The 69,370-nt window shown below is 33.5% G+C and overlaps 9 protein-coding genes, 1 long non-coding RNA gene and 1 other non-coding gene across 25 annotated transcripts; 5 read left to right on the forward strand and 6 right to left on the reverse strand.

Annotated features, from left to right (window-relative positions):
- The first annotated feature begins 2,193 nt into the window (after positions 1 to 2,193).
- On the forward strand, positions 2,194 to 10,239 carry LOC112791234 (protein ACTIVITY OF BC1 COMPLEX KINASE 8, chloroplastic). 2 transcript variants are annotated; one of them, XM_072233437.1, is made up of 22 exons: positions 2,194 to 2,337; positions 2,619 to 3,574; positions 3,690 to 3,825; positions 4,379 to 4,545; positions 4,845 to 4,965; positions 5,079 to 5,179; positions 5,463 to 5,561; positions 5,770 to 5,880; positions 5,988 to 6,067; positions 6,169 to 6,238; positions 6,732 to 6,805; positions 6,928 to 6,997; positions 7,072 to 7,160; positions 7,713 to 7,837; positions 8,300 to 8,380; positions 8,459 to 8,519; positions 8,637 to 8,691; positions 8,773 to 8,871; positions 8,984 to 9,073; positions 9,290 to 9,349; positions 9,430 to 9,557; positions 9,747 to 10,239. In XM_072233437.1, the coding sequence occupies exons 2-21, from the start codon at positions 3,080 to 3,082 to the stop codon at positions 9,544 to 9,546; spliced, it is 2,301 nt and encodes a 766-aa protein (XP_072089538.1). In that variant the 5' UTR covers positions 2,194 to 2,337; positions 2,619 to 3,079; the 3' UTR covers positions 9,547 to 9,557; positions 9,747 to 10,239. The 2 variants fall into 2 exon arrangements, with proteins under 2 accessions (XP_072089538.1, XP_025689761.1); XM_025833976.3 differs by lacking the exon at positions 2,194 to 2,337 and having other exon boundaries at positions 2,380 to 3,574.
- Positions 10,240 to 11,324: 1,085 nt separating this feature from the next.
- On the forward strand, positions 11,325 to 13,906 carry LOC112791235 (pentatricopeptide repeat-containing protein At4g19191, mitochondrial). Of its 2 annotated transcripts, none has more exons than XM_025833978.3 (2): positions 11,325 to 11,655; positions 11,754 to 13,906. In XM_025833978.3, the coding sequence occupies exon 2, from the start codon at positions 11,871 to 11,873 to the stop codon at positions 13,842 to 13,844; it is 1,974 nt and encodes a 657-aa protein (XP_025689763.2). In that variant the 5' UTR covers positions 11,325 to 11,655; positions 11,754 to 11,870; the 3' UTR covers positions 13,845 to 13,906. The 2 variants fall into 2 exon arrangements, with proteins under 2 accessions (XP_025689763.2, XP_025689762.2); XM_025833977.3 differs by having other exon boundaries at positions 11,757 to 13,906.
- An 805-nt stretch (positions 13,907 to 14,711) lies between these two features.
- Positions 14,712 to 16,744, reverse strand: LOC140183862 (cytochrome P450 71AU50-like). Its single transcript, XM_072233440.1, has 2 exons — positions 15,878 to 16,744; positions 14,712 to 15,471 (listed from the first exon to the last, which is right to left on the reverse strand). The coding sequence occupies exons 1-2, from the start codon at positions 16,742 to 16,744 to the stop codon at positions 14,848 to 14,850; spliced, it is 1,491 nt and encodes a 496-aa protein (XP_072089541.1). The 3' UTR covers positions 14,712 to 14,847.
- A 1,069-nt stretch (positions 16,745 to 17,813) lies between these two features.
- LOC112791243 (uncharacterized) lies at positions 17,814 to 24,225 on the forward strand. 7 transcript variants are annotated; one of them, XR_011880307.1, is made up of 5 exons: positions 17,820 to 17,955; positions 18,080 to 18,129; positions 18,322 to 18,424; positions 18,773 to 18,824; positions 23,877 to 24,225. It is a non-coding gene; the product is annotated as an uncharacterized lncRNA (long non-coding RNA). The 7 variants fall into 7 exon arrangements; XR_011880303.1 differs by having other exon boundaries at positions 17,821 to 17,955; positions 18,319 to 18,424; XR_011880304.1 differs by lacking the exon at positions 18,080 to 18,129 and having other exon boundaries at positions 17,814 to 17,955; positions 18,319 to 18,424.
- LOC112791239 (cytochrome P450 71AU50) lies at positions 18,933 to 21,188 on the reverse strand. The gene is made up of 2 exons (XM_025833981.3): positions 19,807 to 21,188; positions 18,933 to 19,692 (listed from the first exon to the last, which is right to left on the reverse strand). Exons 1-2 carry the CDS (start codon positions 20,671 to 20,673, stop codon positions 19,069 to 19,071), a joined length of 1,491 nt encoding a protein of 496 aa, XP_025689766.1. The 5' UTR covers positions 20,674 to 21,188; the 3' UTR covers positions 18,933 to 19,068.
- Positions 24,226 to 24,242: 17 nt separating the features above from the next.
- Positions 24,243 to 28,670, reverse strand: LOC140183861 (putative disease resistance RPP13-like protein 1). The gene is made up of 2 exons (XM_072233438.1): positions 24,749 to 28,670; positions 24,243 to 24,469 (listed from the first exon to the last, which is right to left on the reverse strand). Exon 1 carries the CDS (start codon positions 28,479 to 28,481, stop codon positions 24,753 to 24,755), a length of 3,729 nt encoding a protein of 1,242 aa, XP_072089539.1. The 5' UTR covers positions 28,482 to 28,670; the 3' UTR covers positions 24,243 to 24,469; positions 24,749 to 24,752.
- Positions 28,671 to 32,921: 4,251 nt separating this feature from the next.
- Positions 32,922 to 35,154, reverse strand: LOC112791238 (cytochrome P450 71AU50). The gene is made up of 2 exons (XM_025833980.3): positions 34,018 to 35,154; positions 32,922 to 33,774 (listed from the first exon to the last, which is right to left on the reverse strand). The coding sequence occupies exons 1-2, from the start codon at positions 34,885 to 34,887 to the stop codon at positions 33,151 to 33,153; spliced, it is 1,494 nt and encodes a 497-aa protein (XP_025689765.1). The 5' UTR covers positions 34,888 to 35,154; the 3' UTR covers positions 32,922 to 33,150.
- Positions 35,155 to 35,730: 576 nt separating this feature from the next.
- Positions 35,731 to 37,880, forward strand: LOC112791241 (pentatricopeptide repeat-containing protein At4g39620, chloroplastic). 2 transcript variants are annotated; one of them, XR_003197179.3, is made up of 3 exons: positions 35,831 to 36,258; positions 36,369 to 37,553; positions 37,701 to 37,880. XR_003197179.3 is itself a non-coding variant. In XM_025833984.3 (2 exons), exons 1-2 carry the CDS (start codon positions 35,965 to 35,967, stop codon positions 37,485 to 37,487), a joined length of 1,413 nt encoding a protein of 470 aa, XP_025689769.1. In that variant the 5' UTR covers positions 35,731 to 35,964; the 3' UTR covers positions 37,488 to 37,671. The 2 variants fall into 2 exon arrangements, 1 of the variants encoding a protein (XP_025689769.1); XM_025833984.3 differs by lacking the exon at positions 37,701 to 37,880 and having other exon boundaries at positions 35,731 to 36,258; positions 36,369 to 37,671.
- Positions 37,881 to 37,999: 119 nt separating this feature from the next.
- Positions 38,000 to 38,072, reverse strand: TRNAA-AGC (transfer RNA alanine (anticodon AGC)). Its single transcript has one exon. It is a non-coding gene; the product is annotated as a tRNA-Ala (tRNA).
- A 702-nt stretch (positions 38,073 to 38,774) lies between these two features.
- Positions 38,775 to 42,382, forward strand: LOC112791240 (alanine--glyoxylate aminotransferase 2 homolog 1, mitochondrial). Its single transcript, XM_025833982.2, has 10 exons — positions 38,775 to 38,905; positions 39,048 to 39,509; positions 39,632 to 39,862; positions 39,944 to 40,114; positions 40,620 to 40,763; positions 40,864 to 41,043; positions 41,251 to 41,476; positions 41,662 to 41,775; positions 41,876 to 41,962; positions 42,068 to 42,382. Exons 2-10 carry the CDS (start codon positions 39,270 to 39,272, stop codon positions 42,109 to 42,111), a joined length of 1,437 nt encoding a protein of 478 aa, XP_025689767.1. The 5' UTR covers positions 38,775 to 38,905; positions 39,048 to 39,269; the 3' UTR covers positions 42,112 to 42,382.
- Positions 42,383 to 42,834: 452 nt separating this feature from the next.
- On the reverse strand, positions 42,835 to 47,504 carry LOC112791242 (transcription factor TGA1). Of its 6 annotated transcripts, none has more exons than XM_072233435.1 (9): positions 46,435 to 47,504; positions 45,795 to 46,025; positions 45,621 to 45,695; positions 44,965 to 45,024; positions 44,801 to 44,878; positions 44,605 to 44,671; positions 44,074 to 44,345; positions 43,712 to 43,939; positions 42,835 to 43,373 (listed from the first exon to the last, which is right to left on the reverse strand). In XM_072233435.1, the coding sequence occupies exons 2-9, from the start codon at positions 45,951 to 45,953 to the stop codon at positions 43,224 to 43,226; spliced, it is 1,089 nt and encodes a 362-aa protein (XP_072089536.1). In that variant the 5' UTR covers positions 45,954 to 46,025; positions 46,435 to 47,504; the 3' UTR covers positions 42,835 to 43,223. The 6 variants fall into 6 exon arrangements, with proteins under 6 accessions (XP_072089536.1, XP_025689771.1, XP_072089533.1 ...); XM_025833986.3 differs by having other exon boundaries at positions 42,835 to 43,391; positions 46,720 to 47,296; XM_072233432.1 differs by having other exon boundaries at positions 42,835 to 43,391; positions 46,435 to 47,296.
- Between the last annotated feature and the right edge of the window lie 21,866 nt (positions 47,505 to 69,370).

The following is a 69,370-nucleotide window of genomic DNA, read 5'->3' on the forward strand; positions in this document are numbered from 1 at the left end:
GGCATTCCTGAGACCCGGAAAGTCTAAACCTTGTCTGTGGTATTTCGAGTAGGATCTGGCAAGGGATGACTGTGACGAGATTCAAACTCGCGACTGTAGGACGCAGTGACAGTGTGCAAAAGGATCATTGGATCTTATTCCGACACGATCGAGAACCGACAGATGATTAGCCATGCAATAGCTGTGCTTGGTATTTTTCATCCGAGACGAGAAATCCGATAGTCGATTAGCCGTACAGAAACCGTAGAGGACCATTTTATCTGAGAGGACGGGAGGTAGCCATTGACAACAGTGATCCCCAACATACAGCTTGCCATGGAAAGGAGTATGAATCATTGAATGAAGATAGTAAGAAAGCAGAGATTCAGAAGGAATGACGCATCTTCATACGCTTATCTGAAATTCCCACCATAGAATGAGAAATGAGAGAGTTATAAAAGAGATATAAATGCTGGGATGGTAGCCATCAAGTGGGAGCACAAAAAGGAAAAGGCAAAATGGACTTTTTGCTCTGCTTTAAAATCGGTCATAAACGGCATTTAATGCTCTTGGCACAAAAACCAAAGCGACGCCCTAGGCAATGGTTGGGGGCAGCTCATGCACACCAAAGGCGTGGATCCCGCCAACGGTGTCACGAGTAGAGATGGACAGCTACACGATGAGACACGAGTAACTCGAACGTGCCAACCGCGAGCCTCACGGCTTGCCACGTTGGGGGCACTGTTTTGGCCCAGCCCAATAAGGGCCGGGGATCCATGTTGCGGGCCATCTACCCGACGGGTCATCAACCTATACGCACAAAAATGACCCGCGTGTTACTCCACCAACTGAGGAAGACTTGGACAGCTGGCAGAAGTTTTCAGGTAGGCAGGCCATGACGGAGGACCCACTCGAGTACAAGGTATGAATGGGGAAGGACCTGCCTTCGTCCAAGATATGTTATTTTTACCCTAATTAGTCGCTTTGTCGTATGGACACTTACTTTAGTATCAGAGTGTCTTTGCAGGTGGCTCCACTCGCCGACCCACCGACGACCGTAATAGCACCTTGCCTCGTAAAGATTACACCCAGGTCCAAATACCTTCCTTTCTTTAGTGATTGCTCTCGACCCAACACCTGACTGATTTCTCATCCTGACGAACAACCGAACATATTTCAATCGAAAATCCACAAACATGCTTTTTATAAAAGGCAAAAATGGTCATGAAAAAATACCTAAAATAATACATTCATTTCCTACTTAAATTGGTAGTTAATTTTATATATAAATTCTTTTTTTATAAACTTTTTGAATATTTATTTTGTTCCAAGCTTTTAATTCGTGAATTATTTTTATTTAAATTGGTAGTTGATTTTATATAGAAGTACTTTTTTATAAACTTTTTGAATATTTATTGAGTTCCAAGTTTTTAATTCGTGAATTATTTTTTTAGAAATATTAATAGGTCAATAGTTTTAATAAAAAAAATATTAGTCACCTCACATTTTTCTTCTTTTATCTTTATAAAATTTAAACATGATTCTTTTTTCTTATGAAAGTATCTAACTGTTTATTTCAAATTTTATTCGTACTTGAGCCACTTTTTATAACATCTTTTTTTTTTGGATAATTTAAGCCCTAACATAGTTTTTTTTATTCATTTTAATTTTTATATCTTTTGAATATTTTAATTATTTGATTTTATTTATTTAATATTGAGTTTTTGTTTTTGTTTTTGTTTTGGTCTTGGGTATTGATTATTATTATTATTATTATTATTATTATTTGAGATGGATTGCACAATCCACAATCTGAGGTATTACTTGTTAGTTATTACATTACAAACTCACAGTATCTATTCACACACCCAATATTTCTAAGGATTTTTATCCACTACTTGGTATTGTCAAGGTTCGAACCGTAGTATAACATGTTAAGAATCATGTTAGTGTCATATCAACTAGGCTTGATATTTGTCTGCCGTAATGGTAATACTAATATCTTCAGCCTTGGGCTTTAGCCATTCTCCTCTCGGTTGTCAGGTTAGCCCAGAAGTGCAGTCAAAAACAAAACAGATTCGACTGAACTCAGAAAAAGGATGTGGGCTACTAAGATGAGCCCATACCAGTGAAAACAAATCCGCCCCCAAGAACCCTATGTATCGGGTCTTCATCCACTTATTAAAAACATTCTTGATCCACTTCTGTAACACCAAATCCAGGGCTGGTAGTACTACTGCCTCCTGGATATCCAAATCGCTCCAACCGTTTGAATCTAGTTGACAACCCGGTCTACCTCGAGTAAAGTTGCTTGCAATTGCGTAGCTGGTGGAATTGCGAGTAGAGTAGTATTTGGAAGTAAGGCTACCCTTTAATAATACATGAATAATGTTGATATATGGAATTTAGAGTTGGAAAAAGAATAATAAAGATTTTACTGTTCATGTTATATTAATATATATTATAGATTTTATAAATTTTCTATTTTTCATGTTATGATTGTGCTATTTTTAATTTTAGTATGAATTTAATTTTGTAATGATTATTATATTTATAAAATATTGAAAGACTAAATATTGTATTTAACTGAAAATAAATTCATTCTTTTGTTTTTTTTTTTTTTTTTTTTTGGCGGATAGGATGAAATAAGATGAATAAAGTCCGGCAGATATGAGATTGGAGTGAAAAAATTTAACACCTAGCAAGAGAATAAAATAAAGAGAAAGTTATAGAATTTAAAATTTTACTCAAACTTACCTGTCCTACTCTAATTGTTACCACCCGAAAGAGGGGAAGAGAAGAACAAAATGTGATTTTGTGGCTGAGACAAACCCGCGAAATACCCTCACCAATGAAATTCTCCCGAAACCTCACGGCTCATCTTCTCCTTGCCACGTGTCCTCTTTCTATCCTCTCCTTCCATTCATCTCTTAAACACTTCCTTCTTCCACTGTTTTGTTTGTCTTCTGCTTATGCCACTCTTCCAACTTCATTCTTCTGTCACAGCAAACTTCTCATGCTCCATGAAAGCTAGGGTTCACCCTTGATCCTTACTCTTTCTTTCTTTCTTCAAATTCTACCTTCATTCACTCACCGATCCATGGCTCTCTCTACTTTGCCCCTACCTGAGCTCAAGTTTCTTGCACCGCAAATTACTCCCAAGCGTCGAGTTACTCTCTCTAGATTCTCTTCTTGCTCTTCCGTTTCGAGGACCTCACGATACAATGTTGCTCTTCGCATGCGAATTCGCGCTGTCATCGAAGAAGGTGCTTTGGCGGGAAGAGAGGCCAGTGATGCGAAGTGGAGTGGGAATGGAGCTGCTTCAAGCGTTGGTAGCGACTACGGTAGTAGCAATGGGTACTACATGAACGGCGGCGTCGGCGTGGTGGAGAATGGGAATGGAGCTGCCAGTGAAAGGTTGGTCAAGTACGTGAATGGCAATGGTGCTGTGGCGGCGGAAGCGGAGGTGACAGTGGTGTTGGAAGATTCAGGTGAAATGGAATCGAAGCGGAAGGAGGATGGGAGGAAGAAGAGGTTGGAGGAGATTGGCAAGGAAGATGCTTGGTTCAAACAAACCGGGAATGAACCGGTTGAGGTACGATTATATTTGTACTGTGTTCATTGGTTTCTTCTTATATATAGAAAACTAGAAAAGAGAATGTTGAAGTGTTTTTGCACACGTGAGATGAACATGTGAATTTTTATGGCAGGTAGCAGTTGCGCCTGGAGGTCGTTGGAGCAGGTTCAAGACTTACTCAACAATACAGAGAACGTTGGAAATTTGGGGGTTTGTTTTCACCTTCATCTTCAAGGCTTGGCTCAATAATCAGAAATTCACTTATAAAGGTTGGTCTTCTCAGCTTTTAAATTTGAATGTAGATTATGCACTAGTTGTTCTAAGCCATTGGAAACACGGGGTGTTAGTCTTATTGAGCTTGAAGGAACCTTTTCAATGTGTTAATCGTGGGAAGATGTATATTTTTTCTCCCTCAGCAACGGTGGCTACATTTATCCGTGTAATTTAAAAGTAGGTACATAATTCAGCATTCTTCCTTACTGGTTGGATTTCTGGTATTATCAACTAAGCATTTGAGTAATTGAATATTGCAATCATAAACCATCTACAAGGGATGTTAATGTATGTTTATTACGGAAGTTGACTATGAGCTGTGGAAAGTGGAAACAAAGGGGAATCACTTAAGAAGGAAGTGTTGCTCATTTTGGTTATGAATGTATTGTTTTTGTCAATTTTGTCCGTTCTTCGAACCTGATCCTATTCCTATCAACCAGAACTGAACTTATTGATATATGAACTATATAGTGCTTTTTATTAAATTTTGAAGAATTCGAAAGATGCCACACGGCCTTTATTTATTTGATTCAAGAACATGAATTGCAGGTGGAATGACTGAGGAAAAGAAAACCTTAAGGCGGAAAGACCTTGCCAAGTGGCTTAAGGAAAGCATTCTGAGATTAGGTCCTACATTCATCAAAATCGGCCAGCAATTCTCCACGAGGGTGGATATCCTTCCCCAAGAATATGTTGACCAGTTGTCAGAACTTCAGGTCTAATAGTTTTGAACAGCTTTTGTCATATTATCCCTTTCATAGAGATATTTTGAATTTTCTTGGTCGTATTGCCTTTCTTATCTAGTTTGTTATTAATGGTGTGAATAGCTTCATAGACAGCAAAAGAGACCCATCCTAGCTTGTAGATTAATTTCTTTATTTGAGGCTTTGGCTTGTAAATAAGCATAAACTTTACATGTAGATGATTTTTAAAAAAAAAAAAACTACTAAAGAAGTATTTCTTCGGTTCCTAAGTTTCCTTCATCCCCCCCCCCCCTCCTTTTTTTTAAATTCAGGATCAAGTTCCTCCATTCCCCTCAGAGACTGCAATAGCTATTGTTGAAGAGGAGCTTGGAGCTCCTATAAAGAGCATCTTTGATCAGTTTGACTATGAACCGATAGCTGCTGCAAGTCTTGGTAATCAATGTGTTAACTTTGCATGGAATTACTTGCACTTAGGTTGCATTTCATAGACAATATTTGCTTAGAAGTCAGAAGAAATTAAATAGGTTATTTTTCTCCCAATTCAGGTCAGGTTCATCGTGCAAGGTTAAAGGGACAGGAGGTTGTTGTTAAAGTGCAAAGGCCTGGTCTCAAGGATCTTTTTGATATTGATCTTAAAAATCTGAGGGTCAGTACTGTAATAATTTCATACAGAAGTTACACCTCCGTTGCTGTTCAAATCTTATATAACTTCTGAAGACCTATTTACTTTCTCCTTAATATATCTCCTAACATAAGTAAACCGCCTAGTCCATCATTTTACTCTCATTTTTATTTATATTTTTGAAAAAAACCTAAATTATTTTGCTTTTTCTAGCATGATGAACTTTTTAATAATAGGACTTATAGAATATGGTGGTTTTTGCCACACTGTTTAAATCACTGATACACAGGCTCTTTTTACACTATAGGTTATAGCTGAGTATCTTCAAAAAGTTGATCCTAAATCAGATGGTGCAAAGAGGGACTGGGTTGCTATTTATGACGAGTGTGCGTCTGTTTTATATCAGGTGATAATATGATTAAATCCTGGAAAGTTGCTTCATGAATAAGTTAATTGAGATCAACTGAAGAATCTACATGCTATTTTTTAATTCTTTTGCAGTGAATTTAGTCGATAATATTGCATAAGAACACTGTGATAAAGAGACTGATTAGCTTCAGTATGATTGCATGTGTCTTGATGCTGTTAATGCAACATGAATTAACAATTTTCAGGAGATTGATTACACGAAGGAAGCTGCTAATGCAGAACTGTTTGCAAATAACTTTAAAAACATGGATTATGTGAAAGTCCCTACAATCATTTGGGATTATACCACACCACAGGTTTAACCTTGATTTTTACATAGAAATATATCAATTGCATAACTTACATTTTACTTTTGATACTTTATTTATCTATCTATTTTTACTCTTTTTTTTTTTCAACACAGATGCTTACAATGGAGTATGTTCCAGGGATTAAAATAAACAAAATACAAGCATTAGATCAGCTGGGTGTTGACCGAAAAAGGTTAATAGAATTGTTATCTTTTTACTTTCTATTTTTTCTCAACAACCTATGATGGCATCTAGAATTCTAATTAAAATATAAGGATCACTTATCTTATACAGGTTAGGGCGATATGCTGTTGAGTCTTACTTGGAGCAGATTCTATCTCATGGTTTCTTCCATGCTGACCCTGTAAGTTTTATATTCCGAGTTGCTAATCTCTGTCTCTGTTATCTCTCTCTCTCTCTCTCTCTCTCTCACACACACACACACACACACACACACACACACACACACACACACACAAATCATTTTTGGTTTTTGGATTATCTAGTGGTAAGTTTTGTGATGAAGCCAACATGTCATGATTACTATATATTTGAACATGCTCTTCAATACAAAAGGAAAATAATATGCTCTTATACTGCAATACTAAAGATTCTCTCACCTGAGAGTACAAGACTTCAGCCTCCCTAGGGTTTGATGCCATGGGCGGAAAAGTATTCTTGTTCTTGTGATGATGAATATGTACTGCCAAGCATCCAAAACTATACCAGCGACTCACTAAAACTCACTAACTTGCCATGTTCTTCTCTTTAACTGTGGAATAAACTATGTGTTAAATGAGGAAGTTAGATTTGATACTTCTTCTCGTGTGTTACTAATATTTAACTTGGCCATGCAGCATCCTGGAAATATTGCAGTGGATGATGTTAATGGCGGAAGGTTGATCTTCTATGATTTTGGAATGATGGGAAGGTATGTTAGTGTCTTTTCTGTTGATTTAAAATGTGATGTGGTTTTACAACTTACAAGTCAAACATTTTAAGCTTGGTGAGATGATTGGCTCTGCAATTATGTTTTCTGTCGAACATATACAGTATCAGTCCAAATATCCGAGAAGGATTACTGGAAGCTTTCTACGGGGTTTATGAGAAGGATCCAGACAAGGTAAAGTAACATTTCTGTGGTGGTCTCCCATAACATTTCTCAAGTTACTTACTGAGTGATTGTGCATTATGTAGGTCCTTCAAGCAATGATTCAAATGGGTGTCCTTGTCCCAACTGGAGATATGACTGCTGTGAGAAGAACAGCACAGTTCTTCCTCAATAGGTAGTTTATTGGATATATTTAGTAGCAATACATCAAAAGTAGAAGTGTCCTGACTCATACCACTTAAAACCATTTTATAGTGCCTAAATATGTAATCTGATCTTTTGATCTTTGGAAAGGCATTTCTTGCGCATTGATCCATGTTTGGGCTTAAGCTTTTAGTGTCCTGATTAGCTATGTTAGAAATATAGTAATATTTGCAAATAAGGGTTGGCTCAACTGGTAGGATCAAAGGAATTGGGTTTGATTCTCTTTTGGTCCTTGGTTGTAGACCATCTGTAATTAATACACTGAGATGTCATTGGGGCTCTTGGCATGCACTGGCCTAGAAGTAGAAGTAATGCAACCTTGGATCCCACTTTTCTTTTCTCCACCAAAGGAAAGGAAGTATACTAATGTTTAGCTGTATGTTTTTGACTAGTTAAGTTTTTAGCCTTATATCTTTTTTTTACTACATATATTTAATGGTAGAATAACTAGTTTGTAGTGATGAACTTGTTTGCAATCTATTGCAAATTTGACCTTGCATTCTTTGATTTTAATTTTCTACAGTTTTGAAGAGCGTCTAGCTGCACAAAGGAGAGAGAGAGAGATGGCAACAGCTGAACTTGGATTCAAAAAGCCGTTAAGCAAGGAGGAAAAAGTAATGAAGAAGAAAGAGCGTCTGGCTGCCATTGGTAAATCATCTGATCTAATTTTATTCCTCTTTAGGTGTGGATGCACACATGCAACAATTATTTTTGAGAAGCTGGTTATGCGTTAAAGATGAGAAGTAGGTGATTTCTATAATTCTATTGATGTATGTATACATGGTCTGGGTTTGAGCTATTGGCTAAAAAGTACTAGCTGGTCATTATTTTTAAGGCTAAAAAAGGTGGCATAATTACTTATGCTGGGCCTATAACACTTGACTGGCTCAAAGTGGGCTGAGGAAAAGCCTATTTGATAAAAAATTCATAAATTATTGTGTATTTTCTTTATTCAATCATAACAAACTAAATATAAATGTTTAATCAAGTCATCATTGCATTCCCACTCATTCCAATTTCCATGTTATCAAAATATATACTTCTGCAGTTCAGTAACATTATGCAACCCATGGATTTATCATTTACTCATAGCTGTCAAACTTTGAACAGGTGAAGATTTATTATCCATTGCAGCAGACCAGCCCTTCCGCTTTCCTGCTACATTCACATTTGTTGTTAGAGCCTTCTCAGGTAAATTCTAATAACTGTTTTGCTTTGCATGTCCGTCGCTTGTGATTGCCAGGTAACAAGTCATCATTGTTTCTACAGTTTTGGATGGTATTGGAAAGGGCCTGGACCCACGTTTTGATATTACCGAGATTGCCAAACCGTGAGTATTATCATCAACTTCATATAAATTATTTTTTCCTTTTAAAATTTAAAAGTTTTAAGTTACATGTTTTGAATACCCAAGTACCTTACCTGACTAGCCTTCCTGCTCTTGTAGTTATGCCATGGAGTTGCTAAGATTCCGTGAGGCAGGAGTTGAAGTTGTCCTAAAGGTAGTCATCATAAACCTGCTCTCCAGTGTGTTTGAATTCAGTCTATTATGATTTCTTTTCTCATATTCTTCTTATGTACAGGATTTCAGAAAGAGATGGGGAAGACAATCTCAAGCATTTTACAACTTATTTAGACAGGCTGACAGGGTTGAAAGACTCGCTGAAATTATCCAAAAATTGGTCTCTACTGGATTCTTGTTGATATGATTTTTGTACTGGATTTGCAATTTTTGTTTGTTCTGGACTTTTGGTACAGAGATCATAGCTTAAATGCACTTCAATTTTTCCACAGGAGCAAGGTGATCTAAAGCTTCGAGTTCGAGCTTTAGAATCTGAGAGGGCATTCCAACGTGTGGCCGCTGTACAGAAGACAATAGGCAATGTAAGAGAAGCTGACCCATGTCTTTGTTGAATTATAAGTTTACTTGGATTCTGTTTGCCAACCTGTAAAAATCGTTCATATATTTGTCATTTCTTTTTGGAGTTCGGCATGTTCTTATCTATTATTTTCTCCCTTATACTATGGGTGTGATTTTTTAATTTGACATAAATATTAAGTGGGGAATAATGCTTCTTGTTACCTTTGTGTGTATAACAGGCGGTAGCTGCTGGGAGCCTAGTAAATCTTGCAACAATTCTGTATCTCAATGCGATTAGGGTAAGTTTTTCATTCCCACATGTTTCTACGGCAATTATCAAGTCAGTTGATTGATAATTCCTTTCACATTATTTTTTTAGGTGCCTGCCATGATGGCGTATGGCTTTTGTACAATCTTTGCTTTCCAAGTTCTCTTTGGCATTGTGAAGATTAAGAAGTTAGATGAACGGGAACGGTTGATTACAGGGACTGCTTAAACAACTCCCAGGTGAGTGTTGCTTTATTTTTTCAAAACTTTGTTCAAGATTTAACATGTTCCTGTTAAAACAATAAGCATGAATGTCAATAAGGTGGTCAGGTTATTAGGCAACATACTATTGCTCTCCTTTTTCTTTATATTTTTTCCCATTGTGTTATATACCTGGTAGTACACATATTAACAACGCACCGCATGCAGGTAACATTATTCACATTTTACTCCTAAAACCCACAACCGGGGGCTTAGTAGTTGGGAATTAGAGCATTAAATGGATGGATTAGGAGGTCCGAGCAATAACCAACATCTTCAAACAATTATGCTGGACGCTTCTTCTGTCAATTGATTACTTCGCTCGAAGGATTGGGACTCTTTGTTAGCTAATCGGCTAGCCACATTTTTGCATTAATGTGACACTCCCACTTCCATTAATATGACACTCCCACTTCCATCCCCTTCAAGAATGTATTCTCAATGACAGTGTGTCACTGAGGTTATTTCATATATATATTCGTACAGTAAAATTTATAGATAGTAGTGCAGGGCTTCTTATTGTAAATTTGTAATAACCATAATGTATGATGCACACGATGCAGCGTGCAGCCTCCAACAGAGTCTGACTGTGAGTACTGAGAAGCTTTTCTTGTAACACTGAGTACATAAATTTTGTTTAACAAAGATACAATTGTAAGTACATGTGATCCATATATTTAGGTTTCAGTTGCCGATTCAAATAGTTTATTCAATCCGAGTGATTGGTACTTGGTAGAGTTTATCATCAAGAAGTCAGCATCGTGTATCAAAATATTTCTTAGATTTTACACGATGGGCTTGTTTTCTCGTCTGAAAATTGCTTTCTTGTCTAGTTTTTACGATTCCAAACCAACACAAAGTGGACCGTACTGAATTCACACATAGTATCAAGAAAAGAGTGAATTAGTAAACGTGGACGAGAAAGAATTTAGGGTGGACAAAAATGATTTGTAAATATTAAAATAAGAGAAATATTAGAGGGTTATTAGAATTTATTATTAATTAGTCATTAATATTTATTTTTTATTATTAATTAGTCATTAATATTTAAAAATATGGACTAAAATATGTTGTTGGATTATTAAATTAAAAAAATTAAAATGACTAAAAATAATAGTAAAAAATAATAAATTCTAACAGTTTTTTAGTATTTCTATTAAAATACTATATTAAGTGTATACTAAAATTAACCGCTAATATTAGTTATTAGAATAGAATACATATTAAAATATAGTAACTGACTTTTATGACTCATTTTAATATATAAATAGTATTTTTAATATTATTAAAATACATCTCAATTTATTTTCGATAGATAAAAATATACACTAAAAATTTGTGAATATTAAATCTTTATGAACATCATGATATTTTTGTCTATTAAAAATAATTTTTGAAGTAAGTTTGATATTGTACTTAAAAGGATTGGTTTTGTTTCCTTAGAATAAACAAAAAGAAATTTAAACATTAATATAGAAGTCATTAAAGTTGAAAATTAATTTAACAAACAGATATTTTGTTAGCAAGAACCAAAAAGTCTAAGCCAACGAATTATAACCTAAATGACATAGATTTTTTATACTCAACTTAGAAGTAAGAGTTCGAATATCACTCCTAATTTAAAAAAAAAAAGTCAAAAATAATTTTTATAAAGTACAACGTCAAAATTAACTATAACAGAATCCTCTTGCCCAAAACAGCATCAACACTCGTTCAAATTTGAGAAATTCCCGAATCCTGACTAAGGCCACGGGTTAAACCGTTAAACAACAATATTTCCCAAAATTAATATGCCACAAAATGGCACTTTGCAGTTTGCAGGTGTCAGTGTCAGTCACTGGTCATTTCTTAACATAGCACCTCTAAAATTTTTGCAACGATTTTTGGACTGAATTGGGCTAGGCCCAATGGAGGGAAGGGCACGTTTCGCTTGCATCTGTTGAGCCCATCCTCCAACCACAGCAACGACCTCCGACTAAAGTTGCCGGGACGAACCATCCGCCGGCCAGCTCCTCACTCTCATCCCATGGCCGAGCTGATAAATTCGACCCATTCTTCTGTTTGTGATTTCCATGAGGTAAAATTTCGTACTTTTTTTTTTGCATTGTTTTATTAAATTTCTTCTGCCTTGTTTGCTGAATTAATTTCTGAGTTAATCCCTACCCTCTGCACCAGCAGTAATGAGCGCAGCTGGTCCTGCTTGCAACAAGACACAATTGCCTTCAGTTCAGTTCAGTTCTCTTGTTTTTACTCATTGCTTCAAAAGAACAAGTTCAACTTCAAAGATGAGAGATGATCCTCTATCTTGTTGCTGTTACTGTTGCACCATTCATGAATCGTTTCTCGAATTTCTCAACCCTTTCCTTCTGGAACTCCAATATAAGACAAGCTGTGAACCAAGGCCATGCACAAAAAGCCCTTCTTCTTTTCCGCCAAATGAAGCAAACTGGGGTTACACCCAATGGTTCTACCTTTCCCTTCGTTGCAAAAGCCTGTGCCAGAATCTCCCGTCTCAGGAACTCCAAAATGATCCATGCCCATGTTGCCAAATCTTGCTTTCAGTCCAATGTTTTTGTGCAAACCGCGATGGTTCATATGTACATTAAATGTGGTCATTTGGAAGATGCACACCATGTGTTTGTTGGAATGCCCACTAGGGATATTGCTTCTTGGAATGCAATGCTTGCAGGTTTTTCTCAGAGGAATCTTGTTGACAGGTTTTTCTGTCTACTGCGTGAGATGAGGCATACTGGGATTCATCCTGATTCCGTCACTGTCTTGCTCCTGATTCAATCTGTTTTGGATTTGAAAAACCCAAATTTTGTGAATGCAGTGCATTGTTTTGCGATTCGAATTGGAGTTCATATTGATGTTTCTGTCGCTAACACTTTGATTGCTGTGTATGCTAAATGTGGTGACTTGTGTTCATCAGAGATAGTATTTGATGAAATTGACAGTAGTATTAGGTCTGTTGTCTCATGGAATTCTATGATTGCAGCATATGCAAATTTTGAAAAGTATGACAAGGCTGTTGATTGTTATAAAGGGATGCTTGATTGTGGACTTTTGCCGGACATTAGTACAATCCTCAATTTGCTTTCATCATGTGTGCAACCCAAAGCACTATTTCAAGGTCTGCTGATTCATTCTCATGGAATTCAGTTAGGTTGTGATGCTGATGTGTGTGTGGTGAATACTCTTATTTCTATGTATTCCAAGTGTGGGGATGTCCATTCTGCAAGATTATTGTTTGATGGCATGTCTGTCAGAACTTGTGTTTCATGGACTGTAATGATTAGTGGGTATGCGGAGAAAGGATATATGGATGAGGCATTAAACTTGTTTAATACAATGGAAGCATCAGGCGAAAATCCAGATTTGGTTACTGTGCTTGCTTTGATTTCAGGTTGTGGTCAAACAGGATCTCTTGAACTTGGGAAATGGATTGATAATTACTCTATTAACAAAGGGTTGAAAGAAAATATTGTAGTTTGTAATGCACTAATTGACATGTATGCAAAGTGTGGAAGTTTTAGCAATGCTAAGGAGCTTTTCTATTCTATGTCTAACAAAACTATCGTCACCTGGACAATCATGATTACAGCTTGTGCTTTGAGTGGAGATGTTAAGGATGCTTTGGACCTGTTTCTTGTGATGGTGCAGATGGGAATGAAACCAAACCACATAACATTTCTTGCTGTTCTCCAAGCTTGTGCTCATGGAGGTTTACTTGAAAGAGGATTGGAGTGCTTCAGCATGATGACACAAAAGTATGGTATAAGGCCTGGTATAGACCACTATTCATGTATGGTTGATCTTCTTGGTCGTAAAGGACAACTGAGAGAAGCTTTAGAAATTATTGAATGTATGCCATTTGAACCTGATGCTGGTATATGGAGTGCATTGCTGTCTGCATGCAAACTGCATGCTAAGATGGAGATGGCCAAATATGTTTCAGAGAGGCTATTTCAGTTGGAGCCCCGTGTGGCAGTTCCATATGTGGAGTTGGCTAACATATATGCATCAGCTGGGATGTGGGATGGAGTTGCAGCTATAAGAAGAAAGATGAAATATCTTCAAGTGAGAAAATGTCCTGGACAAAGCATTATCCAAGTGAGTGGCAAAACTCATATCTTTACAGTTGAATATAGACATCACCCTGAAGCCTTGTATATATATGATATACTAGATGGCTTGACTTCTCATTCTAGACAAGCCCAACTAACAAATTCAGAGGTAATTTCAAACATGGATATTATTGATTAATGATGTACATTTTGTTGAGTATATATTCTCTCTCATGGAAATAAAATTCTTAATTAAATGAATGTAGTGATTATTCATTTCTCACTTAATTTCTTTTTAATAAATACTTTTCCTGGTCTGATCACTGAATCACATTCAAATCAATCCAATCTAACATGAAATAATATTTCACTGTTATATTTTTGCACTATGAAGCCAATAAGTAGGAATGGCTAATAGATGATTGGCCCTAGGCATTGTGTGGCCAAACTCAGTCATGTTCAATTCACTTGGCAATAAATTGTTTTAACTTCCAATCAAAGCAATGCACAAGCTGTGCCAACACTAACCAAACCACAGTTCGGGCTAACTGCAGTCCAGGACATCCTCTTCTGCCAGACCCAAACGGTATCAATTGGAAGTCTGAAGTCTCTCCCTCTAACATCAGTCTATCTTCCCTCAGATCCTTCTGGCCAGAATTCCTCCGGCTCAGTCCAAATTCTAGGGTCTCATAATTGTCCATGCATTTATTATGACCCTGGAATTTTTTGGTATGAAGAAATTTTCAACATTGCAATCTTTCATAGATGGTGTGGTACCAGTAATGGTGACACTGGATGGATTCTCAAGGTTTCCTTGATGAACATGTCTAAATACTTCAACTTTTCCAATTCTGATTCCTCCACCACCCTATTTATACTCACCATATATTCCAACTCCATTTAAACTTTCTTCATCACCCCTGGATTCTTTATTACTGAAAGTGCTCGCTCAATTGCTGTAGCTGAAGTGTTCATTGAACCAACCAGCACATCCTATGTAGGAATTAAAGAAAATTAAAATGCGGTAGAGAAACGTGCATAGAAGAAATATCTGTTCTTACAATAATAAGCAACAAGAAAAATGATCTTTTATTTCTCATTTGCGATTCTCTGTCACTTTTATTCTCCCCATTTTGTTGGGTCTTACCAATGAATCTTATTCAAAGAGACCTAGTAAAGCAATTACATTTTTTTTTTTTGGCCTAACCCCGTTCATTGTGAAGACGATAAGAAGGAATGGCAAATAGATGATTGGCCCTAGGCATTGAGAGGCCAAACTCCTCACTCATGTCTAATTCACTTGGCAACAAGTTATTCGGTAACTTCCAATCAAAGCAATGCACAAGCTGGGCCACCACTAACCGAACAATAGTTAGGGCTAGCTGTAATCCAGGGCATCCTCTTCTGCCAGATCCAAATGGTATAAATCGGAAGTTTCTCCCTCTAAAATCAACGTCTATTCGCTCAAACCTTTCTGGCCAAAATTCTTCTGGCTTAATCCAAGCACTTGGATCTCTCATAATTGCCCATGCATTTATTATCACCCTGGATTTCTTGGGTATGAAGAAATCTCCAACATTGCAATCTTCCATGGATTGGTGTGGTATTAGTAATGGTCCCACTGGATGGATCCTAATGGTTTCCTTGATGACCATGTCCAAATACTCCAATTTGTCCAAGTCTGATTCCTCCACTACCCTCTTTATTCCCACCACAGATTCCAACTCCATTTGAAGATTCTTCGTCACCCTTGGATGCTTTATTAGCTCTGAAAGTGCCCACTCTATTGCTGCAGCTGAAGTATCTGTTGAAGCCAGCATCATATCCTGTGTGAAATATAAAGGATAATCATAACTTGGAAACATGCATAAATGAGAACTACAATATATCTATTAGTAGTAATAAATAATAATCAGTGTGAGGAGCTTTTATGTCAATTAGGATTGCCAAATTTGTATGACAAGTGAAGTACTAAGAGTGTCCACTAAAGATAAGATCACTCTAAAAATTTCTTATATAAGAAAAATTTTTTCAAACATTTTTGAAAAATTACTGAAATGATCATGTTGGTGACAAAATTATCCATTCTTTTTGTAGATTTGTCAAAGAAATCAAGCCATTTAGATATATAAATGAACTTTCTATCTTCTATGAATTTTTGTTTTCAGTCAACAATTTTGGTACTTCACTATTTGTATGATTTGGAAATGCTGAATTATAGATGTCATTTACCAGCAATATGGCTTTGATATCCGGGCGATCAACACGATAATCAGATTCTTCAGTGCCAAGAAATCCCAACATGACATCCACAAAGTCCTTGACCTTGTCTTCTTTCCTATCTGATTGCATGTGCTCATCAATAACTTTCTCAAAAAAGTTATCAAATATTTTCCCCGTTGCCTTCATGCCCTTAGTTAATCCTTGAAGGTTAAGTGCACCAACATACGGAATATAGTCACCTATGTTTGGAACGGCGGCTAAACGCAATGACTCTTGCATCACAGCTTTGAACCCTTTTTTATCCATGTCCTGATCCATGTATTTCTTTCCCAGAACCATTCTACAACTCATGTTAGCACTCAGTGTTGCAACCTTGGCACTAACATCAACGGCAACACCATCATTGGCTGCATCTCTCAGAAGCTTGATAAACGAGTCAATCTCCTCTTGCCTCATGCTCCTGAAAGAGTTGATCTTTGTTTGGCTTAGTAGTTCCAAGGTGCACATCTTACGCATGTTGCGCCAATAAGGACCGTATTCACCAAAGACAATGTCCCTCTGCCCCCAAAAGATGTACTTTGCAGCTTCACTGGGTGGTCTACTTGCAAAGACATGGTCATGGATCTTAAGGAACAATTCAGCAGCTTGCGGTGAAGAAACAACTATGGTGGGCACAAAACCTAGGCGCAAGTGCATGATAGATCCATATTTTTGTGCTAGCCGGTGAAGATCACGATGAGGATGTCCCCCCAAGAGGTGAAGGCTTCCCAAGATTGGCAACCCTCTTGGACCAGGAGGTAATCTCTTAGCCTTGTTGTTGCATCCCCATAGCCACAGACAAATAAGTGAAAAAAAAATTATTGCTATGAAAAACATCTAAGCAATTTTGAATTGTTGAATGTTGATATTTTAATTTGATACGGAGAGTGTCTCTCGACTTGCAATATATAGGTGAAGTTCAGATATCTGTAGACAAGATTTAAAGGTTAAAACCATGTGCAAAACGATTTGTTTGTGTAATAAGTTAAAGATTTAAGTTTTTAGTTAAAATATGTTCTAAAAACACATATTAAGAATATAAAAATAAAAAGTTTTAAATTTTTATGTATTCGATATATTAAAAATGTAAAAGTTTTAGTTAAATATCTTCTTATGATAATAAATATGAGAAAACAATAAATAGGTCCCTAACCGTTTATCTTTATCTCAAAGACAAAAATTTTCCTCATTTTCTTAAATGCGAGACATCTAAGTCTCTCGGGGGGACTTATTTGTCCTTAACTCCTTATACATTTTAGACGGAAGGACTTAGATGTCTCACATTTTAGAAGGTGAGGGATGTTTTTGTAGTTTTAATTAGTCAAGGATTTATATCTTTTCGAATTAAAAAGTCAAGTATCTATTTATCTTTTTTTCTAAATGTGTTTTTTAAGGGATTGTGTTAATTAAATAACAATACTATTTGCACATCAAAATAAATCACTGTATATTTGTATATAAATATATGTGTAGTTTAAATCATTTTTAGTGTGTATTTTATATCTTAATGTATATTTTATATTATAACTAATTTTGGTATACATCTAACATGGTTAATTAAACAGATCTAAATTCTCTATTTATTATATTTTATTTCAATGGCTCAGATTTAGAAGTTAAAATTTAAGGCTTATGGGTTAGAATCTAAGATTCAGAGTTCATAATTTATGATTTAGAGTTTATGATTTAAAAGTTAAGAAAATTTATGATTTAGGTTTTTAGAGAGCGCTGTACCCTTTACTTTCTTGAGAGCTCATTAACATTCTTTGTTTTTAAGACACGTTTTTAAAAGACCCTTAATTTAATTAATAAAGTCTGCAAGCAATAATGCTGTAAAAGCAGCTTTTGACTTTAACAAAATAAAACAAAATAAAAAAGAAGAGTTGGTAGAAGAATTCGTAAAAGCCACAAAATCAATCTTGAAAAGGTTAAATTTCGATACAGTAAAGTGAGAGGAATTCGACACAAATATCCCTCCCAATAAAAAACCACAAATATTGCACAACATAGTCTGATTTAGACTCATCAACACCATTTTAGCTGAATATGTAATCAATAAACTCATTTTCTTTGTGTTCTTTTTTTTTTCTCCTTTGTTTTGCTTCTCTTTCCTTTTTTTTAATCATCATCTTCATTTTTTTCTTACTATTTTTTCGTCCATTCTTTATTTAGAAAACAAAAGCTGTCTCTTATAATAGGCTCATCAAGACCTCGCTGAATATGTAATCAATAAACTCGTTTTCTTCTCTTTTTTTTTTTTTTGCCACTTTTGTTTTGCTTCTGCCTTCTCTTTTTTCATTTTTTCATTTTTTTTTGTTTTTATCATTGTCATCATTCTTTTTTCTTACTGTTTTCTATTCATTCTTTATTTAGCTGGATAACATAAGTATGTTTTTTTTTATCATAAAAAGAAGAAAAAAAAAATAGAGAATGCAGATGAAGATAGAGACAATTGACAAAAGTCAATAGCTGGAACCATTAAGAGAGCAATGGCAGAAAAGCGAGGAATGGAACTAGGTATCTCTTATATTCACTTACCTAACTGCTATATTGGCATACATAAGTCATGTGCATCTAACTGATTAACTAACTAAGCTAACTGTCAGCTTGTAAATGCAACTCACATACAAGTGAAATGACATTCTAATGCAAGCAATCACTGACAACAATAAAGAAAAAAAATAGAGAAGAGAATAACATGAAGGAGAGAACTAGAAGATAGAAGAAAGAGAACATACATGATTTTCGTTTTTATTAAAACCGTGGTGATGGCTAAAATACTGTACGGAAGTGATAATTGTTTTCTATTACTACAAAGATTGTTTTTTATTCTTCACTTTTTCTATGTATGTTTGGTCTATGTAGGATATGCTAGATGGCTTTGACTTCTCATTCTACACAAGTAACTAGCTCAGAGGTAAATTTCGAACATGAATATTATAGATATATGGTGTTTATTTTTCTGTGTTTGGTATTAGATTTTGCTAGTATATATATATATATATATATTATCATAGAGATAGAATTCAAAGGAAGGAAAGTGGTAATTTATTTTCCAACAAAGCTTTTCTTCCTTTTTTCGCCAGGTCTCTCCTATCAGCGAATCACATTCTAGTTGATCTAATGAAATATTATATAAACTTTACCATTACATTGTTTTCCTAACCACTTTCATTGTTGAGCCGATAAGTAGGAATTGCAAATAGATGATTGGCCCTAGGCATTGTAAGGCCAAACACCTCATTCATGTCCAACTCACTTGGCAACATCCCGTTTGGTAACTTCCAATCAAAGCAATGCACAAGTTGTGCCACCATTAATCGAACCACAGTTAGCCCTAAGTGTAATCCAGGACATGCTCTTCTGCCAGACCCAAATGGTATCAGTTGGAAGTGTTTCCCTCTAACATCGATGTCTCGTCCCTCAAATCTCTCTGGCCAGAATTCCTCTGGCTCAGTCCAAGCACTTGGGTCTCTCATAATTGTCCACGCATTTATTATCACCCTGGAATTTTTGGGTATGAAGAAATCTGCAACCATGCAATCTTCCATAGATTGGTGTGGTATTAGTAATGGTCCCACTGGATGAATCCTCATGGTTTCCTTGATGACCATGTCTAAATACTCCAATTTGTCCAAGTCTGACTCCTCCACCACCCTATTCAAACCCACCACAGATTCCAACTCCATTTGAACTTTCTTCATCACCCTTGGATGCTTTATTAGCTCTGAAAGTGCCCACTCAATTGCTGTAGCTGAAGTGTCCATTGAACCAACCAGCATATCCTATGTAGGAACTACGAAAATTAAAATGCTATAAAGGAACATGCATAAGTGAAATCTATGACATTTATTTGTAAAAGTTAGGACTTTGAAAAAGCTCTACTATTTGTAGTTTACCAACAATATTGCTTTGATATTAGGCTGTTCAATACGATATTCAGATTCTTCAGTGCCAATAAAGCTCAACATGACATCCACAAAGTCCTTAGCTTTGTCTTTTTTGTTTTCTGATAGCATGTGCTCATGTATAACTTTGTCAAGGAAGTCATCAGAGATTTTGTGCACTTTCTTCATGCGCTTAATTAACCCTTGAAGATCAAGTGCACCGATGTAAGGAATAAAGTCACCTATGTTTGGAGTTGCTGCCAAATACAGTATCTCTTGCATCACAGCTTTGAACCCTTTCTCGTCCAAGTCCTGGTCCATGTACTTCTTGCCCAAAATCATTCTACAACTCATGTCTGCACTTAGTGCTGCAACCTTGGCACTAAGATCAACAGCAACCCCATCACTAGCGGCTTCTCTCATAAGCTTGATAAATAGGTCAACCTCCTCTTGCCTCATGCTTTTGAAGGAGTTGATTTTGGTGTGGCTCAGTAATTCCAATGTGCACATCTTACGCATGTTGCGCCAGTAAGGGCCATATTCAGCAAAAACCATATTTCTCTGCTCCCAAGAGATGTACTTTGCAGCTTCAATAGGTGGTCTGCTAGCAAAGACATGGTCATGTGTTTTGAGGAACAATTCAGCAGCTTGGGATGAAGAAACAACAATGGTTGGCACAAAACCTAGGCGCAGGTACATGATGGGTCCATGTTTTTGTGCTAGTTTGTGCAGAACGCGATGGGGGTTAGCTCCCAACTTGTGAAGGCTCCCCAAGATTGGCAATCCTCTTGGACCAGGAGGTAATCTCTTACCCTTCTTGCTGCATCCCCAAAGCCACAGACAAGTTAAAGAAACCAAGAATATTGCTATGGAAAACATCAAAACAATTTTCGGTCTGTTGAATGTTGATACTTAAGTTCAGTGTTTGTAAGGTGTTAGTGGTATTTTAGAAAGTGAATTGGTGGTTCAAAGAAAGCTGATTGTTACTTGTGATTCCAAGAGTGTTACTCAGTTTCTTCCTAAAGCCAAAAACTGCAGAAATAGTGAGGATAAGATGGTGAAAACGGTTCTTAGGTAATGGGAAGTCACAATCCAACATTCATTGAGACAAAGCAGCCGTTGTTCTTGGCGGACCACTCTCCGGTAGATATTTTACATTACAACCAAAAAAGAAAGAAAAGACAAGTAGCTGCTTAGATTCAATGTTGAGTGAATCAGTTGTCGTTTTCTCTTATTATCTTGCAACTACCTACAACAATCTGTATGTATACTCTTTATTTCTTGTTCTTTTTCAAACTACGTAGGACACCACCATCGGTCCCTCCTCCAACCAGACTTGCTCTTCAATTTAGATTTTATTTGATAGGAAAATATCTTTATGGATTGGAGAAATATCAAATGTCTCTTCTTACAATTATGAGCACTCGTCAAGGTAAATGATAATTAATTTCTCACTGGGATTATTTTTTCTCTCATTTTACTCTCTTGATTTTGTTGCATTTGATCAATGAATCTTATTCAAATGGAACAAATAAAACATAAAAACATGATTACATTATATTTTTTTGCTTAATCACTTTCATTATGAAACCTGTAAGTTGGGATAGCAAATAGATGATTGGCTCTACAGATCGAGAGGCTAAACACCTCAGTCATGTCCAATTCACTTGGCAACAAGTTATTTGGTAACTTCCATCAAAGCAATGCACAAGCTGTTGCCACCACTAAACTACTGTTAGACCTAACTGGGATCCGGGACATCCTCTTCTGCCAAATCCAAATGGTATTAGTTGGAAATCTCTCCCTCTAACATCAATGTCTCTTCCCTGACAGCTTCTCTGGCTCACTCCAAGCAATTGGGTCCCTCATAATTGCCCCTGTATTTATTACAACTCTGGATTTCTTTGGTACGAAGAAATCTCTAACCATGCAATCTTTCATAGATTGGTGTGGTAATATTAATGGTGCAACTGGATGGGTCCTTATGAATTTCTTGATGACCATGTCCGAATACTCCAACTTGTCCAAGTCTGACTCCTCCACCATTCTCTTCATACCAACCACAGATTCAAACTCCATTTGAAGTTTCTTCATCACTCTTGGATGCTTTATTAGCTCTGAAAGTGCCCACTCTATTGCCGTTGCTGATGTATCCACTGAACCTGCCAGCATATCCTGTGAAATGGCGTGACTTATCTCATTTACACGAGATATGCACAAGCTTATTTCGTTTACACTGTAAACGAGATAAGTAAAGAAACGCAAATTTGTAAATAAGCTAGAAATTACCTATAGTCTTTCAGTTCTTTTTATTTTCTACACTTTTTTTTGTGAAATGCATAGTACTGCAGTAATGTTGGATCATTGTTTTGATTTTAGGATCAGCAGTGAAATGATATTTAACAAATATAAATGCCACCAAAAAGTGAAATTGCAAAGAAGTTAAATAAAGTTCGATAGAAAATAAAGTGATCACAAGCATAATTTAATTGCCATAATATTACAAGTTATAAAGAAAGGATTTTCAATATAGACATTTTAGAACAAAGTACTAGTAGCCATCCTCGTTAAGTCCCAAAAGATCAAATATTCTAAGACAAGTGTAATAACCACAAAAAAAAAAATTAAAAGATTAATAAATAAATAAAACCTATAGGATCCACTTCACTTCATATTTTTTTTTCTCTTTCTTTTATCTATCCACAACACACTCTTACCCCATTCGTTCAAGTTTCATTTTCTTCTCCCAATAGAGCACACACACATAATCCCTCTCCTTCTACTTTCACTTTCTCTCCTTTCTTTCTAACAAATCTCCACTATGTTAATTTTGTTTTTCCCTTTCTTGTCATATTTCTAACACAATGTATCTACATCCTATGTACTCATATCACTCATTTCTTTTCTCACAACTCCACTAAAGAAGTTCCATCTTAGCGGGTGAAGGAAACAGTAATAATTTCGAGTTTCAGTGATTATTGAGACTTAAAGAAAATTCTTTGACTCAATAATTACTCATTGTATCAACCGGTGGTTTAGTAATGCATTCAAAATTGTCTGCAGAGTTGATCTTGGTTTATTGGCACCAAGTTGTGAGTATGCTTTATATCTATGATTGTTTTGTGTACTCTATAATTATTTCTAATTTCGTTTATGAAATTAGTATTTGAAGAATTTGATTTGATTATAATATTTGAGTATTTGACTTATTTTAATTAAATGATTACTTTATAAAGATTATATTTTTAGAAAATACACGAGACTATATATTTGTTATATGAAATTTTTGTAAATGTAGAGTTGCGATTGGTTTGCATTTTTATTTTCTGTTTTTATTTTCAATATTTTCTATTTTCTGAATTTTGTGAAGAAAAAAGTAAAAATAGAAAATAGGATATTATTGTTTTTACTGTTTTCACTTTTTTCTTCACAAAATGTAAAAAACAAAAAACACTGAAAATAAAAATGCAAACTAAACATACCCTAGAATATTTAATTTTACCAAATTATAATTGTATTTTGGAAAATTTAAAATATTTTTGGTTTATTATTTATCTATATGTTCTAAACTTATGAAATATGTTAAAATTTCTTATGATTTGGGATGAAATTATTCGATACATTATTTGATTTGATTTGATTTGATTTAATGATCTGTATTGGAAGAATTAAATATCTTGCCTTACTTGAAATTAATATGATTTGAATTGGTTTGGGAGACTCAAACTAGAAAACCATAATTAACGACGGTTATGACATTAACCTAGATGCATTTGGCTCAGGCCTCAACTAGCAAGAATGTTGCTAGCCTAACGTGTAGGCCACACGTTAGTTCTGTTATATTGTACGGGCACATAAAAGAAAAGGACTATCCTTAAACCTCAAGTGTGTATTATTTGATTTGATTTGATTCGACTTATGGATTGAGTATTTCCTTATCGATTCACTTCATTCTGTTATTTATAATACGTTGTAAATAAAAATATACTTTTGATAATATTATTTATATAGTCTCATGAATAGATATATTGCCTATTCATTGAGTTGCAAAACTCACCTTATCAATTTCTCTTGTTTTTCAGTCACAGATATCAATCCTAGTACGATATGCCAAATTTCTTGGCAAGCAACTTGAAGACAGCGAGTTCTTTTGTCAAATTCTTAGATGCTTATGTTCCACATTTCACATGTAGGATCCAGTCATATTAGACTATTTTATGTCTTGTCAAAATAATGTGTAACTTATTTTTCTTAAATTGCTTTTCATAGTTCTAAGGTTTTAAAAACAGTTGTAAATTCAATGTTTAATTTGGATAAGACTTGTTAGGCTTGCTTAGGGATAATTTCCTTGAGGACCAGTCATGACTCATTTTGGGTCGTGTCAAGAAGAATATTTTACTCCTGCATATTATGATAATATATTTTTCCTGATCTTATGTAGCTTAGTATATGTAAAACCTGTTTGATAACGTGTCCAAAAGAAATTATACAAGGCATTAGATGAGTTTATAATAATATGAAAATAACTCTTCATCTATTTAAAAGAGTTACAAATCTAGCAACCAGTTGCAAGCATAAATCCCAACTTACTCTTTTAGTTCTTGCTGATGTTAAGGATAGGTATGTTACAATATGTTACCAAAATTTAGATAGCATGCTAGGCACTGATATATCACTGTATACAAACAAAACAAGGAAGAAATATAGTTACTGTTAGTAAACAATAATTTGATCCTTTTATTGTGAAAGCTTATACACCTCATGCTGATTCCTTTTACCATGAATCTTCTAACATGGTAGCTAACTCTTTGATTAAAAAAAAAGGGGGGGAAAGGGGGGGGGGGGGGTTAGAAACAAGTACATTTTCAAGCTATCATTTTTTTTCCCTCTGCAAAACAGCATAATGTTTCTTTTAAAAAAAGGAAATGACAAACATGAGAGACTAGAGAATTACCTACTCAGAAATCTCTATTGAGAAACTGTTCGACTTGAATGGTGGGGATGTGGGAAATTTTGGGCCAGATTAGTTGATGCTTGTTCCTGCAGTGTTCTCCCAGCAAATCACAGCTATAAATTTGAAGTAGCAAGAGAGAGGGAGGCAACTTTTCTCCTTCCATATTCTCCAGATTTGGACAGCAATAAATGTGTAGTTGTTGGAGGGAGGCGAGGTGGAGAAGCTCGTTGCACTCCAATGTCTCCAGATTATTGAACAACCATATCTCAAGAGTGGTAAGGGAGGGAAGGTGAGGCAACGAACCCACCTCTGGGTATGACTTTATGTTCTCGCACTTATAACCTGAAATTTTAAGATGAGTGAGGGCGTCCAAGTTACCCATCCATGATAGATCCCTCATTTGTTGCTCGCAAATTCCCACAGCAAGTGATTTCAAGTTAGGCGGTAAACCACCCTCTGGCAACCTCCAAGTGTCTGAGAAACCATATATGTCGAGAGACTGTAAACTTGGGAGTAGACTATTCATGTCATGTGGTAATGCCTCTAAAATGTTGCAGTATCTGAGCTCGAGATGAGTCAAGTTGGGTGCAGCCAGTCCTTCTCCTGCAAATGACACTAATTTGTTGCAGTACTCGATGGTGAGATGTTGAAGAGCAGCATGTGGTGGCTCTGACATTGAGAATGATTCCAGATTCCTACACCCTCTTATCTCGAGATTCTTGAGATTGGGAAAGACATCCAACGACAAGGAGGCCAGTGAATCACAACTCTCTTCTATTAGTAGCTCTACCAAATCATACTTCTGCTGCTGTTGCTCGGGGAATTCTAGTTTTCTACACCTCCAGATTTGCAGCTTTTGCAAATATTTGGGAAAACAATTGCCCGGTAAGAATACATAAGAGGAATACCCTGCGATGTGTATTTCTTGGAGGCAACTTATATGGTTGGTGCTGATCATTGCCTTAAATGCAGACTCCTTCACAGATTCACATCCCCTTATTGTTAAAGTATCCCCACCAAGAAACATGTCCCCAATGCCTTCTCCTATAAAATAGTCGTCTATACGTAATTCGCGAACTTTGGAAACATCCGACAAAGAAGAAATGATTCTCAAGAATACCTCATGAAGTATCTCTTCCTTCAACATAGGACACTCTGATATTCGAAGGATCTTAAGCTGAGGAAAAGCTTCTGAGTCAGGTAAGTTCCACTCCTCCCAACATGCCATATCAAAAAATTCCAAACTCTGCAGTGAAGGAAACGGTGGAATATGCGAAGAATGATGATCTTCTTCATTCTTGTAAAACTCATTGCCAATACTCCTAAGCTGATCGAAACCTTCAATTAGCAGGGACTTAAGAGATGACAGTTGTCCAAGTGAAGGCAGCATGCAGCAATTCTTGCAACACATCAGAGACACACGTGTCATGTTTTGGTAAGAGGAATGCCCAACCCAATTTGAAAATATTGTTCCTCTGTATCCATCAATTGTCAACTCTCTGAAGCCATTGTGTGGTTGCAAGTTGTTGAGTATATCTCTTTCAATTTGTGTGTTTGAAACCATAGCATCACCTGAGCACCACTCCAACAACAAGCTATCAATTTGCTTCTTATCTATTATCCTTGCACTCCTTGCTTCTTTTACATCGACAACATTCTCCAACTTCTTAATCTCAAGTGATCCATGAAGATTTACAAGCCCTCCTAACTGTTGGATTCCATTGTCTTCGTGCTTGCCCACGACAAAGTAACTTAAAATGTGTAAATGATTCAAATTGCTCATTTTTCTGGGCATTTCTTCCAAAGAAGTTTCTCTAATATCAAGATGCCGCAAACTCACAAGATTTTGCAAACCACTAGGCATCGGAGTTAGCTTAGAACAATAATACAACTTCAGTGTTTGCAAATTATACAAGTTGCACAAAGACTCCGGCAATGTCTTTATATTTGTATAAGAGAGATCCAAGTAGCGCAAATGAATCAATTCTCCTATTGAATTAGGCAACACATCAAGTTTATCAAAGGATAAAACTCTCAAGTATTTACACTTCGGTAATATGTCACATGTTGCCTCTTCAATGTTGCAGTTAGGAGATGAGAGATCGCCAAACAATAATAATGTCCTCAAAGATTCTACTTTAGAAATCAAATTAAGAAGTTTCGAGCTACGGTGATTTAAATTTACACATAAATGCCGAGTCTGCATCCTTATCTCCTCCTCTTTACCAAGTTCTTCTGAGTTGCAATAGAAATCCCCAGCAAGGAATATTGCTAAATCATGCAAGAGATCGTGCATCACAAAATAATCATGAGCAATTTGAAGCTTTGTGAAAAATAATCTGGAAGTTAGTTCATCAAAACACTCACAACCAACTTCTTCTAAACTCTCTCCTCTCTTTGGTGGTGGTAAAAGATCTTCTGCCATCCACAAAAGGATTAGTTCGTCCTTTTTAAATTTATAATCCTTGGGATATAAAGCACAATAAACAAAACAACGCTTTAAATGTGGAGGAAGATGGAAGTAACTTATCAGCAATGCTGGAATAATCTTACTCTTCTCCACAGAAAATTCCCAAATATCACTCATTAGTATCTTGTTCCATTCCTCAACATCATGCTTTGTACGTAACAATCGTCCAAGTGTTTCTGCAGCTAATGGCATGCCACCACACATCTTGACAATCTCTCTACCAATTCCTTCAAGTGCTGCATTTCCATTAGATTGTGGAAATGATGCATTGTCTGCAAACACTGACCAACAATAGTCTTCCGACAACCCTCTGAGAAAATAAGGGTGACAATTCTGAACTGCTAAAGCAACATTTTTCCCACGAGTAGTCAGAAGAACAATACTTCCTTTCTTCCCATATTGGAAAGGGGTCAAAAAATTGATCCATCTGTCACCATCATCACTCCAAACATCATCCAGAACAATAAAGAACTTCTTATTCAACAATTTTTCTTTCAAAGCATGGTGAAGTGAATTGAAATGGTCAAGACACTGAGTATGCGGAGAAATCTCCTTTAAAACATTCTTTGTAGTCTCAGCAATATCAAAATTTTCTGAAATACAAACCCATGCTTTTAGATCAAATCCCTTCATGAATTCCTCCTCATTGTTGTATACTGATTGGGCTAATGTTGTTTTACCAACCCCACCTATGCCAACAATAGCGATCACAGATAAGTTATGCTCACTGTTGTCATTCAGCATCTTGATTAAGGCCTTCTTGTCATCCTCCCTTCCATATACCTTCCCTCTTACAAGAGAACTGGACGGAATCCTCCATGATGAGCTACCAGTGGGAATCTTTTCAAGACCAAGGTTATCTTTTTGTTTTCCAAGATCCTCTATTCTTCTAACCACCCTTTCCATATTATCTACCATCTCCCTATCTCGGTTGATGAAAAAGTTAATGGTGTTGAGGAAAGGACGTACCTCCTTTTGAGTGGGGGATTTGGTGAGGACAGTGTCGAGCAAGTCCTCAGCACAGTAAACAGCATCCCGGAGACTATCGAGCCACTTCCTCACAGATGGATTACCGAACTGCTTCAACTCAGCGTCGGCAACAAGAGCTTCAGCACCCAACAGAGCAGTCTTCAGCCTTTGAACCAAGTCAGGGCCAAGTTTCTTGCCCAAGACCAAGTTGACAGCATCAGTTGTAAGGAACCGGTCAAAGACAACGTTAATGAAGCCAGAAAGAAAAGCTCCACCAACAAGTGCACCAGCCATGATATGATCTCAACAAGTTATCAGAAATTTAGATATAAAGGTGAGTAAAAAATGCAATGATTGCAGGCTTTGTAACCGAACTGTGCGTTAGTTTATCAAAGCTTACAGTGAAGATGAAGAAGCAGTTCTCAATCATTTGTATTGTAGGCAATAAGACAAAGACAATTGACTATACAGGGGTATGAGACTATGAGGGGCCTAATAATTAAATATCGGTGATATTAGTGTTGGTGAAATTGGTTCTTATAATTAATAAAAAAATATAAATGAGTAATGTAAATAATGTTTTGAATAAATAAAATTTTTGTAGTATTATCTATTTTATTTGTTGTAACAGGGGGTTGAGTTTTAATATATTTTATGGAGACAAATGTCTTGGTAATAGTGTATTGTTGAAAGTTTTTTTATAAAGCTAAAAATCATTTATTTTGACTTATATAAGTGTGAAGTTGTATGAATTTTTTAATTGGAATAGTGCTTATTTTTATTGTTGTCTTGGAGTGTAACTAGATTTAAGATAGTTATGTCTCAATTTTTTTGTTTTTTTTATCAAATAGTACAAAAATTATTGTAGTATTTTAATCTAAAATTTTTAATTTAATTTTAAATCTGTAATAATTATTGAGTTAATAATTTATAATTTGATGAAATTTTTATGATAAGTATAATTTAATGAAATTTTTATTAATTTGAATATATAATAATTTTTTATATTGTAGCACAAAAATTTTATTTTTTGTGAACTTTTCTTTGACATTTATTTTTTTTCTAATGCACACAGTTTTTTAATGACATCTATAATAATAAGAATAAAAATTTTAGAATATATATTGAATAAGTTATTTTTAATAAAAATAATTTAAATCACATAAACTAAAATATTTAGTGATATTTTGTTTAATCCATTATGTCATACAATGTTTCAAGTGATACAAACCTAAAATAATATTTAAAAATGATCAAAATTGATTCGTTGATTTAAATAACATATTGAAATAAATATAGTTATAAGAATTTTAAAATATAATTATAAGAATATTTTTTTTAAATTTGTTTTAAAAATACAATAAATATTTTTATATTGTATCTAATCATTTAATAGAATCAATTCTAAGTAGATAGACTCGCTCCTCTTTATTTGTTGGTGTAAATATTTTTCATGGACGAATTACAAATTGTAAAATGAAGTTATAGTGACAAAAATCTTATGTATGATATATAAGTATGTCAAATAATATGAAATTTAAATATTTTATAACTTAAAACTTGCTACGATAATATTAGTATTATGGATGATACTTTAATATAGATGTTTATTATATTTAATTATTTCTTTATATTTCAATTCAATAATAATATGTAATAAGTTAATTAATTATGGGAGTTATGGTTTTAATTTAAAAAAAAAATATTTACTAAAAGTTGATCGATTAATTTTTAAATTTTGTCAAATAATTAAAATTAATGATGTGATATTTTTAGAGAAAGAAACATAGTTTAAATCTAATGTACAAAAAATTAGTATTAACTTTTATATAATAAAAATAGATAAATAGATAGATAGATATAATCTAAAAATTTATATTATTGACAAAATTAAATTAAAAAATTATGATAAAAAAGTTTTCAAAAGATTTAAAAACATGATCAAGATAATTAAAAATCATCATGTTTTATAAATAATTAAATAGTAAACAACTCTTTCTCTTTAAAATAATTTTTGTGAAAATATTTGGGTAAATATTTAAAAAGTGCAAAAAAAAATTTAATATCTAAAGTCTAAATTTTTTTTTCATTTTTCAAAAAAAAATCAGTTATTCACAAAAGAATGCAAAAAGAATTAATATAAAATTACTAAATTTTGAGGACATCTTATTTTTTAATTATACTTAAAAAAAATTATATCAAAATATAATTTTAAAACATTTTGGATATATATTTAATATCTAACTATTTGTATTATGTTTTTATATCTTATAAAGATTATTTGTCGTTGGTATTTGATGCATGTGCATCATGATGTATTTTTCTATACTTTGTCATATAAAAAATCAATTCATAATGTTTAATTATGAAGTGTTTTGGTGCTTAAATTGAATATTGCTTTGATTGTTTGAGTTAATGAATTTTGTAAAAAATAATAAAAAAAAAGAAGCAACAAAAGCACTAAGATAGCGTTTGTTTTGAGGTATTGAGACAGAGACCAGGAGACTTAGACTCAGTATTATGTTTGTTGGTTCAGAGACTGATACTAAAATTTCTGTCTCTGTTTCTAAAATTTCAGTATTTCAATACCTTCAAAAAATGGGAACATAGGGGACTAAAATTTTTAGAGATGAATACTGAAACTTTAATAACATTTTATACCTAAAATACTTTCATTTCAATTAATTAATCATAATTTTACCTTTTGTACAAATTAAATTAGAATTTTATTCTTGTTTCAATTTTTGTCAACCACTTTACACCAAACAGAATACTGAGATTTATTTCAATCTCTATCTCTTAGTCTTTGTCTATCAGTCTCAGTCTTTCCGTCTTTATCTCTCCACCAAATGTTACCTAATAGAGGAAGTATACTCCTAAAGTGGCAAAAGAGTTGGAAACAAACTCAAAGAGAAGCAAAGACGATTACTCTGACCTCTTCACACTCCAACAAGAATAACTTGAGTTACAAAACTCCAACTGAGGTAATTACAGTGCCATTGGAAAGTAGACTTCTAGAGTTTTCCAACCATATATAACACTCTATAGTGGACATTGGATTTGAGGGTACAAATCGCTATTCTTTCAGCGTCGCAAACTTGGCGTAGAACAATTTCCTGCAAACACAGCAGACTTACCTCTTCACATTCGAAAGATAATAACTTGAGATAGAGAGGTCCAAATGACGTGTTTTCAGTGGTGTTAAAAAGCTGACTTCTAGAGCTTTCCAATAATATATAATAGTCTATAGTAGACATGCAGTATGGAGCCGCAAACGACTCATCTTTCAACGTTGCAAGATTGCCAAAGCCCAAAGTGTCACCAAAGTGCCACTTCAATAACATTCCACATTGGGCCACTTCCAGTAGCTCAATTCCTTCATTTATTCTTTAATGTTTCAAGCCTCCAAGAAGAGAATTAAAATTTCATATTTGAATTTGCATTTGATTGTAATTTCATTTGAATTTATTTAGATAGCTTATAAATAAGACCATAGTTGTCAAAACTGAACCGGTAATCGAACCGGTCAAGTTACTGGTTTATTGGTTTATTGGTTCAACCAATAAATTACTGGTTCAACTGGTAAAACCGCTCTCACATAAATAAAAAATATAAAATAGTCAAAAACTTAAAATTAAAATTTGAAATACATATTTTTACTAACATTTTAAGAACAGTTAAGTCAAATTCTATAAATAACTAATACAAAGATAAACATATAATTAGTTCATACTATTATATATTATCTTAATTAGATACAATAAGAATAACAATCTATGAATTATATCCAAAGAATAATTTTAAAGTTTAAATATTTTTATATAATTAAATAATTATATAAATTTATTTTTTTTAGAATAAGTAATTTTTATTTATTTTTTTATTCATTGTCATTTTTATTTTAAAATTAATTAATTTGTACTTCAATTAAAAATGAGTTAAGTATTTCCATGTTTATATATATATATATATATATATATATTAGTTAGAAAGAATTGATATATATATATATTTTAAAAAGCATTCAAAATGCTAAAGGAATAGATTAGTGCAGTGGTTGTCAACTTGGTTTTCATTCCAAGAGGGCCAAGTTTGACTCCCACGGCTGTTATTTTTCAATATTGAAATTCAATCACTTATGATTTGCCAAGAGATCAATGATTATATGATTGAAGAGGAAATGAAAACTATTGATCCTAAGAATGCAATATCTCTTGATCCCAATATTAATTTCATTCTTGTTATTTATTTTTTGTCTTTTAATTCTTGTTATTCAATTGTTCTCTTTAAATTTTTGTCATTTAGTCTTTCAAGTGTTTGTAAAATGCTTCTTTTAGTTTTACTTTCTAGTCATTTACATTCTTGCAATTTAATTTTCAACACTTTACATTATTGTCTTTTACTTTTTTTTTTTTACCAAAGATAAGAAATTCGAACCCGCAACCTCTTAATTGAATATGAGGAGACTATGCCATTTGTTCTTTATTGCTTTCATTTAATTTCAAGTCATTTACATTCTTTGTTTGCTCATCACTCAAAATTGAATCGTATAACTAAAATAATTAATCAACTATTGCTTGTTTAATCCTTTAATCCTCGTGTGATCGACCTCACTCTTAGTGAATTTTATTTATGCAGAATATTGAGTTCATAAATTTTTGTATCAGTAGTTTTAGATTAGTTTTGTCAATAATATAAATTTTCAGATACTATTTTAATAGTTTAGCTATGATATACAGCACAATATCTTTTATAAAATTTTTATTTAGATTTTAGCAGGTTATATACAATCAAATTTATTAATTCTTATTGAACTAAACCTTAATTGTCGAGCATGACACAACAGAAACTAAACTAAACCTGCTAAGTGAGAGAAATGTTGGCAACAACAGAAGGAAAACAACACATTGTAATGTCCTCCCCATCCCACAATAGCAACAGAATTATGGCAACTGTCAACTGCTTAACCACTTTCATTCTGAAGCCGATAAGTAGGTATCGCAAATAAATGATTAGCCCTTGGCATAGTGAGACCAAACTCCTCAGTCATGTCCAATTCAGATGCCAACATCTTATTTGGTAACTTCCAATCAAAGCAATGCACAAGTTGTGCCACCACCAACCGAACCACTGTTAGACCTAACTGCAATCCAGGGCATCCTCTTCTCCCAGACCCAAATGGTATAAAATGGAAATCTCTACCTTTGATGTCAATCTCCCTTCCCTCAAATCTCTCCGGCCAGAACTTCTCTGGCTCACTCCAAGCACTTGGGTCCCTCATGATTGCCCATGCATTTATTATGACTCTTGATTTCTTGGGTATGAAGAAATCTCCAACCATGCAATCTTCCATAGATTGGTGTGGTATTAGTAATGGTGCCACTGGATGGATCCTCATGGTTTCCTTGATGACCATGTCCAAATATTCCAACTTGTCTAAGTCTGACTCCTCCACCATTCTCTTCATACCAACCACAGATTCAAACTCCATTTGAAGTTTCTTCATCACTCTTGGATGCTTTATTAGCTCTGAAAGTGCCCACTCTATTGCCGTTGCTGATGTGTCCACTGAACCTGCCAGCATATCCTGTGCAGAAAATATATACAAGGTGTTATCTACAGTGCCAAAAATTAGTTGCCTAAGATACATATATACTGATGGATCTCACATTCACAGCTTTTTCCAAAACCATATATCAAGACCAAATTTGGCAAATTTCGGCATAATTTTAAAAATTGGTCATACAACAAGTCACACATACATGCATAACTTAAAGGCGAGTGTCCAAAAATAATTAGGTCAAGTATTATAAGATGTGATTCCATTTACCAGCAATATGGCTTTGATATTAGGGCGTTCAAGACGGTATTCAGATTCCTCAGTGCCTAGAAAGCCCAACATGACATCCACAAAGTCCTTAACTTTATCTTCTCTGTTCTCAGATGATTGCAAGTGGTCATCAATAACTTTCTCAAAAAACTCATCAAATTTTTTCCCCACAGCCTTCATGCGCCTAGTTAAGCCTTGAAGATCAAGTTTACCAATATAAGGAATATAATCACCTATGTTTGGAGTTGCCGCTAATTGCATCCCTTCTTGTATAACACTCTTGAAACCCTTCTCATCCAAGTCTTTGTCATCATATTTCTTCCCAAAAACCATTCTACAACTCATGTCAGCACTTGCTGTTGAAACCTTAGCACTGACATCCACAGCAACTCCATCATTTGCTGCTTCTCTAAGAACGTTGATCAATGATTCAACCTCCTCTTGCCTCATGCGTCTGAATGAGTTGATCTTTGTTTGGCTTAGTAGTTCCAAGGTGCACATCTTTCGCATGTTGCGCCAATAAGGACCATATTCACCAAAACTCATGTTCCTCTGCTCCCATGAAATGTACTTTGCAGCTTCATGGGGTGGTCTACTTGCAAAAACAAGGTCATGGGTTTTAAGAAAGAGTTCAGCAGCTTGTGGAGAAGAGACAACAATGGTTGGCACCAAACCTAGGCGCAGGTACATGATTGGTCCATGTTTTTGTGATAGTTTGTGAAGATCAAGATGTGGATTATCTCCCAACTTATGAAGGCTACCCAAAATTGGTAACCCTCTTGGACCAGGAGGTAATTTCTTGTTCTTGTTGGTGAATCCCCATAGCCAGAGACAAGCAAGAGAGACTAGAAATATTGCTATACAAATCATCTTTAATTAGGGAATCGTGTTCAAATTGCTATGAGGAGTAATGTATATAATTACTAGGCTTATATAATGTATAAGACATAGTGAAGGGAACCTTGGAAACTATACAATCCTGGAAGTTGTGACGTTTGAAACTTTGAATTATAGTGACTAGTGAGTTGAAATTTCAAAAGAACACAAGAATACAAAAAAGCATTCATTGATAAGTGTTTACCATTGTCGTTGCTACTTGCTAGCCTCAGAATAATATATTATATGCCAGCTCTGATGTAGGTCGCAACTTCCGTCATTTTGTATGTAAAAATATAAACGTGATTAGGACAACGATTTTGTAGATTTTGTTTCTTTTGTCACGGTATGTGCATGATGTATTGGTGTGGACCAGGTGGTAATTTCTTGTTCTTTTAGAATTTTCGTATCTTTCGCAATGTCATTGTCAATTGATTTAAAACAATGTTTTGAGACAAATCACAAATGACCTGAGTTGAAGTAATTTTAAGATCTGCGGGAGCTAATTATTTACTGGAGAGAATCTACTTCCTAAGCAGTTGAATTCATCGAAACTGATTAATGTGATTTTGTACCATATTATAATAGTGTTGAAGAGTCAAGACTTTATCCAAGAGAAGTGTAACATGTTTTATACCTGCCAGCACATCATCCAGGTGTGGAGCATGCAGATTGGGATTAAGTTTCTCTAAAATAAAAAATTTGATAAAATAAAAGTATAAATTAACTTTAAATTAAGATAATAAAAATTATAAATTTAATAATAAAAGTATAAATAATTTAATTTATTATTTTATAAATATGTTCATTCTAGATATTTTTTTTCCAGCAGATTGTATCATAGGTTGTCCTCCAAAAAGTGGGCAATTGAGTCATTCCACTCGCAAATAAATAAAAACCTCACGAAAGAGAGAAATGCTGTATGACTAGTTGACTACTCAAACAATTGTAAAACGAAGCCCGAACAGATAAAGGGAAATAACCAATGCCCAAAAAAAAGCCCAGAAAGTAAACTGAATGAAACGTTAATACGTTATCCGAGTCTCTGCAACTCCACTCAGCTAAGCTTCCATGTCTGTTCTTTCTTCTTCATTTGCCAAATACAGGACAAGTACAAACCATCCAAGCTTGACTATACCACCCGTTCGGATCTTATGCGGCCCGGTTCCGACCCGGAGGAAGAATAACACCGACCAATCGGAAGAGAGACGAGAGCTGGTTCGTTTACTGACCGGGAAAATAACCGCCGAGAGAGAGCCTCTCCTGAAGACACTGAACAAGCACGTGAAGCACCTGAGAACCGAGCATTGCTTCTTGCTCTTCGAAGAGCTTGGTAAACAAGATAGCTGGCTACAATGCATTGAGGTGAGGTCCCTTCCTCTTTCCCTTTTACAATTGTAAAAAACCCTAATTGTTCCGCTCTTTAATTTCTTGAATGCTTATATTAACTATTAAGTACTCAATTTGGCGTTCAGGTTTTCAGGTGGATGCAGAAACAACGGTGGTATATTGCTGACAATGGAGTTTACTCGAAGCTCATATCAGTGATGGGAAAGAAAGGCCAAACCAGGATGGCTATGTGGCTCTTCTCGGAGATGCGTAATTCCGGTTGCCGCCCGGATACTTCTGTGTATAATGCTCTTATCACGGCTCACCTTCATTCCCGGGACAAGGAAAAGGCATTGGCCAAAGCTCTTGGCTACTTTGACAAGATGAAGGGAATGGAGCGTTGTAAGCCCAACATTGTTACTTATAACATTCTCTTGAGGGCTTTTGCGCAGGCGCGCAATTCAGATCAAGTGAATTCTTTGTTCAGGGATCTTGATGAGACTGTCATTTCTCCTGATATATACACGTTTAATGGTGTCATGGATGCTTTTGGAAAGAATGGAATGATCCGCGAAATCGAATCTGTGCTTGCTCGAATGAAAAGCCATAAGTGTAAGCCTGACTTGATTACCTTTAATTTGCTCATCGATGCATACGGGAAGAAGCAGGAATTCGATAAGATGGAACAAGTATTCAAGAGTTTGTTGAGGTCCAAGCAGAAACCAACACTGCCTACGTTTAATTCCATGATCCTGAACTATGGCAAGGCACGACTAAAGGAGAAAGCAGAAAATGTTTTCAGAAAAATGACTGACATGGGTTATAAACCAAGCTTTGTCACTCACGAGAGTCTCATCTACATGTATGGATACTGTGATTGCATTTCCAAAGCTAGAGATTTATTTGAAGGGCTAATTGAGTTAAAGGCTCAGATAAAACCATCAACCTTAAATGCTATGCTTGATGTTTACTGCATAAATGGTTTACCATTGGAAGCAGATTCTCTGTTGGAGAGGGCAATTAGCTTACAAGTGTTTCCTGATGCTTCAACATATAAGCTTCTTTATAGGGCTTACACTAAAGCCAACTTGAAGGAGCTTTTGGATAAATTGCTGAAGCATATGGATAGAGATGGTATTATCCCTAACAAGAAGTTCTTCCTAGATGCTTTGGGATCTTCACGAGACAACTCAAAATCTGCTACTACTGTTGTAACTCATTCAAATAGCTCCCAAAATTTTGCAGAACCTCAGCTGAAAAATTAGTTGGTAATTCACATCAACATTTGACTTGCTTACTAGTTACGAGCAGATCAGTTCACATATGAGGTGGTATGTTATGTGACTTTGCCATCATTATTTAAATATTCAAGTTTTGATTTAGTGAACCTGTTATTCTTTGTTTATCCTTTTTGTTCTTATAAATAATATTGCTGAATTCTGTTTTTTATTTTTCTGGTTTAATTCATTTGGATTTAGTGTAGTGCATTTGGCAAAGTGGATGGTGCTGGAAAGCAACAAGTAAATCAAAGAGTTACAGATGCAGTTTTGATTATGACATTATTGACAATTTTGAAACAAAGACTACAAGTATGATTTGTAACATTCTTCACAGAATTAAAAACTCAATGAATTAATAAAGATGATGTTAACAAGAAACAACAATCATGAACTGCAATATTGTTTGTGCACTTTCAACTTGATTCTATGAATTTTGTTGGACTCAAGATAAACAATTCGCAATCATTAAGAAAGAAAAGATAAGATGAAAATGAAAATGGAGATGCGGGGTATCGATCCCCGTACCTCTCGCATGCTAAGCGAGCGCTCTACCATCTGAGCTACATCCCCATTGTTGTGTTGTTAGCTAGTTTTTAAAAACTATTACTGTATTGCATATCCACACGTACCTAGTCACGTAGATTTCCATTGCTTTCCGTTAAAATCCTTAAGATTTACTTTTAAATTTTAATTTTACTGAATTTATATTTTCGAAGTGTATTTAAACCGAAAAATAATAAAATTAAAACAAAAATTTAAATTTTAAATTTTAGTTTTATTTAGTTTATATTTTAGATGTGTATTTAATTTTAAAAAGATATTAAATTTATTTAAATATATTTGTTTTATTTTTTAATTATTATAATAAAAGACTTAATATTATACCATTTTTAAAAAGATACCTAATTAAATGGTATTTTTTATACCTTAAAGGATAAGATCTGCTGATCCAAAAGTTATTCATACAATCATACTCAATCCATCTTTATCGAATAAAAGAAATTATTAGTTGGTATTACGTACCTAACAAGCACTATCATTTATAAGTATTGGTAGAGTAGAGTGATAATTTACCTAATTAACAAATAATGCAATAATTCATAGTAAAAAAAATATATACAAAAAGAGAAGATTTTTTTAATTTTTTTAATTAATATTATAAAATATAATCTCTTATTATATATTTTTATATAATAAAAAATTATATTTGATAACTAATTAAAAAATTAAGATCATCCATTTAAAAAGGCTTGGCCTCATCTAATTGAAGACAGCTTGATCCCACCTAGTGATCATCACAACAACAATTGTTTTGCCATTGGCAGTTGTCACCTTCTTTCACTTTGTTAGTTTGTTTTGTTGGCTACATGTGAACTCGAGGAATTAATTAATTTTTGAAAAATGTGAGAATTGTCAAATTTTATTGTTTTTTTGTTATTATTTATCTATCAATTCGATTTTTTGAGTCAATTTTTTTTTTTTGAAATTTTTACATGCATTTACACTGATGCACACTAACCATCTATTAATTTTCCTTTAAAATAGGTTTGATTTCGAGAATCGCATCAATTAATGTCCACCTTCGCTAAGATCATTAATCAATGAGGGAGGGACCGAGGGACTGAGGGTGGGTCTGGTGATTTCACGCCACGTCAGCATATTGCGAAGCTGAGATCCCCATTTTACTGAGTAGTAACACTACTTAAATAACACAGTAACACACGCTCGTCTTCTTCTTCTTCTTCTTCTTCTCACTTCTCAGTTCCGATGGCAACGATGCGAGCGTTACTCAAGAAAACCGTCGCAATAGCCAAGCCTAGCAATTCGCGACCTTACGCTTCTTCCATTGGAACTTACGCCGCAGCCACCGCAAACGCTGTTGAGCCGCCACAACTTCCGCCCTTCGATTACCAGCCCCGGCCCTACCATGGACCTTCCGCCGATGAAGTCTTGGCCAAGCGCAAAAAATACCTCGGTCCTTCCTTGTTCTACTACTATCAGAAACCTGTGAGTTAGTTACTTTCTCCACACACCTCTTTTATGAACATCGATGCTATTGCGATGAAGCTTTGTTGGATGTAAATATGAGGTGTGATGGATAATTAACGATTGGTGTTGGTTTTGTGCAGCTGAATATTGTGGAGGGGAAAATGCAGTATCTTTTTGACGATAGTGGAAGGCGTTATCTTGATGCTTTTGCTGGCATAGTTACTGTTTCTTGCGGACACTGCCATCCTCAAGTTTTAAATGCTATCACAGAGCAGAACAAGCTTCTGCAACATGCTACTACCATATATCTACACCATGCAATTGCTGATTTTGCTGAGGCCTTGGCCCAAAAGATGCCTGGAAACCTTAAGGTCAATCTTCTCTTTATTGCTTATTGCTTAGCTTCTTTGTTTTCGTGTTTCTTCTTTTAATGATTGTTATTTTTATTGCAGGTTGTTTATTTTGTAAATTCCGGCTCAGAGGCAAACGAATTGGCAATGATGATGGCTCGTTTATACACTGGTAATCTTGGTATGATTTCTTTGAGGAATGCATATCATGGGGGAAGTTCTAGTACAATTGGCCTGACTGCTCTCAACACCTGGAAGTACCCTATTCCAGAGGTTTGTCTGAGTATTTCATTTTATCACAATGTTTTCATTTGGTTTGTTGGCATTTTCAAAGTTCAATCTGAATTATTAGTTGCATTATTTATCTCCAGATATGGACATATGACCAATCAGGCCTTTTCTTTATGAAAAATAGTTTCTCAGTTTTTCCTTTTCAACTTGCAACCTATACTCTTTCTAGTAGAATAATGCTTAGTTGATGTTGTTGGACTATCACCAAGAAAATGATCATAAATATTATAATTTTTTCCCTCTGAACAGATTTATAAAAAATTAAGTTGCAAAGCTTTAAAATCAGTCACTAATATACTGTTACCATTGATTTCCTTTTTTTCTGCTTTCCAATGTATGAAGAGAAAATCCGAATAAGTTAATAGAACTTCCAAGTTTCAATTACTACCCCAAACCAATCTAGTTGTAATTATAGCATCATGAAAGTTGTATATTTTATATTAAAGATGGTGAAATACTAATTATTCTTAATATTTTTAAATTTAAGGGTGAAATTCATCATGTTATGAATCCGGATCCATACCGTGGAATCTTTGGCCCTGATGCTAAGAGTTATGCCAAAGATGTTCAAGATCATATTGACTATGGAACTTCAGGAAGAGTTGCTGGATTTATTGCTGAAACAATTCAGGTACGTACATCATGTCTAATAATGGAAATGTTACTTAGAAGGTAGAACACCATGTCAGTATACTTCTCTATTTAATTTTTTCCCTCATGACTTGGACTAGGGAGTTGGAGGAGCAGTTGAACTAGCACCTGGATACTTAAATCTTGTCTATGACATTGTACGGAAGTCTGGTGGTGTCTGCATTGCTGATGAAGTGCAAACTGGGTTTGGTCGTACAGGAAGCCACTATTGGGGATTTGAGACACAAGGTGTCATTCCTGACATAGTTACCATGGCAAAGGTCCATATCTCTAATTCCTGAAACTTGGCAAGTTTGTCATGCATTCTGAAGTTTAACTTGGTTTTTCTTATACAAGATTCACTATTTTGTGTTTTGGAACAATATGTTTTGTTCCGGTTTTTTCTTCTTGTAGGACTGATTTTGGTGAATTGTAACTTCCAATTCTTCTGCAGTTATTTCACTAAATCTCACGTTAATATGTATCAGGGTATTGGCAATGGTTTGCCGCTAGGAGCTGTAGTTACAACTCCAGAAATAGCAAGTGTGATGAATCAAAAGATTCAGTTTAACACTTTTGGTGGGAACCCTGTCTGTTCTGCTGGTGGACTTGCAGTTCTCAGGGTTCTTGATCAGGAGAAGCGTCAGGCTCATTGTGCTGATGTTGGTTCTCACATGCTTGAGCGTTTGAGATCGCTTATGCAAAAACATGAAAGTATGTCTTCTTGAATCTTGCATCCTCAAAACATTGTTTTGTTACTGCATTGTAGTTCAACTGCATGTTAACTATATATCTAGCATCCATATATATGCTTGATTAGATAGAAACATAATCTTTGGGTTGACATTATTAAACTTCTCATGTTGCTGCAATTTGTTTTTATTATATATGGTGTTTAGTCATTGGAGATGTGAGGGGAAGAGGTTTAATGGTTGGGGTAGAGTTGGTTACTGATCGAAAAGAGAAGACACCTGCAAAGTCTGAAACTGCTGTATTATTCGAAAAACTTAGAGGTAAGATGAGAATCACCAAATCACTCAATGCATACAAAGCTCGCATTTGTTTTCCAATGTCCTAAAAGACTTCTAACCATTTACTTGCAATGAATTGAAGAGCTTGGTGTTCTAGTTGGGAAAGGAGGACTGCATGGAAATGTCTTTAGAATTAAGCCACCAATGTGTTTCACCAAAGATGATGCAGGTATATGTTTTGGGTGTTATCTTTAATTAAAATGCAAGATCTAGATTCTTTCTCCAAACCTTCTAGCAAAGTGTAATTTGGCTGATTTCTCTCCCAAATGTGCAGATTTTGTTGTGGATGCCCTGGACTATGCTATATCCAAGTTGTAAGGTTCAACCAGAAATCAAGAATGTAATGCAGACCATGACTACGGAGCCATATTGCTGCAACGAAGCTACACTTGACAAGTTTTTATTTATTTCACACCCTTATCATTAGAATGCACTGTTCAGTGTTCACTGAACAAGTTAGTACAAAACCAGTGTTCACCTATTGCTAAGGGAGTTTTATTTTCTTAAACCTGTACATTATAAACCGAATGTGGAACTGTGCATGTATATTTTGGATTCAATATCATCTAAATGCTCCATTCAATCTAAATAGTAATGTCAATTCCTACAAGAAAGAACGAATAAATTTGCGAACAGAAGTTCGTTTTCGATTTGCATGTTCAGTGAATGAACATGTTTTCAAAGGAAGAGCCAAAACTTTTTCTAATACTGTAATTGACACACACGTGGAATCGTGTGAATTAACTGTGGTTTCAGTTGTATCACTAATGAATGACCTATGAATAAATATAGAGGGTGGAATCGTGTGAATTAACTGTGGTTTCAGTTGTATCACTAATGAATGACCTATGAATAAATATAGAGGATTATTATACGTTAGTTATTATTTATTAGAAATCAATTATTTTTGTGATTAATCGAGAGAATATCACACCCTCTGTTATCTTACCTCAGCTATATTTACACGTTCAATCCCTGAATGCCTAAAAATTTAAAATGATACCTAACCTAATCTGTATCAGGTTCAAAACAAGCTTCTTGTTTAGGACACAACTTTACACCTTCTTTCTTACATGGCCAACTCCCATATAGAATAGTTACAAACTTCTTTTCGTAAAATGGGAATCTGCATTTACAAACCAAGTAACAGAAGACTAACAGAAAAATAGGAGCAACCTAGGCACAAATCCATGAGTCATGGCTCTGGTGTGTGTTATATGTATTCTCCATTTCTCAAGCCAGTAAGCTGGCTCAATCCCATCTAACATTGAATGAGTTATAAGGCGCAAATCAACTGGGTTTGACAACACATTCAATAGTAGGTGAGAGTGAATCAGCTCGGTGTATGAAAAACAATGAGTAAGAAAAACAATTGTGTTGCTGATTTTACTGAAATCTTGGTTACAGGTTGCCTCAGTATTTTTCGAAGGCTAAGGTATTAAGCACTCAGCAGGTTTGGGAGGACGATTAGCCCAGAAAGAGCTCAAAGCTTGCAGGCGTTGAAAATATTCCCCCAAGGCAAGAAGCCACCTCGCAGCCTGCCGTTTTGTAAGTATTCGAGACATTTGCAGCAATGTTTCCTGTCGCAGATGATCAGCCTGTCAAGTTTCAAACATAATAAAGCTTCCTTCAATTTTCTATTGCTCAATCTTCAAGTTAGTGAATGAAGATGTTTCATTTCTTTCTTTTGTTTCTTTTCTTTTCATTTAAGTAACATGAGTTGGAACAACACTATATTGTTTCCTAGTTTCATCACTTCTAAAACAAATTTGTTGAAATCAAATTGGGTTATTCTTTATTGCAGAATTATGTTCAATCATTGCTGTCACTGACACGGGGGTAAAATAATAAACCGGTGGAAGTTAAATTGAATATAACTAACGGCTTTTCATTCAAGAAAGTGAAGTAAATTTCTTACTTGGTTCACAAAGCTCACTAGAGCTGCCAATCTCTCCATTGCAGTAGACATGTTTGGAGTGTTAGTTTGTTCTTCAAGTTGTCCTGCTGCTACAGATTCTGAAACCATTTGTTGAAGTTTGTCCATGCCTTGTGAAAGAGCATCTTCTGCTTGCTGACAAGATTTTCCAAGGTTGCTTATGTCTGATCTTTGTTGCTCTGTCATGGTTTCAATCCTAGGGACCAGAATCTGCAATCAAAACAGTTTTTTATTTTAATTATTAATAATGCATCATATCACCATTTACATGCTAAGCTGGTGCTCTCATTCACAACGAGGAAGCTTTCTCAACATTTTTTATTTAACTAGATAGTAAGCATCACCTTTAGAATTTCTGAGGGGCGAAAGCCTCCAATCCAGAAGAAAAATCGTTCGGCTGATGATTTCCACATGCCGGACATAACGTAGAAAGCATCAGCTTTTGCAGCAGCAGATTTCATGCCAAAGAGCTTAAAATAGTGGTTCATTGTGCCATCTACAAGTTCTCCGAGTTCTACGTCACCCATATGAGAACTTAAAGCATTTCTAAGTGCCAAGGTATGTCTATTCCGCTCTTCTAGCCAACGTCCATACTCCATCTCGAAGTTTGTTATTCCTGCAAATTAGATGTTTTTAGAAAGAGCTTAAAAGTAGTAGCAGCAAAGCTTATTGAGAACTTTATGAACAGAGTTGCAGTTAATTCCCTAATATTAATCCGAGGCATATTCAGTTTAGAGGTATATTCAGCATGAAAATGACATAGAAACAGTTCAAATACTGATTTCACCAACATATTGTGCAACCTCAGTAACAGAAAAAACTCAAGATCAGTGACAAATCAATATATAGCACTAGCAGCATGATAACAAACAAACCTGAATTTAAAGAGGCAGCAAAACCCAAACTATTAGAACCCAATCCAGTACCACCAATATGTAATCCCTGCAGTTTTGTTGCCCCAAGAAATTGAAAAGAGAGCCGAGAAAAAACAAGTATATATTGAACAAATATGAAGTGATCCACAGCAGGAACTGGAGTGAATCAAACTCAGCTTCATGCCTTTCACTTCACCTGTTGTTTTGCATGATCAACCTCTTGCTCTAACTGCATTAGCTTCACACGACATGATTCTAGTTGCTGTACATAGGCCTGCATAGAAATATCACATGAACAATTAGTATATCTAAGCATTTGCTGCACATCTAACATGTTTTTCAATGTAGAACCTTTCAAACCTTTTTGCGCAAACGACTCTTACGAGCAGCCTCTCGATTTTGTGCAAGGCGTCTCTGTATCTGCATGTTTCAGCTTGTTAATTCCTTTTTTCTTTATAACCCTAAAATGAGTATGAATACATGACAGGCATAAAAAATTGGGAACCATAGGACCTCTGAATTTGTTGGTGGGTGTGGGTCAAAATTGCTTTTGAAGGATCAAGCGCTTAGCATTAAGCTAAGAGTTATACAGCTGTTAATTATGCCATAATTCTTATTGTTTAAACCCATTTAACCATAACCAAGTACCATGATCTGTTTCAAAATTTCTACATACAGCTAAAGATGGAGGCAGAATAGAATACTAAAAGGGTGTGACTTCCTATGGCAAAGCCTTACTAAAGATTCAGTTATGATGATTTCGAAACAACACCCTCTAGAATGAGGTTGCCAAAATGACAATTATAGCTAAGAATATCACTTAGTACACAAATTTACTAGCAAAGGCAACATCTTCTGATGACCAAACGTAAAAGTATCTACAGAAGTAGAAACATAAAGTTCAAACTTCAAACTGAATATCACACATTTACGAAATATATAGCTAATGGTTTCTGCATAGAGTAGAAAGTAGAAACCAGTTCATATTAGTCAGGTATAACCAAACATGGTCTTACCTTATCAGCAAGTCTGTTAGCTTCTTGGTCATATTGTTTAGATGTTCCTGGTATTCCATGAGAAGCATATTCTGACTATGTATTTAGCAGCCCAAAATGACATGATTAGCAAGTGAAATTGGTGTGTATTATTGTTTGTGGGAGAGAAAAAAAGAATTAATTGCAAACTTGCACCTGATTGTCAAACTTAATCTCCGCGTCATCAATTAAGAGCGTTGATGCACTTAAACTAACATTACTTCTGAAATTCTCTTCCCACATACTAATCTGGTGGATTGGATCATATACTCCCATCCTTCTTGGGGGAACAAAGTGTGAAGTTGGAGAATTCATGCTCTATGGATTGAGAATGACCAGTGCAGTTGACTTAATCAGCTCCAAACACATATGAGCGTACAGAATCCACTGTTTTTTTATTTCAAGATAGAAAATGCATTAAAGAAGCATTTCTTGATAACATCATAAGTAAGCAAAAGTCCAATACACTGTATAAGTAACCGGAATTTCACTGAAATGTGATCAATTTTGTGTTTGGCAAGGGGGAAAAAGAAGAGAACATTACAGTTTTATTTTACACTGTTAGAGTTGCATACTCTCTAGAATTTAATCTTCTTAATCAAGTATTAACAAATGAAAAACAAAAGATTAATCAAGGTCCAAGAATCAAGGGGAGAAAAATGGATCATGAGGGAAATTGATAAATGAAAAGAATTTCATATTTCTTTGTTAAACTTAAATAAGCTTTTGATTCCAGGAAAACTCAGATTATTACAGCAACTAAGTACAAATTAAAAGTAGAGATTTGTATATTAACCAAGGCTTTTGAGTTTGTCCCTCTACCTCAGCAGCAGACAAAGGTACAAACGTGTTACGCAACAGAATCTAGGAAGTAGGATACTGTACTAGTTTGTTTTCAACCAGATAAGGTAACAACCAAAATCGTACTAGTTTGGGTACGCACGTTTCGGGAAACCAAAACCAAAGTCACTTTTTCAACAAAAAAACAAAATCATCAAAACCATGTAAGAGTACCCTGGAAACTGATGATGATCATCATCATCACACAAGCAATGAAAAAACACCTTGGTGTGTTTATTACCTCTTACTATGTTATTTTCTTCCTCGTTTTCCTCGGCAGTTAAATCTTTCAAATTAGAAAGAGAAAAAAGGAAAAGCCGAAAAGGGAAGAATAAAAACTATACTCTGAAAAACAAAAACAGAAAAACGAACCTTAGAAAGCTACTTTGAGAAATGGAATTGGAAGCTTTTTTATTTTCCCGCTTAAATATTGATATATATATGCCACCCAAAAAATATCACGGAACCAAATTCCCAACGCAATCCATTACCCTTACCCAATCCAATCTCTTCCAAATGTAAAAAACCTTACCCCCCCCCCCCTTTTCTCCCCCCAAAACTCTAATAAACTTAACATCCCATCATGAAATCATAAGCTAGAACTATAATAAAAAAAATAAAGGCCACATATATTTTTTTAAAATATTGGACTTTAAGTTATTAACTTATTATCATGAATATTCATATAATTTATAATAAAAGAGGTAGACTTTGGTGTATATAGCGTAACGAGAGAGAGAGAGAGAGAGAGAGAGAGAGAGAATTATAATTTATGATTGCAATTGTTGTGGTATGTATGGGTTGCGCTACAGAGAGTCAAAGGATTCACACGAATGAGCTCAGCATCATTAATAATGCTCCATGCTTGATGTTTCCACTTTCCACTATCGTTAATACCTGTGCGCGCCACGTAGATTCGGATTGGGTGATGACGTCATTTTCCGGTTGCCAACGTTGGCCGGCCGGAGAATATTTGTTTGTTGCATGCACACGACAACACAACAGCGTCTTCCACTCACCACTCTTGCGAGTTGCGAGTGCTGAGTTGTGATTATATTTAATATTCTGAATTTTGATGACGATAGAAATGGCCCCAAATATTGCTTCCATTCTGGATTTTCTGACGTGGTTGTCATTTGTGACAACACATATATCTTTGCTCGTAGTTTTGGAGAATGAACATTGAGGAATCATCCTTTCCTCCATCAACATATATTATTTTCAACAACCATGTTAGATGTCGACTGATTTTTTTTATATTGGAACAAATGGTGTGATGTGCCCTAATATTTTAGTGTATGTGAGTTTTATTTTTGTATGGAATAATTTTTTTTGTGAAAATTCAGGTGAAAAGAGCCGTTAGATAATTTGATTGATTTGATTAAATTTTCATCTAACAATTTTTAGATATCAACTTTTCGTGAAATTGACTTCACCTGAGTTTTTATCTAATTTTATACGTTTTAAAAGATACAAAACGTCACTAACATTTTGTATATAAAAATAATTTTTAAATTTGTTAAATACAAAACGGCAGAACCATTTTGTATGGGGTAATTTTTTTAAATTGGGAATAGGAAGACGTCATTGACATTTTGATGTTTTTATTTTTTTAATTAAAAAATTGAAAATGATGGTGACGTTTTGTATATTCCCATAACGACGTTAAATATAATTTTTTAGACATTTTGATGAATTACACTAATACAGACCCAATATTTAAAAAAAAGTTCTTAGAGATTATCAAACTCAATTATTAATAAATAATAGAAAAATACTAGAGGATGGTAAGAATTTATTATTTTTATGTTCGTTATTAATATTTAAAAGTATAGGATAAAATATATTAAATTATTAAATTAAAAAAATTTAGTTAATAATTAAATGATGGTAAAAAATAATAAATTTTAATATATAAAATATATATTAAAATATAAACTATATTTTAAAAATAAATTAAATTGTGTATATATTTAAATACAAATATATGGTGATTAATTTTAGAATACAAAAAATATTTTTATATTTTTACTAATACATTATTACATAATTAAATATATGTATAAAATTATTTTATACTAACAGTCGTATCAAAATTAGATTCATATTATATTTTAAAAAATATTATGTGTAATAAAAAAATTAACAACTAAATCAATCATTATATATCTTTGTATAAATATATATTATTTTATTATTTTTAATATATATTTTATAAGAATAGTTGATTTAACAACTGAATTTTTGTATACATCTAGCATAATGATTATATTTTATATATAGACATTTATTGCATATATTTTAATTAATCTAAAATTAATTCATTCCCTATATTTTTATATGGCCATTTATTCCATAAATCCTCCACAAAATATATCATCAAAACTGATGGAATTAATATAAATTCTCCATAAAAGTGAGTATCTTAAATCAGATAAAAAAGAAGGTAATACAACTAGTAAATTATATCCTAATTTTCATCTTTACACTAGGAATAACATACTAAAATTTCATAAAAAAAAAGAACAAATTTACCGGTTTAATCGAATCAAAATAACATGCCATTTTTTCCCAATTTTTCTTCTTCTCTTCTTCGAAGTAAAGAGCTTCGTTTTCTTTCTTTCAAAAAGAATAAAAGATTCAAATCTCTCTCTCCCTCTCACCGTGGCCTAAAAGCCACTTGCTTTTTTTATTTTATTTTTTTTTGTTTTAAAATTATGTAGACCCCACTTAAGGTTGGGGATCCACCAACAAATCTCTCCCTCATCAATTCAAGTGGGGATAGACTGCTCCACTAAACCCGTCTTTTTTTTATAGGAATCAAACTTCACTGCAAGTAAGTTTTTGGTCATCATATATGAACCATTATCATCAGTATGGATCTTCTCAAGTGCATATGACTTCATCTCAAACGTTTGACATATCCAATGATACCTCACTTCTATGTGCTTTGATTTAGAATAAAACTTCAGATTCTTACTGAGATAGATAGCACTTTGGCTATCACAAAATAACATAAACTTCTCTTGATTGATAGCTAACTTTTGTAGAAATTTCTTTATCCATAAAAGTTCCTTAGAAATTTCAACAACAATAACGTATTCTGTCTATGTAGTGGACAAAGCAACACATTTCTAAAGCTGAGATTGCCACAACATAGCTCCCCCTGCAAAAGTCATCATATAACCAAAAGTAGATTTTCTTGAATCAAGATTCTCAGCTATATCCACATCTGTGTAACCATTCAACACAGGTTGGCCACTCCCAAAGTATAAACAAACTCTGAAAGTACTATTAAGGTATCTGAGAATCTACTTCCCTGCTTTAGTGTTCCTTGCCAAGATTAGAGAAAAATCGACTAACAACTCCAACGACATGAGCAATATCCGGCCTGATGCAAACCATAGCATATATCAAACTGCCAACTACAGATGCATATGGAATCTTCTTCATTTTTTCTTTCTCTTTCTCACTTGTAGGACATTGCCGCGAACTTAACTTGAAATGACTAGCAAATGGAATACTAACATGTTTGGAATTACTCATGCTAAACCTCTCTAAAACCTTCTCAATATACTTCTGCTGCGATAACTACAGTTTTCCATTCTTCCTGTCACGAGTGATACTTATGCCAAGGATTTTCTTTGCAGGACCCAAATCCTTCATAGCAAAAGATTTGTTCAAGTCTTTCTTAAGACCTTCAATCTTCTTAGTGTCATGACCAACAATCAACATGTCATCAACATATATAAAGCAAGAGAATTATAAAATCACCATCAGAAAATTTCTTACTATACACACAATGATAAGAAGAAGTCTTACTATACCCATGACCTTCCATGAAGGAATCAAACTTCGTGTACCACTGCCTTAGCGCTTGCTTCAACTCATATAAGCTCTTCTTCAACTTACATATAAGGTGTTCCCTTCCTTTAACCTCGAAACTCTCTGGTTGCTCCATATAAATTTTTTTATCTACGTCATCGTGAAGGAATGCAGTCTTCATCCACTTTCAATTTGAACACCCATTTATTCTTGAATGCTCTCTTACCCTTCAGTAGCATCACCAATTCAAATGTATGATTCTCATGCAATGATTTTATTTCTTCTTGCACGACCTTCAATCAATCTTCCTTATGCTCATCAGACATAACTTTCTGGTAGCTCTCTGTCTCCCCAGTCTCAGTGTTCATCACATACTCATGAGGAGAGTATTTCTGAGAGGGATGACGCTCTCTAGTAGATCTTCTCAATTCAAGCTCAACTGATGGTTCAGGTGAAATTTCAACATCTGGTGGAACTTCTGCATCTGGCACCTTAGGTTGAGGTGTAGGTTCATCATTATCAACTTGTACATCTCCCTCATCAACAAGAGGTTAGTCTAACAGTTATTGTTAGCTTATCTGTCTTCTCAAGATCTTCAATAGTTTAGTTTCAAGAAAAATCACATCTCAGCTTTTAATTCTTTCCTTGCTCACCAGATTTTGTAGTCTGTAACCAAAGTTTTCGTGACCATAACTCATGAAAATACACTGCTTTGACTTTCCATCAAATTTGGACCTTTCATCTCTTGAAATGTGAATAAAAGTCCTGCATCCAAACACTCACAAGTGACTATAGGAGACATCTTTTTCTCTCTAAACTTTCTCTGAAACATCACCATTTAGTGGAACTGAAGAAGAAAGGTTGATCAAATCTACCGCAGTCCTCATTACTTCACTCGAAAAGGATTTAGGCAACTTTGCATGAGAGAGCATACACCTGACTCTATCATTGATAGTACGATTCATTCTCTCTGCAACTCCATTATGTTGAGGAGTCTTAGAAACTGCCTTCTCAAGTTTGATTCCATGTCCTTTACAATATTCTTCAAACGGACACCTGTATTCACTACCATTATCTGCTCGAACACATTTCGATTTCCTTCTTATTTTTCTTTCAACACTTGCATGAAAGTATTTGAAGATACCAAGCACATGGTCTTTCAATTTAAAAACAAAAGCCCATACTTTTCGAGAATAATGATCAATAAAAGTAACAAAGTATGATGTACCACCTAGTATCTTATCATCCATAGTGCAAACATCAGTGTAAACTAAATCTAGAACATGTGATCTCTTATGAGGTTCAAAACTATGAAATGATACTTTAGCTAACAAAACAATGAGTACAAGTATTTAAAGTTGTACCTTTCACGAAAAGTTAGTGCTTCTTGGTTAAGACGCTTAGTCCTTTCTCACTCAAGTGATCAAGACGCATATCCCACAAATCAGAAGAGGAATCATCAGCTACATTTACCTCTTCTTTGCACAACTTTGCTTACAACCGGTAGAGAGTAGTGAGACTATTGTCTTCTTTAGCAACAATGAGAGCCCCTTTAGTAATCTTGCATTTTTCACTATCAAAGGAAGTGCAATACCCCTCTTGATCCAATGCCTTTACTGAAATAAAATTAAAGCGCATATCCGACGCATGCTTAACATTCTTCAACTGCAACTTGCATCCTATGTTGGTTTGAAGCCACATATTACACATACCAAGGATATCACACACTCCTTTATCTCCTAATTTGATCTTGCCAAAATTTCTAATAGTATAGGAAGTGAAAAATTCACACCTCGGAGTGACATGACATGAAGCACCAAAGTTCATAATTCAAGTGGAATCATCACAGACAAGATTTACATAATTTTCATCATATGTAATAAGAACATCTTTATAAACAATGGTAGCAGTTTCTTTATTACTATCTTTACTTTTGTCTTCGTTTCTTCCCCTTAATTGTTCTCTTTTTAAGAACATATAATACCTCTTGATATGCTCCCGACTTGCCACAATGGTGGCAAATGAACTTCTTTCTTGGCTTATACTTTTCTCTTGACTTGCTTCGAATCTCTTACCTATCAGAACTGTCAGGTTTTCTACTTTGACTTCTCCCCCGTGACTTTAAAACAAGTGCTTCTGACTGAGAGGAGGCATTAATCAAATCTCGCTCTCTTCTTCTGGCTTATTCATTTAGCATGCTCTCTTTAACCATTGCTAACGTTAACTTTTCATTTGGAGCTGAATTAGTCAGTGTCACAACCAGAATTTTCTAACTATCAAGCAAAAAACTCAAAAATAACAAGACTTGCAACTCATCATTCAAAGTGATTTCATTATTTGTTAGTTGGTTCACCTTCTCTTGAAAAATACTGAAATGCTCTGGCATTGATTTACCTTCAATATACTTCATATTGACAAGCTCCCTAATCAAGAATCCTTTGTTTTGCACATTCTTCCTCTCATATAACTCTTTCAATTTCTTCCACATCTTCTCTGCATTCGTTCAGTGTCAACATGTGGATATATGTTAAGATCGAGCCATTGCCTAATCAAAGCAACTTCAACTTCTTCCATTCAGCATCGGATTTGGTACCTTTGGATTTATTCCCCTCCACAGGATCATACAAGTCCTTGCTATACAACATATCTTTCATGAGGGTCTTCGTCCAAATCGAATAATTTTGGGAATTCAATTTGACCATGCATATTTGGCCCATGAGTATTTTCTTGCATTTAATCAGTACAGAGATAAACAATATAGGCTCTGATACCACTTTGTTAGAAAAACTGAGGTTCAATAAGAACCAGTCTAACAGCGGAAGCACTAAAAAATAATTTTTTTACAACTTGTGTGATTAAATAGGCAATATCAAAGATACTCCAAGCAGCAAATATAATGGCAGAAATTAAATAATCAAACACTAGAATTTTATCATGGAAAAACTCCTAAAAGAGGGACAAAAAATCCACGTAACCTAGTTCAGTAAAATCTTCCACTATTAAAATAATAGGTACACAATTAGTCTTCCTAGTAGTATTAGGGCATCTCAACAATTAACAAAATACATCATCAAAACTGATGGAATCAACATAAATCCTACACAAAAGTGGGTATCTCAAATTAGACAAAAAAAAAGACAATACAACTAGCAAGTTATATTCTAATGTCCATCTCTACATCAGGAATAACATACTAAAATTTCATAAGAAATTGAGCAAATTTACCAATTTAATCAAATCAAAATGGCATGCCTTTTTTTCTAAATTTTTCTTCTTCTGTTTGTCGAAGCAAGAGAGCTTCGTTTTCTTTCTTTCAAAAAAATGAGAGATTTAAATTTTTCTCTCCCTCTCATTTTGGCCTAAAAGCCACTTGTTTTATTTATTTATTTTTTATTTTAAAATTGTGTGAGTTCCATTTTAAATTGGAGATCCACTGATATATTTCACATACGCATAATTTTTTTTTAAGAAAAGTCTATGAAATTAACATTAATTAAACTAAAAAATTTTAAAAATCAGTCAACAATTAGAAAAAAATAAATATAAAAATCTCAAACCTAATTAAAAAATAAAAAAATAAAATTCAAGTAAAAAGAACATTTAAAATAAAGTAAAAACAATTTAATATATAAAATTTAATTTTTAAAATTTAGGATATATATAAAAATTTAGAATTTAAAATATAGTAGATTTAGAATTTAGAATTTAAAATTTAAGATAGTTAGTGGTGGTGGATGAGGTGAGTGAAATTATAGAATTTGAAAAAAAAGGGAGAAAGAGTGAGAATGTGCATGAGTGAAATAATAATTTTCAAAAGATACTGAAAGAGAAATTTATTTTAATTGTGATCCAACAATTATTTATTGACTGAAATTAGCTGTATTTTGTTGGCTTCTTAATTTGCTTTTTTTTTTTTTAATCCACTATCTCTTTCTTCTCTTTATGGGTTCTCATAAAGGATTTAAATATCAACATTGATCCTAACTTGAAAATGTCTTCAAAATTTATTGCCACAGTCCTAAATTAAACATGTGAAACCTTAAATTATAGGAAACCAAGAACAAACATGCGTTGAAGGACCAATTTAACGTTCAATGATATTTTATTTGAACGTTTTAAAAGTTTTCACTCTAGATTTTACACTACTACAAATTGTAACCTTATCTTATACGTTATCAATATAAAGATTTATAATACTACTCAGTTATTATATATAGAAGTTTAAATAATAATTAAATTAAAAAAGTGAATATATACTTTCAATTATATTACAAAATATAATTATATAACAATATATCTATACTACATCTTACTCTTATAGTGGGTAATCCTTGTTAGGCGAAGGAATTCGAATAATGTAAAATTCCAAATGCATAATCTTTTTAGTAAGGCTCAGAAATTCGATGCATTATTCTCCACTTTAATTTTAACCATTTAACCTCCACTATAAACACACACTATATGCAATTAACTAAAGAAAAGATTAACAAGTAATTATTAACTTTACTAAGATTCTTTTTTAAAAGAAAAATTGTTATATGCTACAAGAAAATTGGCACGTGTATATATATATATATATATATATATATATATATATATATATATATATATATATATATATATATATATATATATATATATATATGCAGGTGTCGTCTGTGGTGACTGATACATATTGATGGTTAAGGTGGCCATAATGTATGAACCAATATAGAAAGGACATGTGTGACGTTTGAACATAGAGAGTGGACATTAACTCTTCTAATGACATAATAACTCCACTAATTAAATGCAGTAAATCATTTGGCGTATAAAATTAGAGTAATTAACATGAAAAAAAATCGATAATGCAATTTCGTGAGAAAATTGGTAAAAATTGGTTCTACGTATAGTGATCGGAGAACTAGGGTTCCTGTTGAAATTGGGGATTTAGTATCGGAGGGCTAAGTCCTGGCGCGCGGCTAGTGAAGGTGTCAGTGAGAGGAGAAACAACTAATTAGTGAAAGAAATAATTAATAGTCCGGTATTTTTAATTTTTTTTCCTTCGTAGTAGTTTACGTATTTTAACTTACTAGATTTAAAGAAAACGAAAAAACATGTTTTGAGGTCATGTATAGGAATAATTCCATTAATTCTCTCCCTTTCATCTCACTCAATGGTTCCTAATTCTAATCAAGATAACCAAGAACACTTCTTCTTAGTGAGGCGCTCCCTCTACCAATAACAGTGGCCACTGCTGGATGACAGAATAGAGTAGAACGCTGGTGAGCCATTAAACGGCTACTGCCATGGAAACGGGTTGCTCTTCGCCTATATCAATACTTCCTTCCCCGTTCTTCTCTGTTGATCGGAGAAGAGAATGCTAGATTGCTTACTCTGGTCTCACCATTGGATGATTTTGCCCTTTCTTTAGTTTTCTGTTAGATGATTCTGCCTCTCTCCTGGTGCTCAGAGTTTCACCGACAGTAGTATGCCTCTGCTTTCAATTGACACCAAAACTCTTCTCATCAATCTCTATGCTATTTAGATACTTCACAAACCCAGACACAATAATAGCCAATGAACTGAAAAAAAATTGTTTTCAAGTTTTTTTTCTTTGTTTTTATTTCTCAGAGACCTATCTTATGTTGACATGGTTTTTATGCATACAATTTAAAGCCCACATGAAACAATCAATTTTTTGAACTCAAAATGACTATACTGTCAATGCAGTAAAACTTAGCAAGTTACTGTACTTAGCTACGTTTAATCTTCTTTAATGTTGACATTAAAGCTTTCTAATACTTAAATGGGTATGCCACATGTCATTCACCAATTTGTCAGTCAAAGCATGGCCACGTTTAACCATGTCAATCCTGGCCACCACATAACTCACCATATATATATCAAATTACTTAAATGAATTAAGTATCTTTTGTTAAATTTGGATCTTATATTATTTTTATGCAAAAATTCGTTAAATGAAGTTCCAGCAGATTACAAATTAAATTTAAACATAATTTGTGGAATTCTGAAAAGGTTTATGTGCTGTTAGAAACTATGGATCCCTCCATAGATTATGCGATTTTGAGATTTGGTAATCCGTCTTAACCTACCGAGGTTTATGTTGGAGGCAAAATCATTGGAAACAACTACGGTTTATGTTGAAATGACTTTATGTTCGTGTGACCTAGCAACGGATTATTCAATTTCGATCCATCCTCTTCCAACTAGAGAGTTTCCAAAGAAAACGACATGAGTATCATACGAAAATGGGGCCACGAACAAAGTAAATCGTCTTTACCAACTAGAATGCATTGACCATGTTGCTAAAAACATCAATGACAAGATTATATTAGTACAATAATTTCTACTTGATTTAAGAGATTTCCTATTAGATTATAAATGATTGTGTTATTGTTTATTTGAAATAGATTTAGAATGGTAGTGATAGATATTGTTGCTAGTAATGATGTTAGATTAGAAATGCTAGTAATTGTTAAAAATGCTAATGTTATTGTTTATTAGTTAGTATTGGTGAATACAATTTGAAGTAGAATAGTAGTGAAAATGATGATTAGAGTTAGATAAGAATAGAAGAGGATATGTGGTGGACATTGAATTAAGATAAAGTTTAGGATAGTGATTTTTTTGACGAGTTATTTGGATATAAAAGATAAAATTTGGATGGCATTGACTTGTTTTAATTTATAAAAATTGAAATTTATTAGTTAATTATTATTTTTAAAATTTTTATTATTGTATTTTTGTTTTTCATGCCATTATTATAGTATGTTTTTTGGTTTGGATTTTTAATTATTCTAAGTATATGTTTATTGAATATTTCTTTGAAGTAGTCATTTTTCTTTTGTGGTACAACTGATTCATTGTATTGCCAGTGTTAGGAGACAAGAAAATATACCTCTACACGAATGGGTTATTCCATACTTAGAGGTTGCTAGTTTAAACCACCTCGCTAGGCTGAATAACTATTGGTTTAAGTTAGATAAGTCTCTTATCAGTGCATTTATTGAGAGGAAGTGCTTGAAAATGCACACCTTTCATATATCATTTGAAGAGTACACCGTCATACTACAGGACATGGGTTACCAGTTGAATTTGCCTATTGATGATGAAGCGGTCATTGGGTGTCTTGTAAATTGTTCACAATTCATTCTAGATAGGAAGCCAGCATGAAAATAGTTCAAAAAGCTATTGGATGAGCTTTTCACCAGTGAGATGCATCAAGTAGATGACAATGACCTTTACCTAGGTTCCATGACATATTCAAGGTGCTCCTAATAAATGTGAGTCAAGAAATAGTCTGTAGATACATTTGGGCCTATATTATAATGTTACTCTCCACTCAACTATTTGGTTACAAGATTGGAGAACAAGTTCACCTTCGGTGGTTGCTGTTTATGACCAAGCTAGACGAGCTGAAAAATATAGCTAAAGATCAGCCGCTCTTTCATAATTTTACAAATGCATATATCGGGTGGCTAATAAAAATGTGATTTGGCCTTACTAGCCCACTGCAACTACTATAGTTATTGATATTCTAGCAATTTTTCACTCTGAGGTCATATGGCTTCAACAGATATTCATGGTCATTGGCATCTAGGTATGATTGGGTATTTTATGTTAGTGATATTTATATAATTGCTTTAGTGTTCCTATATTATAGTATAAAACTAATCATAAAATTGCAAGTGGATGAGATACCTGCCTACTTCAAATGAGAGAGCCTAAGATCATTCAAATGAGGTTACTGTTGGATAGATTGCAATCTTAAGAGGTGATTTGTTTCCCTTTTAAATCACATTACATATTATATTTATGGTTCGTAATCATTTTGTCGTTTAATAATGATTTTTTTTCCAAATTTGTGTGGGATCATACTCGCACTAGAAGTGGTGGGTGTGGTTCACCCATAGATACTTGTTGAGGAGCATATGAGACTCTGAAGATCAGTGATATATTTGATAATAATGTTTTTTTTCCAGATTTAATGTCTGGCTATTGTGCAATCGCCTCCATATTTAGGTAAAAAAGTGCGACGAGTATTGTTGTATTATGAAACTTATAAACCCTGTTATGCAGCTAGATTACTCCTTATGTCATTATCGTTGTCCCCACCTATCATGACAGGTTCTTCGTATGAAGCATTACATCTTCAATCTGATATGCTTTTCTGTCTTCTACAACAGTAGGAATCATATGAGGAGAATCTGGCATTGTGGCTGCAAACTTGCCAACCAAACGATCATCTCCCATAACACAAACACTCCCATCGTCGCGGTTTAAATTAATTGTAAAAAATTATGGAGATGCACCAATGCTAGCACCGATTGAACTATAGGCATCGAACTCGAAGCTTGCCTAAACCAACATATTATGGATTCGAAACTGATCTCCCAATACTGGCGACAAAATTCTCAAGTTTTGTTTACAACTTATGGGTTGTCACTTTTACAAGTTTTCTCCTACAAAGAAACAAAACTTGCAGATTTTCATTGTATCATATCACAAACTAATCATATTTCACAGAGTCAAATACTACAGAAATCGGAATCTTGTAGAATAATTTTTCTATCTACTTGTTCATACACTTTAAGTTTCTGTAATATACTAGTTTGAAGATCAACTAAACTACTTGACTCACAGACAACACTCATAGGATCCTTGTCGATAAACTTTATATATACTTTCTCTTTCGCTTTTCTTAATCTTCCCTTTATGGTGTACAAAAATTAAAAAAAAATATCACTAGACATTATATTTGACCACTCTACATCACACTTACATTCAAATAGTATTTATACACAATATTTATTCATAATTCATTGCACGTTATAATATATTACCTATATAATAAAAAAATAGATTATCTTTTTTCATAAACTGCTATAAGTTAGAGTCGATTATGTTTCTCTTATACATTTTCATAAATAGCTAGAGGATCTTCGATTTATGTTGTGGCTCTAACAATACGTAAATCGCTTCAAGATTCCACGAATCTATTCTTAATATATAAAAGTAGATACATAAGCATGCACCACATTACTTTTGAGACATTTCTTTTCTCCTACTAATGTCATGTCAGCAATATTGCTTATTTGGCACAACTTTAGAATCAACCACTCAATTCTTGTTAAATCAACTATTATTTTCAAATTAGCAAAAAAATAAAATATACAATAAAAAACTAAAAAATAAAATCCAATAAATCTGTAACCTCCAAATATATTGAATTCATATTCCTATATTTATTATATCTTACCGTTATAAACAATACAATAAATTTATAAATTAAAAGTTTAAAAAATAAAAATTATATTTTATTATTATAATTATGTTTATTATAATCATTTTAATTTTTGCCAATCAGTTATATCTCAAATGGCATAGTCTCTCATATTGGTCGTGAATTTGAATATCTGTATTTTTTGTAAAAAAAATAATCATTTTAATTTTTAGAAGTAACACTAGGTACAAAGAACTATTATTGTAGTTTTTACTTATTATTAAAAACAAATTATATTTTATTTTACCAATATAAATTTTGAAAAAAATATTTGAAAACTAAAAAAACCAATTTATTAAAAGAGTATCAAAATAAAACCAAAAAATATATGATATTAGACATACATTTTTATATTAGATACATTTGTAGTATATAAGATGCATTATGCATGCATGTTTACCTTAAAACACTAATTAACTATTTTCTTGTTTTTTACTAAAAATGTTTAATTTTAGCTTTTGTTGCGTATATTTGTACATATAAGATGCATCATGCATGGATACAAATATAAATATATAATTATTATAATAATTATGTTGACCGGAACTCCATAAGTTTAGGCCATTGACTACGTCAATTGCATTACCAACTTTAGAATAATTATTATTTCGCACAACTTTAGAATCAACTACTCAATTCTTGCCAAATCAACTATTATTTTTAAATCAGCAAAAAAAATATACAAATAAAAAACTAAAAAATAGAATTTAATAAATTTGTAACCTCCAAATATATTGAATTCATATTCCTATATTTATTATATTTTACCGTTATAAACAATACAATTAATTTATTAATTTTTTATAAATAACTCACTAAAGGTAATAAATATCCATATTACAAATGTCATAATAATATTATTAATCATAATAAATTTTACGTTATAAGTATTTAAATTCTATACCATTTAAACTATATATATAAGTCTCTTATCACTATTCCTTCACATAACATCAAATTTATCACAAAAAATTTATTTTCAAACTGCACATCTCAAACTTACTCATCTATTCTTAATATATAAAAGTAGATACATAAGCATGCACCACATTACTTTTGAGACATTTCTTTTTTTCCTACTAATGCCATGTCAGCAATATTACTTATTTGGCACAACTTTAGAATCAACCACTCAATTCTTGCTAAATCAACTATTATTTTCAAATCAGCAAAAAAATAAAATATACAAATAAAAAAATAAATAAAATCCAATAAATTTGTAACCTCCAAATATATTGAATTCATATTCCTATATTTATTATATCTTACCGTTATAAACAATACAATAAATTTATAACAGCAACAATTAATTTATAAATTAAAAGTTTAAAAAATGAAAATTATATTTTATTATTATAATTATGTTTATTATAATCATTTTAATTTTTGCCAATGAGTTATATCTCAAATGGCATAGTCTCCCATATTGGTCGTGAATTTGAATATCTGTATTTTTTGTAAAAAAAAATAATTATTTTAATTTTTAGAAGTAACACTAGGTACAAAGAACTATTATTGTAGTTTTTACTTATTATTAAAAATAAATTCTATTTTATTTTACCAATATAAATTTTGAAAAAAATATTTGAAAACTAAAAAAAAAAACCAATTTATTAAAAGAGTATCAAAACGAAACCAAAAAATATATGATATTAGACATACATTTTTATATTAGATACATTTGTAGTATATAAGATGCATCATGCATGCATGTTTACCTTAAAACACTAATTAACTATTTTCTTGTTTTTTACTAAAAATGTTTAATTTTTAGCTTTTGTTACGTATATTTGTACATATAAGATGCATCATGCATGGATACAAATATAAATATATAATTATTACAATAATTATGTTGACCGCAACTCCATAAGTTTAGGCCACTGACTACGTCAATTGCATTTCCAACTTTAGAATAATTATTATTTCGCACAATTTTAGAATCAACTACTCAATTCTTGCCAAATCAATTATTATTTTTAAATCAGCAAAAAAAATATACAAATAAAAAACTAAAAAATAGAATTTAATAAATTTGTAACCTCCAAATACATTGAATTCATATTCCTATATTTATTATATTTTACCATTATAAACAATACAATTAATTTATTAATTTTTTATAAATAACTCACTAAAGGTAATAAATATCCATATTACAAATGTCATAATAATATTATTAATCATAATAAATTTTACGTTATAAGTATTTAAATTCTATACCATTTAAACTATATATATAAGTCTCTTATCACTATTCCTTCACATAACATCAAATTTATCACAAAAAAATTATTTTCAAACTGCACATCTCAAACTTACTCAATAGAGCATCATTCTTTCAGAGCAGAACGATTAGAAATCGAATAACTATCCAAGATCTAATGGCCATGCAATGAGAATCTAATGATCAGGTATGACAAAAAAATCACAACATGCATCATACATTCATACTTACTCAAATATCATATACCTAATTATAACATAAATTGAATATTGGAATAGAAAAATATCTTTACAATTTTAGCAACTATAAACAAAATTGATGACAAATTAGGATAGAACTATGTTAAATGTAAAAAGTGTCAGGAGAAAGCATATAAAAAAAGAAACAACTACATTTGTAGCACATGTAATTAAACACCACAATATCCAACAATAGGGTAACTCTATATACCTTTCATAATCTCATCTATCAAATTATTAGTTGCTAGCCTAATACTTATTTTAGGTTTAGAATTCAATTAAATATTTTAGATCAAAGTGTTACAACAACTTTTGTACTATTTGATGGCGACACAAAAAACTTATTGGGCACAACTGTTTCAAATCTAATGACATTGAAGCACCACCCCATCAAGAGATTAAGGAGAAAGAAAACCATACAAATTCAAGACACATTTTCGAAAGAAGAACATGCATACAAAGATGGAACCAAATAACACAATAGAAAGTGCATCAAAATCAACAATTCATAAAGAACATGTCTTCGTAAGAACCTACGACAAAAGAAAGCACCAACTCTAACAACCAACAAAAAAAGGAGGACGAGCGCTACATAAGATGACTAAGTCTATCAACTAAAACAAATGCAAAAATCAAACAACAAAATAAAAATATCACTTTGTACAACTCCAACATCCAAATCTATTGTACTATAAATTATTTAAAATAAAACCTTTTAAATTTAACTTCAATTTACACATATTTAATTTTTTTCTACAAAACATAACAATTTTTAATATTTATTATATACTATCATTAATTTACCGTCCCGATGCGCGAGTCTCATTCTAGTTATGTTTAAATTAGTACTAAAATCTCGAACAGATCATACATAAATAATACAAGATATATGACCCTTCTTAAAAAATGATAAAAAGTAAAAATTATATTTTTTAGAATAAAATAATAATAATAAAGTATCATGTGCAATAAACACTTTTCTACAAAATTAACTATAATTTTTATTATTCACCAAAAGGATTTCTGATAATATATATTTTCTCATATAAAGTGGTGATGAATAAATTCAAAATACATATAAAAAAAATCGATTGTAGTAAACGTTACAGCAAATAAAAGCAGTGTCAAGCAATTTAGATGGATTAAATGCATAAAAATATCTCTCGAATTGAATCATATTGGAAAAGAATAAACAACTGGCCAGGAAAAAAGAGGATGCAATTTCAATTCTAATAATTTATTTTGTTTAATAAATAAATAAATAAATGCACCGAAGTGTACTTGTGAGCGACATCTTCAATTCATAGATTCCAATAGTTCCACCTTTTTTAATACATTGACCAGCTCTTATTGATTGCATCGTAACCGTAGAAGTGTAATTAAATAAGCAACAAGAAAAATTGTACCTAAAATGAAAAAAAAAAAAAGTTAAAGCACAATTGTCATGGATATAATTGTTGACATGAAAGGAATTTAAGAAATAATTTCGGATGCCATGATAAGTTTAAATTATTTGTATTGACAATATGGTATTGGATTGGATGACGTACGTGCATAGCTATAATTATAAAGCTACAATAATGTTGGTGGTGGCTGCATTTGAAAATGGTTGGCCAACCTATTCTTGTGATTTTTTTAATTTTTCATATTAATATTCTGAGCGTTAGTGTGTGTATTATCGCTTTGAATAATAATTAATAATACAGTGAAATGTAACGTCACGCAAACACACACTGGCCTTCTCCTATTTGTGCTTTTTAGTTTTTACTCCCAATTCTCGATTCCAATCCAAACTCCAAAGTGCTTTGAACAGTTGCCAGAGAGGGATTACATGCTCATATAATAAGTTCAGTGCTTGAGATTTTCCTTTTTCTTCTTTTCATTTGTTCCATGTAGTAATAGATATTTTACTCGATTTTCTTATATTTTAAAAACGACGAATATTGCCGATTGCACGTACTTAAAAAACAAAATGGAATGATGGCAGAAAACTTCAGCTAACAATCGTAATGTTTGAATAATAATTGTTATTGAATAATATTGTGATAATAGAAGATATAAAATTATGCTTCGAATTGAATAAGGTTTTGGGACGAGATTGTGATCATTTCTTTTCTTTTCTTTTTTTTAAAGAAAAATGAAAAAACAGAGGAAGAAGTTAATTCACTATATAATTCACATGAATTATTTTTTTCTAAAATCATAAAATTAGAAAAATAAAAAAAGAATCTAATCATTTTTAAATTAAGACAATAGAACTTACATATAATTAAATTACAATTAACTTCTTATTTTATTATTTTATAATTTTTTAAATTTTAGAAGAACTTTTTTTTATTTACATAACTACATTTTTTTGTTTTATATTCCACTCTTGGAATTTAAATTTTGGTGGCTTGATGAGAGGTCTACAAATTCTCCATGTCTGGCATAACTACGCTGAATATTTTTGTCAATAGCAACCAGGTATTTTTGGAAGGAAAAATTATTTTCACTTACTGACCCTGTTGAGGCCCAAAGTTAAAGAGGAAAATTCATTAGAACTTTAAGCTTAAAGTCCAAACAATTAAAAAATTATGTCCATTTATCCAAAAGTTATGGGCAAATGTTTTGGCCCAATATGGTAGCAAGATCAGTAAAGCGCCCAAAATTCGTCTTATCAGCATTAGAATTAATCTCGTCCAAAAACACTATTCCACACCCGAAAACTATATATATTTTTTTAAAGAAAGTTTAATTTGAAAATTGTGCACCTGAAGCTTAGTTCAAGTGGCAATCATATGGCCTCTTAATATGAGGGTATAGAGTAAGGCGTGTGGATTGTAATATTGTAATACCTAAAATTAGATCACTAATGAGAATAAAAGTCATAACCTATTACTTTATTTATAGAAGATCCTTTGGATTTCTCTCCGTTTTCTGGTAGTTTATATCAATCTTTTTTGATGCATTTTAGGAGATTTTAATACTCTTCTTCATGATTATGAAAGACAACAGGTACTCGTAGTGCTAATTCTAGAACTTGCTCAAACTTTTAAAATTGTGTTTTTGATTGCGGATTGGTGGATTTAGATTATATGGGCTGGCCTTTCACTTGGAGAAGGGGTGATTTAATCGAAAGATTGAATCGTGGTCTGTGTAATCTTGACTGACAGCTGGCCTTCCCCGAAGTTAGCCTTAAGCATTTACCTAATTTCAAGTCTGATCACACGGCCATCTGCCTCCAACTATCTACTGAAGCCTCTTACAATAAACATAGAAGACCTTTCCGTTTTGTTGCTACTTAGATTTCTCACCCTGATTTTTACAGAATGGTTGAGAATTCTTGGAATGTGTAAGATTCTTAGTCTGATGGTATAATAAGCTTCAAAATTTCTCAAAAAATTGGAATTATGATGTTTTTGGGAATATTTTTAAAAGAAAAAGAACTATTCTCATACGACTGAATGGTATAACTTCAAGCCTTTCTCAGGGCAGTAATAAATTTCTTGAGAAGCTCCAAACTGATCTCTAGAAGGAATATGAAAATGTGCTCAATCAGGAGGAACTTCTCTGATACCAGAAATCCAGGTGTAAATGGATTGAATTCGGAGATCGCAACACAAAGTTCTTTCATGGGACAACTATGATTAAACGTCAAAAAAACAAGGTGACATCTCTCCTTGACTCTAGTGGTAGTCTTATAACTGATAATAACGCTCTAGAAAATATGGCTTTTTCTTTTTATGTTGACCTATATAATGATTCTCTTCCCGATCACCCTTTTGTCCTTAATAATGTCTTTCCTAAGCTTAATGCAGAGGATTTATATAGTGTTGGTAGAAACATTTCTGAGCTGGATATTAAGGAAGTTATCTTTCATATTGGGAGCTTTAAGGCTCCGGGTAGGGATGGTCTCCAGGCTATCTTCTACCAAAGCTAGTGGGATCATGTTGGTCCTGACCTGTGCTCAGTGAACCAAATTTTTGCTAATCCCAAAAAAATTGAAGAATTAAATGACTCTTTTATTACTCTTATTCCAAAAACGGAGCAGGTGACGAGCCTCAAGCAAATGCGCCCTATTAGCCTTTGCAACATATCCTACAAAGTTGTTACCAAAATTCTTGCTAATCGGCTAAGAAAAGTCATGGAAAAATTAGTTGCTCCCACTCAGTGCAGTTTTGTACCTAGGAGGCACAGTACGGATAATATCTTTATTACTCAGGATATTATTCATTCTATGAGAAGCAAAAAGGGGTCGAAAGGGTAGATGGCTATCAAAATTGACCTTGAAAAAGCCTATGATAGGCTCAAGTGGAGTTTTATCTACAATACTCTCTCCGATATTGGATTGCCTCAGCATATTATTCATTTGATTTACTGCTGTATTTTCTCTGCTAAGATGAGAGTTTTATGGAATGGAGAAGAGCTAGACGAATTCACGCCCACTAGAGGAATTCGGCAAGGCGATCCCATTTCCCCGTATATCTTTGTTTTATGCATTGAGCGCTTGTCTCAGCTCATCGGCGCAGTGATGAGCGGATAATTTATACGCTTTTGGCATTGTTTTTAGGTAGTTTTTAGTAGGATCTAGCTACTTTTAGGGATGTTTTTATTAGTTTTTATGCAAAATTTACATTTCTGGACTTTATGAGTTTGTGTGTTTTTCTGTGATTTCAGGTATTTTCTGGCTGAAATTGAGGGACCTCAGCAAAAATCTGATAGGAGGCTGACAAAGGACTGCTGATGCTGTTGGATTTTGATCTCCCTGCACTCGAAATATATTTTCTGGAGCTACAAAACTCCAAATGGTGCGCTCTCAATTGCGTTAGAAAGTAGACATCCAGGGCTTTCCAGTAATATATAATAGTCCATACTTTGTTCGAGCTTAGACGATGCAAACTGGCATTCAACGCCAGTTCCATGCTGCATTGTGGAGTAAAACGCCAGAAACACATCACAAACCAGAGTTAAACGCCAAAAACACGTTACAACTTAGTGTTTAACCCCAAGAGAAGCCTCTGCACGTGTAAAGCTCAAACTCAGCCCAAGCACACACCAAAGTGGGCCCCAAAAGTGGATTTCTGCACTAAGACTTATTTCTGTAAACCCTAGTAACTAGTTTAATATAAATAGAACTTTTTACTATTGTATTAGACATCTTGTAATTAATCTTGGAATTAGTCTTTGATTAATCTCTTGATCACGTATGGAGGCTGGCCATTCGGCCATGCCTGGACCTTTATTACTTATGTATTTTCAACGGTGGAGTTTCTACACACCATAGATTAATGTGTGGAGCTCTGCTGTACCTCGAGTATTAATGCAATTACTACTGTTCTTCTATTCAATTCACGCTTATTCTTATTCTAAGATATTCATTCGCACTTCAATCTGATGAATGTGATGATCTGTGACACTCGTCACCATTCACAACCTGTGAGCGCATGCCTGACAACCACCTCCGTTCTACTTTCGATTGAATGAGTATCTCTTGAATTCCTTAATCAGAGTCCTCGTGGTATAAGCTAGAATTCATTGGCAGCATTCTTGAAAATCCAGAAAGTCTAAACCTTGTCTGTGGTATTCCGAGTAGGATTCAGGGATTGAATGAATGTGACGAGCTTCAAACTCGCTGGTGTTGGGCGTAATGACAGACGCAAAAAAATCACTGGATTCTATTCCGACATGATCGAGAACCGACAGATGATTAGCCGTGCTGTGACAGAGCATTTGGACCATTTTCACTGAGAGGATGGGAAGTAGCCATTGACAACAGTGACGCCCTACATACAGCTTGCCATAGAAAGGAGTAAGAATGATTGGACGAAAGCAGTAGGAAAGCAGAGATTCAGAAGGAACACAGTATCTTCACGCGCTTATCTGAAATTCCCACCAATGAATTACATAAGTATCTCTACCTTTATTTTATGCTTTATTTATTTTATATTCGAAAACCATTATAACCATTTGAATCCGCCTAACTGAGATTTACAAGATGACCATAGCTTGCTTCATACCAACAATCTCCGTGGGATCGACCCTTACTCACGTAAGGTATTACTTGGACGACCCAGTGCACTTGCTGGTTAGTTGTGCGAAGTTGTGACAAAGTGTGATTCACGTTTGAGAGCACCAAGTCTATTGACGCCATTGTTGATGATCACAATTTCGTGCACCAAGTTTTTGGCGCCGTTGCCGGGATTGTTCGAGTTTGGACAACTGATGGTTCATCTTGTTGCTCAGATTAGGTATTTTTCTTTTCACAAAGTTTTCAAAAATGTTTCAAAAATTTTCTATTGTGTTTTCGTTTTTCTAAAAAAGAAATTTTCGAAAAAAAATATACAAAAAATATTTATTAAAAATCATAAAATCAAAAATATTTTTTGTATTTCTTGTTTGAGTCTTGAGTTAATTTTTAAGTTTGGTGTCAATTGCATGTTTTTAAAAATTTATGCATTTTTTGAAAATTTCATGCATGGTGTTCTTCGCGATCTTCAAGTTATTCTTGATAAGTCTTCTTGTTTGATCTTCATGTTTTCTTGTTTTGTGTCTTTTGTTGTTTTTCATATGCATTTTTGCATTCATAGTGTATAAACATTAACAATTTCTAAGTTTGGTGTTTTGCATGTTTTTCTTTTCTTGAAAATTTTTCAAAAATAAGTCTTGATGTTCATCTTGATCTTCAAAGTGTTCTTGGTGTTCATCTTGACATTCATAGTGTTCTTGCATGCATCATTGGTTTTGATCCAAAATTTTCATGTTTTGGGTCATATTTGTGTTTTTCTCTCTCCTCACTAAAAATTCAAAAATAAAAAAATATCTTTCCCTTATTTCACTCATAAATTTTGAAATCTTTGGGTTGACTTAGTCAAAATTTTTTAAAATAAGTTGTTTCTTGTTAGTCAAATCAAGATTTCAATTTTAAAAATCCTATCTTTTCAAAATCTTTTTCAAAAATCAAATCTTTTTCATTTTTCTTCTTATTTTTCGAAAATTTTAAAATTTATTTTCAAAATCTTTTTCTTATCTTTATTTCATGATTTTCAAAAAAAACTTTACTAACAATTAATGTGATTGATTCAAAAAGTTGAAGTTTGTTACTTTCTTGTTAAGAAAGGTTCAATCTTTAAATTCTAGACTCATATCTTTTAGTTTCTTGTTAGTTAAGTAATCAATTTTAAATTTAAAAATCAAATCTTTTTTCAACCATATCTTTTCAATCATATCTCTTTCAAAATTATATCTTTTTCAAAATCAATTTCAAAAAAAATTCTTTTCTAACTTCTTATCTTTTCAATAATTGATTTTCAAATCTTTTTCAACTAACTAATTG

This window comes from Arachis hypogaea, chromosome 3 (assembly GCF_003086295.3).
Source record: "Arachis hypogaea cultivar Tifrunner chromosome 3, arahy.Tifrunner.gnm2.J5K5, whole genome shotgun sequence".
NCBI classification, from domain to species: Eukaryota; Viridiplantae; Streptophyta; class Magnoliopsida; order Fabales; family Fabaceae; genus Arachis; species Arachis hypogaea.

Bases quoted from the DNA above. Each gene is read 5' to 3' on its own strand.
- LOC112791235 (XM_025833978.3), top strand. From the start codon at position 11,871: ATGATCCTCTATCTTGTTGCTGTTACTGTTGCACCATTCATGAATCGT.
- LOC140183862 (XM_072233440.1), bottom strand. From the start codon at position 16,744: ATGTTTTTCATAGCAATAATTTTTTTTTCACTTATTTGTCTGTGGCTA. The intron at 15,472-15,877 runs GTAAATGACATC...TATTTCACACAG, and splicing joins ATATCAAAGCCATATTGCTG to GATATGATGCTGGCTTCAAC.
- LOC112791238 (XM_025833980.3), bottom strand. From the start codon at position 34,887: ATGATTTGTATAGCAATATTTCTAGTCTCTCTTGCTTGTCTCTGGCTA. The intron at 33,775-34,017 runs GTAAATGGAATC...TTTTCTGCACAG, and splicing joins ATATCAAAGCCATATTGCTG to GATATGCTGGCAGGTTCAGT.
- LOC140183861 (XM_072233438.1), bottom strand. From the start codon at position 28,481: ATGGCTGGTGCACTTGTTGGTGGAGCTTTTCTTTCTGGCTTCATTAAC.
- LOC112791241 (XM_025833984.3), top strand. From the start codon at position 35,965: ATGTCTGTTCTTTCTTCTTCATTTGCCAAATACAGGACAAGTACAAAC. The intron at 36,259-36,368 runs GTGAGGTCCCTT...TTTGGCGTTCAG, and splicing joins GCTGGCTACAATGCATTGAG to GTTTTCAGGTGGATGCAGAA.
- LOC112791239 (XM_025833981.3), bottom strand. From the start codon at position 20,673: ATGTTTTCCATAGCAATATTCTTGGTTTCTTTAACTTGTCTGTGGCTT. The intron at 19,693-19,806 runs GTAAACTACAAA...GTTCCTACATAG, and splicing joins ATATCAAAGCAATATTGTTG to GATATGCTGGTTGGTTCAAT.
- LOC112791240 (XM_025833982.2), top strand. From the start codon at position 39,270: ATGGCAACGATGCGAGCGTTACTCAAGAAAACCGTCGCAATAGCCAAG. The intron at 39,863-39,943 runs GTCAATCTTCTC...TTTTTATTGCAG, and splicing joins AGATGCCTGGAAACCTTAAG to GTTGTTTATTTTGTAAATTC. The intron at 41,963-42,067 runs GTATATGTTTTG...CCAAATGTGCAG, and splicing joins TTTCACCAAAGATGATGCAG to ATTTTGTTGTGGATGCCCTG.
- LOC112791234 (XM_072233437.1), top strand. From the start codon at position 3,080: ATGGCTCTCTCTACTTTGCCCCTACCTGAGCTCAAGTTTCTTGCACCG. The intron at 3,826-4,378 runs GTTGGTCTTCTC...CATGAATTGCAG, and splicing joins TCAGAAATTCACTTATAAAG to GTGGAATGACTGAGGAAAAG. The intron at 7,838-8,299 runs GTAAATCATCTG...AACTTTGAACAG, and splicing joins AGAGCGTCTGGCTGCCATTG to GTGAAGATTTATTATCCATT.
- LOC112791242 (XM_025833986.3), bottom strand. From the start codon at position 45,953: ATGAATTCTCCAACTTCACACTTTGTTCCCCCAAGAAGGATGGGAGTA. The intron at 43,940-44,073 runs GTGATGCTTACT...TTTTGATTGCAG, and splicing joins GCCCCTCAGAAATTCTAAAG to ATTCTGGTCCCTAGGATTGA. The intron at 43,392-43,711 runs GTAAGAAATTTA...GAAACTTGACAG, and splicing joins TAGTGAGCTTTGTGAACCAA to GCTGATCATCTGCGACAGGA.